At 44.7% G+C, this 72,089-nt stretch overlaps 1 protein-coding gene and 1 pseudogene across 1 annotated transcript; both read left to right on the top strand.

Annotated features, from left to right (window-relative positions):
- The first annotated feature begins 1,287 nt into the window (after positions 1-1,287).
- On the top strand, positions 1,288-4,013 carry LOC117441538 (uncharacterized; annotated as a pseudogene).
- Positions 4,014-19,688: 15,675 nt separating this feature from the next.
- On the top strand, positions 19,689-53,530 carry cers3a (ceramide synthase 3a). Its single transcript, XM_034076743.2, has 11 exons — positions 19,689-19,731; positions 21,905-22,086; positions 29,634-29,751; positions 38,971-39,089; positions 39,365-39,422; positions 39,614-39,664; positions 40,193-40,285; positions 40,834-40,962; positions 47,025-47,131; positions 50,920-51,073; positions 53,345-53,530. The coding sequence occupies exons 2-11, from the start codon at positions 21,914-21,916 to the stop codon at positions 53,528-53,530; spliced, it is 1,188 nt and encodes a 395-aa protein (XP_033932634.1). The 5' UTR covers positions 19,689-19,731; positions 21,905-21,913.
- Positions 53,531-72,089: the final 18,559 nt, after the last annotated feature.

Raw genomic sequence — 72,089 nt, 5'->3', positions numbered from 1 at the left:
GTCAAACAAAGAGAGAGTGGCTGGGAGCTTGTCATAACGGGGAAATAGAGGATTAACCCTCCGTGTTCATTTTGTACAGCAAACACTGCAGTCAGCTGGTGTGGAAACAACATCCCTTCCCTAACCTAGCAGTGACAGTGGAAAGGTGAGTCTCTGCTTTCCTTTGACCTTGGAGTGTGATTGCTAAAGCCCCTGCTTGTTTTAGCTTGACTTTGAGTAATAGTTCCAAGTGTTTTTTTTCTCTATTTAGGTGTAAATGTATTAGAGGTTTGTTACAGGTCCAAGGCTGCCTGCAGCGGGACGGGAGGGAGGGAGGGAGGCGGGGGGTGTTAGTGAAATCAAGTGAAGTTTTCTTTCAAGCTCTGTGAGCTTTGTCACGGCTGAGTTGGGATGAATGAAGTCCCTGTTCTCAGAAAGATCAACGCTACAGTAAGTTCCTGTGAGATCCAACTTCTGTGGTCGACACATTTGAAATGAAAGCTTTCATTTGAGTTTAGCTGCGGGGATTAAGGATGTTTGAGAACTGTTATATAATTAATTGTTTGACAGTTTAAGGACCTGTATTGCTGTGTAGCCTTTGTTGGGCTAGCAGCTATAAAGGTGGAAGGACAGGTAACTAGACTCGGAAAAATCTCCGTTCTTGTAATTTGAAGCGCTGATCAAATAAAATCTTCTTTAGGTCTTTGTGGTTGTTTAAAGGTCTTAGTCTTCTTTTATGGTACTTACATTTAATTTAATTTCAAACCTTTATTTATCCAGTTTGTCCCTTGAGATCATAGATCTCTTTTTCAAGGGAGACCTGCAGCAATTAGGTTCCACATGAAACAACATAAAACAATAGAGGATATCATACAACATATTTACAAGCTACATTTACATACTTAGTTACCATAGTTTCAGAGCATTTCACTTTGACTTGCTTTAAAAACATATCATCATAAAATCGCTCAGTTTCAATTTTAGCTGTAGACTGTTCCAAGCAAGTGGCGCTACGCACATACAAGCTGTCTTACCTAAGACAGTCCTTGCTCTTGGCACATCTAACAATTAGTGCTGTCAAAATTATCGCATTAACGGCGGTAATTAATTTTTTGAATTAATTGCGTTAAAATATTTAACGCATTTAACGCATGTGCAGAATGGCCCGCCCCATACGTGCCACCAGTGGCAGCGCCAGGGTATGGCTGGGGTAGACTACACCCATACCAAGAAATGGCTTACCCCCTAAACACACCAGGAGCGTCTGCGCCACGCTGCGTTACGGCTGCGCCACGTTGCGACCTCCTCCTGCGACCTAACACACCAGGCGCGTTTCAAAACGTTGCGGAAGCGGAGCGTCGTGTGTGCAGCCTCGCAGTTGTTGTTGATTTTGGAATATTTCCTGGACATTTTGTACTTCTACAAGTAAGTAGGCTACGTAGTTAAATGGTTTATGTTTGTGTCTGTTTAAATCGGGTTTATTGTTGTTATTTCCTATGTTGTTGTGTTGTAGACTACAGACACAGTTAATAATAATTGTAATATTCCAGTTATAAACGACATGAATCAAAGATGTGTTGCTGTATTTTAGTGGTAACAAAATATGCATTCATCATCATAATTATTGTATATATATATAATTTACAGTGCCTGTAAACCGGAGGAGAACGCTGGCATGTATTCTCCTACTTGAAAGACTACGGGGGGGTTGGGGGGAGGAGAAGGAGCCGGTTTTGGGTGCACCCCCTCAACCAGCAAAGGAGACAACAAGGTGATTTTCATCACCTCGTGGCTGAGCTGAGGCTGGACAGCCAACGACATCACCAATATTTTCGGATGAGTGCAGAGCAGATGGATGAACTGCTGTCCCTCCTGGGCCCTGAACTGACCAGACAATCCACAAATGTCAGAGCTGCCATAGAACCCAAGCAGAGACTGGCTGTTGCACTGAGGTAAGATGCCCATTTCACAGACAATAAATCACTGACCACAAATTTAATAAACGTTTTAATTAGAAACATATCACCCAAAACAACATTTTAAACACCAACATCAAATAACAGCAAATCAACACAAAAAAAGGAACTATTTACAGTAAAAACAATATAAATTACAAGTCTTCATATTGAGACCCATCCTGCCATGCAGAGCCACTGTTGGAGAACAGCATGTTTGGGAATGGCCCTGTTGATTGGGCTTGTGGGGGTTGGGGTGGAGTTGGCCGAAGGGCTACTGGCCTGGAGGTGTGAGTGGAGTGTTGTGACGTGGGGGGATGGACAATTGGCTGCCAATGTTCCTGTGGTTGTGTACTCTCTCTTTGAAGACTATGGAAGGTGTTTAAAATAGCTATTTTTGCCCGATGTTTCCTGTCTATGTCCAGCCTTTGTAGCATAGGCACCAGACTCAGAGCAAAGTAGTATGACTCTTCAAGCTCTGAGTCTGGCATATGTGGTGTGGCTGGAGGTTCCTGCAGTAGAGAAATTAGTTGCTCCCCAAGGTCTGTGCTCTGTGGCCTCCTCTTTGTGGAACGCTGGGCCGCCGCTGCTGGTGTGGATCCCTGGGGGCTACGGGACCTAGAGGGCCTCCTCTCTGCAGAGGTTGTGGGTACCAGAGGTGGTGGGGCTGTAGGTGGTGTGGGTGTGCGTGGGCCTGAATATCCAGATGCTGCTCCTGGTGTAGATGCTCTCTCTATCTCTTCTAATGGGGAAGGATTTCCCAAGCTGCTTGTAGAACTATATTAAAAGAAACAACAACATGAAATCAATTAAAATATTTTTTCCTGGGATTAATTTATGCAATATGAACATATTTATGTAATTTAAAATAAAGTCTTTCATACCCTTTGCAATACATCATGACAAATTACAAAGTTACACAATTATATAAATAAAAAAATGTGCATACATACCTCCTTTGCTGTATATATGGCAAAATGAAGGACATTATATCTGAATACTTCCAGGCCTTCTGCGAGCCACCTGCAGATCCACTGGGGATGGACTTCTTCCGGTTTTTGACGAAAGCATCCCTCAGTGACTTCCATTTCGCCTTGCAAACGTCGACTGAAAAAAAGAATAGATTCCGATTAATAAAATGATTTCACTTATTAATTCTTTGCTTGTTTTTCCCTTCACAGATACTTGGCTTCCGGGGACTCACTGGTCAGCCTAGCATTCAGCTATCGCCTAGGATGCAGTACTGTGAGAGAAGCTGTCCATTTGGTGTGTGCAGCCATTGAAAAAATGATGATGGAGAGGTTCCTACCCAGGCCAACAGAAGACACGTGGAAGGAGGTTGCACAAGGATTCTGGGAAAAATGGAATTTCCCAAATTGCTTGGGAGCAATAGACGGAAAGCACATCGTCATCCAAGCACCACCACTGTCTGGGAGTCAGTACTTCAATTATAAGAAGACTTTTTCCATAGTGCTTTTGGCACTTGTTGATGCTGACTACAGGTTCCGAGTGATTCAAGTGGGGGACTTCGGAAGAACAAGTGATGGTGGGGTGTATGCCGGATCGGATTTGGGGAAAGGACTGGAGGCCAGAACACTTCATGTTCCAACCAGTACCTCTCTACCTGGTGCTGCTCACCTGGGTGAGATGCCATTCGTCATGGTGGGTGACGCAGCTTTCCCACTCAAGCCATACCTGATGAGACCATACCCTGGAAAGAACCTCACTCAACAAAAGAGGATTTTAAACTACAGACTTTCCAGAGCAAGGATGGTGGTGGAAAATGCCTTCGGCATTCTGGCCTCCAGGTGGAGAATCTTCCATCATCGCATCAACCTGCACCCGAAAAACGTGGACAAGCTTGTGGTGGCTGCATGCATCCTACACAACTTCCTGCTGGCCCCTAGTGAAAACCAGAGGTTGCTGGATGAGGAAGAGCAGCAAGGAAGACACATGGCACCAGTGAGAAACATGGGAGGAAACAGGGCATCAAGAGAGGCCTGTAATGTGAGGGAGGCTTTCTGCACCTTCTTCAACTCTCCTGAGGGCAGTGTGTCTTGGCAGGACAGGATGGTGTGATTACTGGAACACACACAAGTTACGACAAAATGATTGAAAGATGTGTTTTTTCATTCCAGCGAATTCGAAAAAGCAAAAAAGTATTAGTTGTTGTACTCTCAAAGACAGGTTATTGTTGCATTTGTAAAAAACTGTTCTTTATTTTTTATATCCTATGTTATTATGTATTTTTTTGATAATACATTTCATAATAAATAGTTTTGTCTGACAAATGACTGCCAAATTATTCTTGTCTGTCCTCACAATTTATCTGACTATAAATTCAAGGTTATACTCTGGGTAGTTGTTTTTTCAATGATGTAAAAAAATATTACAAAGCAAAATGTAGTAGCCCTATATTTGATGAATTACTGTACTATTGTACAATGGCACTTGTGAAATACAATTTCCTGTTTTACTACAATACCTCAGAGGGAAATATTATTTCTTCATTTTACATTTTTCTGATAGCTATACTTTAAAATGAATACAAAATAAATTGAATATTAAAATATATTATCATTATAATAAAACTATTGATCCCTGGGCAAAATTCACAAGCTAAAGTATAGTTAAAAAAACAGTATATAACAATATATATGATGGGAATTTATGCGCGCTGCGCCGCTTCAAAAATAGGATTCATCCTATATTTTAGAAATTCCTTGCGGCGAAGAGCTTCTGGGACGCGCCGAGCCGCGGCGTGGCGCGTCTGGTGGAACAGCACCCATTGACTAGAGTGGCCGCGATCCTTACGACCGCCGCGGCGCGGCCGTAACGCGGCGCAGACGCTCCTGGTGCGTTTAGGGGGTTAGCCCCACCATGAAAAATGATGTTAAAGTAAGCAAAATAAAGTCTGCCAACTCGCGCGGAGTAAATTGCACAGAGAGCAGTTAGTAAGATTGATTTCAGTAGCCACGGTTTTGAAAACATTTGTCACGTAGTGATCGTCTTCTCAATAGAACATCTTTGATAACGGCGTGGTGTTGTTGCAGGAAGTCCCGACGGAGCATACTTGTGCTGTAGTACAGGGGTGCACATAACTGGTACGCAGGTTATGTGCGTAATCTGAAATGCGTACCGTCACTTGTGTCACAAAGCGTATTTGCGTACCGACGTACTTGTGAAGCTTTTCCAGAAGGCGGTTAGATCACCGGACGACAGAGTCGGTCTCCGTGTGCACAGACAGGGCTGCTGTTAACGTTGGTCTGTACAACGGACTTGTGCCAAAACTACGCCAACCGGCTGCGGAGGGAGACTTTCCCCCACCCCCCCCCCTTCACTGGAGAACTGCGCTAAAACAGCTGATCACAACGTTCACGCTCTGTGGTCACGAAGTACTCCACTAGCCGCCGCCGCCCCCCCCCCGCCCGTCGACTTTCCTGAAGTACTCCCCCGTTGATAGAAATCAACAGGTAATGAATTAAGACCCCACGGTTTGATGATTGATAGGTGTGTGGGTTGTCTTTCATTTTGACACGCAGAAAAATGTTATAATAAACATAGATACTGTATGTTAAATGGATATATCCGCCTTCTTTCATTTATCTTTCCATTCCCACAACAATATACATTTATAAATGGCATATTTTGGACATAGTTCGAATGGTGATTAATCATGATTAATTAATTTTAAGCTGTGATTAATCTGATTAAAAATTGTAATCGTTTGACAGCCCTACTAACAATACTACATCATGCGATCTCAGACAATAGCTGCTTGCAACTCTCTGTGTTATCAGAGAGCAGATATAATACGGGAGTTTACCCAACAAAGCTTTATAAATAAACGTGTACCAATGACTGAGCCTCTTTACAGTATGGCAAACCTGCCTTGGTATACAGGGTACAGTGATGTGTAAGTGCTTTACAACTAGTAAACCTAGTCTAACCCTCAGCTTTTTAAGCAGGTTATTGACCTGAAGTTTAAAAGTGAGACAATCATCAAGCCAGATACCAAGGTATTTGTAACAGGCAACCACTTCAAGTATTATTCCTTGCGCAGTTACAATATCTAAAACAGGCTCTGGTGTCTTTTTTGCTTTAGAAAAGAGCATTACCTTGGTTTAGATGGACTTTTATTAATCCCTCGTGGGGAAATTGTTTCTCTGCATTTGACCCATCCTAGTGTTAGGAGCAGTGTGCTGCCACTTTGAACGGCGCCCGGGGAGCAGTGTCTTGCTCAGGGACACCTCGGTAGCACTTGGTCTTGCCGGGACTTGAACTGGTGACCTTCCAGTTGCCAAGCCAAGGCCCTATCGACTTCGCCACCACCGCCAACATTTAAAAGAAGCTTTAGTTCAGAGAGCTGAATAGTGTTAAAAACAGCCTGTAATTTAACACCAGCCTCTTTAATGGAGGGACCTGCACAGTACATCACGGTATCATCCGCATAAAAATGTAAAGTATCTTCATCCACATTATCACCTAAACTGTTGATGTAGATGGAGAATAAAAGTGGACCTAAAACAGAACCTTGTGGTACACCATTTGCAATGTTCAACCACTCAGAAGACAGCCCATCAAAATGAACACATTGGGACCTTTCAGAGAGGTAGTTCACAAACCACCCACTGCATGGCTGGACATGCCTTTACTGGATAGCCACTGCTTTAAAATGTGATGATCAACGGTGTCAAACGCTTTGGAAAGGTCCATAAACAGAGCTGCACAACTCTACTTATTATCTAAAATACTCGTAATGTCATTCACCACTTTCATTGTGGCAGTGATGGTGCTATGTTGCTTTCTGAAGCCTGACTGATGTTTAGACAGGATATCATTTTTACATAAAAACTCCTTTACTTAGACCCTCCAGAAAAACGTGGGCTAAAATCCTTGATTATGCGATTAAACATGCAGGGTTTGTATGTGATTGTATGCGGTGAAATATGCGGAAAGTTACGAAATATGCTAAATATTTTTTGGGAAATATTGGGCTGTCTTATTATTCTCTCTCACACACAACCTGCCACTAACGTTAAACCCCTTTACTATTCAATTAAACACATTCAATGTTTATTTATTGTAAAAGCAATTGGGCTATTTTAATCACACTCTCTCTCACACACGCACACACACACACACACACACACACACACACACACACACACACACACACACACACACACACACACACACACACACACTTCTCCGCCTCATTCTGTTTTCATTTACTCGTTCGTTATCTGACCAGCTTCAATCTTGTAGGCTTCTCACCTCGTTTCTTGTAGCCCTCGAAAGGGTTTTGGAGGTCGATGCCTCGGTGAACGTGAGTTGTTTGGCTTTCTTGTCCGCAGCAGCAGAAAGCATTTTCGAATGTTTGAATGAATCAAAGTGGGTCGTCACCGTCGATCTTCTCTTATGCTCCAACACAGTTGCACAGGGTGCAGAACAGTTTCCCCCCACTTTCGTGCAAGACATCGGGGTACTGCTTTGCCCGGTCTTTATCAGAAATGTTCGTCGGTAAATGAGATGGATTAGATTTTTTCGTCTTGGTGTTTTCTTTCTTGTGTGAGCTCCACGGTGTTGTTTACCTTCTGTGATGCGCGAGCTGATGACGTCGCGTCATCATCATCACTACTTCACGTCAAGACGAGTTAACTTTTTTTTCTCCTCAATTTTGTGTGGAAAAATGCGGGGATTATGCGCCCTTTTAAAAATCTGCGCCATTTTGCTGATTATGCGGTAAATTATGCGATCGCATAATCGTGTTTTTCTGGAGGGTCTATTTACTTGTTCACTCACTAGGCATTCGAGCATCTTCGCCATAACTGACAATTTAGAGATTGGCCTATAGTTATTTAAAATAGTTGCCTCCCCTCCTTTTAGTAAAGGCAAGACATAAACTGACTTCCATACTTTTAGAATTGCATTTGTGCTGAGGGAGAGGTTAAAAAGAGAAGTGAGAGGAGGAGCAATAAAATCTGCAGCTATCTTTAAAAAGAAAGGTTCTAAGTTGTCCGGGCCAGCCGGTTTCTTAGGATCTAGCTTAGACAAGGCTTCATGAACAACATTAACAGTAAAAGGAGTAAAAAAGGGTTTTCCAGACCACATTGTTCAGAGTCACGGACTGTGGTGTTCACAGAAGCAGAGTTAGAAACAGAATCAAACATAGAACCGCAGGACACAAAATGCTCATTAAAGCAATGTAGCATAGTAGCCCTGTCCGATATAGAGCCAGATGCTGTGGTAAGGCACGGAGGTAGCTCAATACGGATCTCACCGGTGGATATCGATTTTATGGCTTTCCAAAATTTCCTAGGATTATTTAGGTTTTCTGTGGTAACTGACAAAAAGTACTTCGACTTAGCACTTTTGACTTGTGATGTGAAGCTATTCCTTAGCTGCCTAAAACGCAGCCATTCTACCTCAGAGCCTGATTTCCTAGCCTTTGCTCAGGCCTTGTTTCTCTCATGAAGGAGACTGGACAGTTCAGCAGAAAACCAAGGATTGTCTCGTCCTTTTACTCAAAAATTACGCAGGGGTGCATGTCTATCAATGATCTCCATAAAACCAAGATAAAAATAAGACCATGCAATTTATACATCAGCACACAGATCGATTTTACCTCTAAGTGTGACTTTCAGCATGTGTCCTTCATTCCATAGTAAACATATTTTACTTACTGTAACTCAGTTGTAATGGTTGTCAATCAGACACAGAGTTGTCTTAATAAAGTAAAGGCTGAACATGACTGAGTTAAATCCAACAAACCCCCATCAGGAGAGGTGAAAACTCCTTAGAAGTCTTCCAGTTTTATGACTTGAAAAGCTTAAAGTATTGTAATATTGAATATAATGGGATATATCCAGCGGACTAGAAAGAGCTGTGTTGAGGTCAGGTGATTTTCAACATAAAGGGAAGCCATGACCCAAGTAAAATACTAATGTTCTCGTTACCCCATCTATAATGATGCTTTTCAAAACATATCAGCCTGCATATCATATTGGATATAGTTTTCCCTTACTCACCTACAAGGAAGAAAATATATTTATATTTTTAAATGGTCAAGTATAATTCATATTTCAGTATTATTACTCGAGGAACAAATGTTGCTTTGCAGTAAGTCTTTAACTTCCTGGAATCCAACCTGGTGTTGGTCATTTTTGTACTGGTATCTAGAGCATGTTTATGTTTGTGTCTTCTGTTCTGAGATGTTTCAACATTTAATCATTCTCAACTTGTCACATTCACATTCAGACACTTATCGTATTTTCAAATGCTAGCACACTCAAGCTGGTTTCTCCAAAATTACCTACCCCACCTTTAAGAATGCCTTGCATTCATCATTCATCATTGATTCATTTAATCAGATGCAGCGAGCCTTGACAAAGGATCAGTTACTGGGGTTACGTACTGTAACCCAGCTTCTATGAGTGAAGGGTCCCGCCGACACGTGCTCCGCCGGGTTTCCTGCCAACACCATGCCCTGTCCTGTTGGGGTTCCCATCGACGCCTGCTCCGCCGGGTTTCCTGCCAACACCATGTCCTGTCCTGTTGGGGGTCCCGCCGACGCCTGCTCCGCCGGGTTTCCTGCCAACACCATGTCCTGTCCTGTTGGGGGTCCCGCCGACGCCTGCTCCGCCAGATTTCCTGCCAACACCATGTCCTGTCATGTTGGAGATCCCGTTGACACCAACTCTTGCTCCGTCCAGGGTTCCACTGGCGCCGGCCCATGTTCCGTCCAGAGTTCCGTCTACGCCTGTCCCGCCAGGGGTCCCACCAGCTCCTGCTTTCGATCCCAGTACTCCGGCGATCCACCTGACACTGGAGGGGTCCCATTGCGTACGTCGTCCTCCGGAGCTATCCCGTCACCGCCTTCTTGCCCGACCTTGTGCCCGGTAGGGCTGTGCAATTAATCGTATTTTAATCGCGATTACGATTATGGCTTGCAACGATTATGAAAACAGCATAATTGACAAAATACGATTATTTTGCTGGGTGCGCTTTCGCCCCTCCCTAAAAGCCCACTCGGCCACGTGGAAGTGACATGTGTTGTGAGTGTTCAGCGCGAGCGAAGATGTCAGAACAAGAGCAGCAACTCGTTAAAAAGAAGGGTAAAACTATTTCCACTATTTGGAAGTAATTTGGCTTTCAGGAGTCCGACGTGGAGCAAAACAAAGTACAGTGCAGGATGTGTTACCAGGTTGTGTTGGCACCACACGCTAACACAACCAATCTCTTTAATCATCTGAAATACAACCACAACGTGCAATACGACCGGGCATTAATACAACAAAAAGCAGATGCCCGCTCGACTTCATCCACCACATTATCACAGTCATCGATTCAGGACGCATTGTACAGAGCAACGGCCTACGTGACGAGCTCGCAGAGACACAGAGATATTACAGGTGCCATTACATTTCACATCGCTAAAGATATGTGCCCAGTTAGCACTGTTAGCAACCAGGGCTTTAAGCAACGTGTCAACATGTTGGACAAGCGTTACGCGATGCCGTCTCTGTATTATTTCAGCAGGTCTGCGCTGCCTGCACTATATGACAAATGCCGTGGGGAAGTTGAGAGAGATGTGGCTTCAGCTGACTACTTTGCTACCACAACAGACCTATGGTCTAGCCGAGGGGTGCTCAACCAGTCGATCGCGAGATGTGTCTAAAAATAGAACAACAATATTCTGTTTTATCGTTAATGTCCTGTAACATAATCTTCCTGTGCCAGAATAATGCACTTGAACGCATTAAAGCTTTGTGATTGGCCGGCGTCACCCCATGTGTCGGGGCGTGGCTGAGGGTCTTCAGTCCAGGTGGCAATATTGTCACCTGCCTGCGCACATCTCTGAAACCAGACCGTGTAAACAGGCTGGTGTTTCTTGCAAAAAATCTTTAAGAGATGACATGAGCAGCCCTACCAGCATTTGCCATGGTGGCCTAACATTTTTATTTGGTCTTAAATTGTAGTTCAACATTTATTCTGGACCATGACGGTTGGCCAGCCTTCAACGTTTAACTGAGTGGAATAATGAATATGTTTTACCAAAATGTTGGCTATATGTTAAGGAGTTTTCAGTAGGTTGTGACAGTGCACTGCAACATATTTGATTTAATTTATTTTGGTCTAATTTATTTTTATTTATCATATTAATAATATATGTTTAGTATGGTTTTGGAAGTGCGCTCCAAATATTTGTTGATCTTGTTTATTGGTAAAATATTATTTGTTTTAAAGTTCAATAAATGGTCAATGAATAATCGTCAAAATAATCGTGATATCAATTATTGACCCAAATAATCGTGATAATGATTTTTGCCATAATCGCACAGCCCTAGTGCCCGGCCTCCTGAATTCCCCAGCGGCCTTCGCCCTTGAGCCCGGCCTCCTGAGTTCCCCAGCCATGGTCTGCGCCCTCGAGCCCGGCCCCCTGACTTTTCGAACTCTGCCGTCCGCCCGAGACCCCCTCCTCGAACTCTGCCTTGCCCCCGGGTCGGCCGCCCGAGACCACCTCCTGTTCTTCTGCCTTGCCTCTGGGCTGTCTACCCAGACCCGTCCTCCGGACCCCCTCCACCCACCCTCCACCCACCCTTTTCGAAGTATTGGACTTTGTTAGTGTGTTATGGACGTCTAGGATCCGTCCCTTGAGAGGGGGGTTCTGTCACGATTCTTATGTTTTGTCACGTTTTGTATGTTGGGTTTATTTTGTGGTTCTGTTCTCCCTGTCTCTTGTCTGCCTTCCTGTGTTTTTCCTCCTGTCGTTGGTTTCCCTGATTGTCTCATTGTGTTCACCTGTTGCCCTTGTGTTTCTCCCTCCTTTACCCAGCTGTTTCTTGTCCCGTGATTACGCCTCTCTATATTTAGTCTTTCCCTGTGTTCCCCTGTCGGTTCATTGTTTGTCTCTCCTGTCTCCCTCCATGTTGGTCAGTTTTGTGTATTCTTGCTACCTTGTACTATCCATGTTTTTTGTTTTTCAGCTTTTAAATAAAGCTCGCTTTTGTTTATAACCTTTACCTTTTTGTAGTCTGCATTTGGGTCCTACCTTTTCACGCGAATCCTTGACAGTGATTCTAACACAATCTGCTCCCACACAAACAGCTTTTCTTCAGCTATTTGCGGAGCCAGTGGGAACCGAACCTTAGAGGGCTGCGCCTATACTCATAGAAGCTGGGTTACAGTACGTAACCCTAGGTCTATATCGTATAAGGCTTCACCCTCTAAGGCTATCGCTATTAGGTTAAGGGGCGAAGCAGGATGTAGTCCACGCCCCACTGGTCCATCCATACCAGAAGTACAAAAACACATCTACTCAATTAATAACCCATGTCCATTGCGCCATGCGTAATGGAGCATCCCAGTCCCTGGATATATCCAGGGACTGTGATGCTCCATTACGCATGCTATATATAGCATTTAAAAATTAATATTCTCCATGAGGAAATGTGCAGGGGTAGATATTAAGGTTAATAGAGTGTCATTATCACTGGCCCCACCATTGTAACCACTGGCCCGGAGCATTCGTCCAAAGAAAAACGACTAATAATGAAGAAAATTAACACATTTGTTGCAATAGTAATTTATGCACAAACTACATTACTACTTGTACTACAACATTTGAATCATCAGTTCTTCCCCATTTTCCTCAATTGTTCATATTTGGTTTATTACAATAATTATATTGTGGTCATTGTTAAAGAAAGAAAGGAGGGTGACATTTCTGCTACGATATTTATTATTTTATTTATGGTTAGGTGCACACGAAAGTCTGTAGTAAAGGAGCGTGCTCCCGCACACGGGATCCTGCTCGCGCTGCGCTCTACTCTGCAGCAAACAGCCGTTTGCTTTTCACCCAACAACGACAACCGCCTCACGAATCGCTATGTTGTAGCATTAATAAACTAAACAATATAACAAAATTGCTTGTGAAAATACCAATACCACAGGACAATGTGATTTTATGTCTTACTGTTTTTTTATGGCATGACTTTTTATTTTGGGAGGAAAAAACTTTTTCACCATGTGTTTTAGGAGCTTAGGGGTCCCTGATATATCAATTATAAAATGTGACCCCCCCCCACACCCCTCAACCAGGGGTTGGTTTGTTGCCTCAGGGCAACAATGTGCTACGAGGGTATTGAAACACCAAGGATTTCTACAATTCAGAAGAAATAGAAAAAACAACTCTATATGAATTCAAAAGGTTCTCTGTGTGTGTGTGTGTGTGTGTGTGTGTGTGTGTGTGTGTGTGTGTGTGTGTGTGTGTGTGTGTGTGTGTGTGTGTGTGTGTGTGTGTGTGTGTGTGTGTGTGTCTGTGTGTATGTGTGTTAAGTGGCCTGCTGGCCTGAGGATTTTTTTTGTATACGTATTGTGAACGCAACGCTGCGCAAATGTGGGTCTGACTATGCCTCACAGAGGGTGACTGGCTGTCTACATGATGTGGCCTGCCGACATGGCAGGGGCGGTTCTCAGGGGGGGGCAGTGCCCCCCTAACACTGACCGACCTCTGACCCCCCTTTTTTTTTTAAATGTTAAATGTGTTAGTGCAAACACTGCACTATAACTTAAGCTGAAGCTAACAGTAATAACTATAAGATCTATCTGAAATAAATAAGTGTACTGAAACAAATACCAATAACTGTATTGCATTGTTTTCTTATGCGCAATTACTTCATACTGTCTAGTTCTCTTTTTCGTCCTGCATTTATTGTGCCCCCCTCAGAAAATAACTGGCCCCCCCAGTCAAATTGGTCTAGAACCGCCACTGCGACATGGCCACTTTCATACAGATCATACTAATGCCCTCGATTGGTCTCTGTGTGTCATTCAAGCTCGGGAGGGTGTGTGTTACGGCCCCTACACACGGCGGCGTGCGTTGGCGGTGGGCGTGTCTTGAGCTTGGGGAATCAACGCGAGCAGCCCGACCAACAACCAACCACATGAATGTCCCGCCCCGGACATACAAAGCAAAGCATTCATGCTACATCCATGCTGGCTAAATATACTGTCTATGCTTGCTAGCTGTCCATTCAAACGAAATACACTGGATATAAACTCCCCAAACAAGCGAAAACTTACCAGTTTCCCCCACTGTCTTTGCCACCTCCCCCCATGCCTGGCTCCTCCGGTTTGTATCCCTGTATGTTCCCTACCACCACGATCATTTTCTCCTCCTTTTGTTGACATATGGGAAATAACTGCGGTCTGGCTCTCCCAACATACACCCGGTTTGATTGGCTACTGCTTGTACTGTCAGATTTACATACGAGGGATTTGATTGGCTGACGCCTCCGTCGAGGCGGCAAAAGTAGAAAATTGCTCTACTTTTGCAGCGAGCACCTCGAGAGAAGCTACGCTTTGCTCCCACAATGCAGTTCGGCGAATCGTTCAAAGTGAATGGGCAGAAGCGTTGAAGCGGCAACGCACGCCGCCGTGTGTAGGGGCCGTTAGTGTATGTGTGGCGCGAGCGAGCGAGAGAGAAAGCGCGCGCACTGGTTACGTGTATTATTGTTAGCATCTGGTGCTAGCTAGCTGCGCTAACGGATATAAGGAGCTGTTTCAACAACAAGGTGGAGGAAGAGTCCTCTGCTGTCAGACTGAGAGGCTGATAACTACAGCTCAGGTGAGGTAAATTACTCTCTGAGTGTTTAGATAGTTAACTTAGTCTAAGTTATCTCAGTGGGTCTCAAACGGTTTGGTCACCATTTATGTAAACACATATTTCCATTTGAGGGGGTAGTGATTAGTAAAAGATGCATGAATAATAAAAATAAAATGTTAACTAGGTGAGATAAACGTGTTGAGATGTAAAACTAGTCTTTGCTGCTGCCTCAAAGAGGAGCAGGGGGGAGAGGAGGGAGACAGGTGAGGCTGGTTCAGGAGCACAGACATACTCACAACTATAAATGAACCAAAAACAAATAAATAAACAAGTTTCAATGTTTTTTTATATTGGATATGGTTTGTTATTGGTTATGGCCATGTACTTATGATTTTATGATTATTTAAATGTATACAGTTATGTTCCTAAATAGATTTTCAATTTTTTTTAAATAGTAACCCATCTCCATATGTTTATTTTTGGGTAGTAGATTTAAACTAGAGGGCTATCACTATGGGCAGCAACGCTGTAAATATTGACAAATAAATCCAGCAAAATGGCACAAAAAACTGGCAGTGGCCTGGCTGGGTGTATAATTCCCGGCCTGGCTTATTGTCCCAGTCCGGCCCTGACGCATGACAACAAACATGCCCAGCGTACCTATGACGCGCTACAGCGATAGACTAGAGCGGAAAAGACATCACATAACGTTAGCATTTCGAAAATGTTAGCTTGGCTTAATAATAGTGCGAAAAGACAGCGGTTGTCACCGGACAAGGATTCCCTCTCTCCTTTCCTGCTGAAAGATGATGAGTGTACTCAGGGAGGAGGAGTCATTTAACCAGCTGCCAGTAGGAGTCAGGCTTTACTTTCTTTTATATCCATAAAGAAAAAGTAAATCTGTTTACAGTTGTTTCATATGGATGTTGAGAGGTATCCATATATCTCTTCATTTTGCTCTCAAAGTGCACCAGATTGATGCATCTAACTTCAATATTTAAAAAACAGTTTTTATTTTTATTTTATTTAACCTTTATTTAACCAAATAAAAGCATTGAGATAGAATCTCATTTGCAATGCTGACCTGGCCAAGAAGGCAGCAACGTTACACATAACCCCCCCCCCCAAAACGAAAACTCTTCGGTTCTCCACGAATTACACAAGTCAGCGTTAAAAAAGTGGGAGGCGCCGAAAAGCGACTAATTGGCATCACTGATGATAAGAACTTGCGACTTTATAAACATAAACAGACATCAAAACATGTGGCGCTAGGTAGCTAAAACGACAAAATGGCTTACCTTTGTCGTTGTCTGGTCAAAAGTGGTCTTCAATGGCATTAAAACGATAAAAACGCTGCTGAAGGTTAATCCATAGGTTAATCCAATGTGTCTGTGTGCCTTTGAAAGGATTTCTGATAATCCATGAGCAATAAACCTGCTTTTCCGTTTCCAGATGTCAGAGCGAGTGATAGGTTCGCTCTGGCCAAAACTGCATGTATGAAGCCCCCACTTTTTTTTGTTAACGTGTGTGTGTATGTGGAAATTCCCCTTCGATTCTATTGGCTCTAACGTTTAAAAAGAGATGTCAATCACCAAAATCGACCAATGGGTTCCAGAGAAACGGCAACAACGCCCATTTCCACCCAAATCACCTCAGAGGTGGAGTTTTTTTTGCTAAACCTCTCTTAAAAAGGTCAAATGCATAGGCGGCGCGTGAGGCTATAACTTAAAAATAACTTTTTTTACCTGACGCTGCCCGCCTCCGCGTCTTTGAAAAGAGATCAACTCAGTGAAAGCACCGCCTGCTGATCAGAGCTCAGTGTGCGGAGTTTAAATCTCTCAAGTCATATTACAGGATAAAGGAAATTCAGTTTAAACTACCGTATGCAGAGAAGACGCCGACGTGTCGCACTTATCATTCATATCACATTCAATCAGATCATCGATCATATAATATCATTATATATCATATATTTCCTTATCTGAGTCAGCTTCTCGAGCCTCATCTGGCCGTGCAACACTCACAGTGTCACATACTGTATGCAGAAGTATTATTTTAAGCAACACATTAAGTTGACGAAACACTCGAGTCAAATGTAATTAAAGTCAGATCCACTCGTGTCTTAAACGGGGCAGTATCATAAAACTGTTGTACGCTTTCAAACACTCTGTAGTTTATTTATTTTTTAACGAGTTGTTCTGTATTCTCCTTGCAGGTGCAACTATGTATCCTGGATTATATGTTTAAATCATGGATGTTTAAAGTTGATATTTGTCTAATATTAGTTTACTTTTCATTAATGAAGTATGACGCTGCGCTGTCAGTACACTTGTCCCTGTTTGTGATTGGTCAAATGTTGCTAACGCCGCCCCTTTCACGCGAACGAGCTCTCAGCTGGAGATAGAATCCCTGGCTTGATTTACCGAGTTGATAACCAGCGTCGTAGGACCGCTTAGCGAGATCTCGTTTGTTAGTTTGTTTGTTACTCAAACATATCCAGGGTCTGTTGAACTGGCTTCGTAGTACAGGGCACAGGTGGCTGCATAGCAGCGCTAATGTCAAAGACACACACATTATATTTTTATTTTACCAGGATGCAGTGACACAAATATTTGGGAAGGCTTAGCCTTCCCTAGCCTACAGTACCCGCCGCCCCTGGTCAAATGTCACTTGTTTTGCATCAATCTTGATACAGGGTACTTATTATATGTTGTACTTTGGATTCCTAAAGCTTCTAGTCTACCATCCCATCATTCAAGGGTGGTTTTCACTATAAGTACAAAATAATTTTTGGACGGACACTAACATTTACATTCAATCTGAATTTTCTTTAAAATAAAAAACATCTATATTGATTCTGACTTTTCTACATCCAACTCACAGGTTTATCATTACTTTGAGAAAAAAGATTATTAATTTAAGTCTTTTTAGAAGTGTAGTTATGGTCATTTGTTCTGGAAATGTCATTTTCGAGCCTGAGACCTGAAAAACAGGGATGGGGTTCAACAGGCTAATTAACCGACAGGTTTTAAAGACATATCGACGGTTTTAAAGACAGACGTTTGTTTGGCATCTTAATAATTGGAACAAAAGCTTTTTAGAAGAGGAATCGTTGCTTTTTAGCCTGCAGCTCTGAAAAGAGCTTGTGCCTGACAGTGCTTCTGCAACAGAGTGCTGAAGAAAAATGGGAGCAGATTGTTGGGCCTACTTCCTATTTATACGGAAGTGAGGCCGTAGGTGGGGCCCACGTCATACACTGAACAAAGATATAAATACACTTTTGTTTTTGCTCCCATTTTTCATGAGATGAACTCAAAGCAGTCAAACATTTTCTATATACACAAAATAACCATTTCAGAGTGGCCTTTTATTGTGGCCAGCCTAACTATTCAACTAAAATTCAACGAGGTCCAGTTAGAGAAAATGTCCCCATGCAAAGGTCCGGAACTTCAAAATGTCTAAGTTGCTTTATGAATTAGTGTGATATATATTGAAGTAGCTGCAGCTTTATCAACGTCTGCATGTAATCAACAACTGACTGCCAATCAAATAAAGAAAGTACAATTCAAAAACAACAATATGTATTGTCAATTAACATTGAACTAAACAGATATACAGTAAATACTGTGGATATGTGTAATGTTCCTCTCGGGCTGAATTTAAGAGAAAATAAATAAAATAGCTTTTGAAAATATGTGCATCTTAAAGTGCTTAATTTTAGATAAATAAAATAGTGTAGCAGCAGCTTGAGTTTCCCTTTTTCTTTGTTAACCGTTTCACATCATGACTTAACAGTTTCAGCCGATTATAGAACAATATCAGTCTTAACACATCAGAACAATTGAACAGTTTTAAAGTTTCTCTTTCTTTCCCTCTTATATTGCAGTCCCTCTCTCACTTGTTTTATTCAGTGCGAGAATTGAGCTGGAGCTTGTCCTGCCAGGAGTTTGTAAATCTGGGCTGAAATGGTGTCAGGGCCATTCTCATACACATGCAGGTGCTCATTGGTTACAGTGATGCAACACAGGTATGGTGAAAAAAGAGAGAACTATTCGAAGCAGAAAAGAAACAGCGTAATATACCATCTGACAAAGGCCTGTGCTATAATGCTTCAATTAACTGGCTATTCTTTATAATATACTCAGATCAATAGGAGACGGAGATGTTAAGTTAAAAATCAAGGGTTTTTATTATTATTTACAGCAGGGGTGGAGAACCTTTTTCATTTTAATTTTTACAACATCCTCCGAGGGCCGTACAAATGATTGAACTCAACCTCTGCTTAAAAAAACTAAAATCACAGCTCATTCATTTGGCCTTTCTTTCATGCTGTGCAAAGAAAAAGCAACCTCTTAATCCAGATATCTCACCAGATATCTCACGCGCATGCATGCATGTGCACGGTGTGGCATGCATGCATGTGCACGGTGTGGCGTGACCACCAACACAGAAAGATATGGACACAAGATGTGTGCAAATGTATTTAGTATCCTATCCATGTGAACATGATTTAAGTGAGGGGGGGACCTAACCTCCTCTAGGGGGGTCCAGGGGCATGCTCCCCCGGGAAGATTTTTTTTTTTTTAAATATTGAAGTTAAAAGCATCAATCTGGTGCACTTTGAGAGCAACATGAAGAGATCTATGGATACATCTCTCAACACCCATATGAAACAGAACTGTAAGCAGATTTTTCTTTTTGGATATTTTACAAATCACTCCCCTTTTAAGCTGTATCCTTGTTGTTTTTAACAACTTTTTTGTTGCTGTCATATAGTATTTTATACCTGTTTTTCATTTAGTCTCATTAATAACTATATTGATCACATCAAGGTGTGCCTTAACCTCACTGAGCTGAGGTTATTTGAGCCTCTCAGGAGAGAGCTCTCTTCCACCTGGTTGTAGAAAAGCTCTTTAAATTCGTTAGCATAGCTAGCTAACCAGATGCTAATAATAACAGATCGCCACTGTGCTTACAACTAAAGACACAGCCACGCAAACACTGCGGCATGTGTACGGCTCCTTATGGGTACTGCAATATTTGAAGGGCTGGAGCGGCGTTCCGGTGCTCTCTGTCAGCACTCCTTTCAGACGAGACATACCATGTGAAGACGAGACATACCATGTGAAGACATACCACTACGCTCGTGTTGTATTCAAGGAACCTGTCCTTGGCCAGGAAAAACAGGTACTCGCTTGTTTCATTATTTTTGCGGTCTAGATTTCTTCTTTTTTGAAGTGAGTCGGACTGACGGACGGACTCCCCACCCCCAAAACGAAAACTCTTCGGTTCTCCACGAATTACACAAGTCACCCAAATCAGCGTTAAAAAAGCGGGAGGTGCCGAAAAATCCCCTATTTTTGTTCAGTGTAGGTTGGCGTGGATTAAGTCTGTCAGTGCTGCGCATGCACAGTGGGATTACCCAATAGCGATAGCCTTAGAGAGCGAAGCTTTATACGATATATAACTGATATCCTAGGAATGAAGCTCAGCTGGTTGTTTCTAATATTGTGTGCAATGTTATTTTTAATGCATATACAATTACTTTATAATTTACAGTTATGTTACTTTTAAATAGTATGTCAATGTCAGTGTGTTTAGTATTGTCATGGTTAGTTGGTGATTTTTCTTTGTCACAATTTACTATGGACCCCAGGTAGAATATCTGCTGTAATACAGAAGATTATTGACACCTGAACAAATATGAGAGACATTATGTTGTTACAGCAGCAATGTGTTTAAGCATTACATATTTAAAAGGTGGAATAAAATATAAACATAATAAAATAAAAAAGAACATTAACTGTTTTGTAAACTGTGATCGGTTGCTAGGCTGCAGCTCAAGCTTTCACTGTCATTTTTTTGTAAAATATGTATTCTCTCTCTCTCTCTCTCTCTCTCTCTCTCTCTGTGTGTGTGAAATAGGCGTAGTCGTGATCTTGAGAAAAGGGAGGGATCACCGGGTCAATATTTGTTTAGGAAATAGACCTTTATGTACACTACAGTAACTGAAGCGTCTCCGTCGGCGGTCTGCCTGCTATTTAACTTTACCCCATCTCAAGAGTAACAAATAACTCAGTTAGACTTTTGCGCTATTGTTATTTCTCAGTATGATTTAATATTTCAAAAGTGATGTTTTTTGTGTAAACAGATTCAGGGAATAAGGGTTTACAATTAACAGGATAACGTAATCAGGATACACAAAAAAAGCAACTGTATTTCCATAGTTACATACATGAAAAGACGTAATCAGATGAATGTAACATTAGTAAAAACTAAAAAGAGCATATATTGTTGTAAAGGATCAGCTGTGATCTCTTCTCTGGAAGCTGTACTGTTCTGTAGGCTAATACTTTAAAGGGGACCTATCATGCAAAATGCACTTTTGTACGTCTTTTATACATGAATATGTGTCCCCGGTGTGTCAGGGAACTCACCAAGTGTCAGAAAACACAACCCTCTCTTTTCCTCCATACCCAAATCTCTAAAAACGGGGCTGCAACGGATCTGATCCAGACTCGTGCCTCCCCTCCTCTGCAGGGGCGTGGTCAGCTGCAGCTCATTTGCCACAGAATCAGCCCTTGCAAAAACTTGCAACTTCAAAAACATGTTTTATATAGGTATGGCCCTACAATATATTATTAAAATATAGCATGATCGGTCCACTTTAAGTGTGAGTCTAAACGCCTACTGCCTGAATCTGCTTTATGGTGTTCACTTTCGTTGCTTCATTTGTTCCGCTTTTAATTCAGCAGGTAGTAACATAGTGTGTGTGAGCTTAACTGTGTGTATTAAACTAACATGGAGCATTTTCTGTCAGCTCAGACTTTATTTGTGCTTCTTTAAACTGTAGGATGTTCTCATGTGTTTCGCTGTTGGTGTTTCGGCCGCTGTCTGAATCTGCTAAAGAAAAGGCAGCTTTTACTATAAATCAAATGTTTTTTCATACTAAATATATTGGTTTCTTTTTTTCTGAGGGCATATTGTTCTGTTGTCAAACATAAGACACTTCAGTAAAAAAACATCTTGATATTTATTTTCTCTTGAATTTATTTGCAATGCATTTGATATTGAGGTAGGTAATCTAAGAGTGACCAAAAGTAATGAGGTTACATTGCTTTTATTTGTTGATACATTTATTTGACAGGTAACTAATAATTGTAAGGGAATACATTTTAGAGGAACCATCCCACTGCACATTCCCTGAGAGCAGGCTCTATGGCATATTTAAAGGACATTTCAGATGAAGAAGGATCTTTGTTTACTCTCTTTCCAGATGTTTGCTACTGGCAGTGGTGCGTGTATTGTGTATTGGTATCTAGTGCTATATGACCTAGGTTGGTATGTGTGGTTCTGTTAGGGTGGAGGGATGTTGGACTCGCTGTATGACTGGTTCTGGTGGGACAGAGTCTGGCTGCCTGTGAACCTGACGTGGTCTGACCTGGAGGACAGGGACGGGCTGGTCTACGCCAGAGCCTCACATCTCTACGTCACGGTCCCCTACACCATCGCCTTCTTACTCATCAGATACCTGTTTGAAAGGTAAGATCCAAGCTCTGTGAAGCTTTCCTCACTATAGTCATACTGCAACAGCAAATCACTGCATGAGGTTACATGAATGGAGCTGAAGATCTTATCCAAAGCCACTTACAATGAGTGCAATAAACCATAAAGATATATCACAACAACAAGAGAAGTGCTGACATATTCACTTCAAATACACCAAACCTTTATAAGTGCTGGTGCTTTAGTCTCAAATGGGCTAAACTCTTTCTTCATTTATGTGTTGTATTTAATGGCCAAGGTACAAGCGAATCAGGTGGGTTTTCAGTTTGTGACAGAATATGTGTAGACTTTCTGCTATCCTAATATAAACGTGGAGCTTGTTCCACCAATTGAAGTTAGACTTTACCCAAGAGATTTTACAGTAGATTACAACAGAAGGACCTTTTTAAAAAAAAAAAAAATGTAACAATTTCTATACTGTCAAGATGTTAAAGTGCATTATGAAATTGTTCACTGGTGGAAGTTTTAGACAGAAGTATATTAAAGTGTAAAGGAAAAATCTGGTGATATACAAACCAACACTGACTGTATCCTACAAACAGGTATTTGTGTGTTCAAGTTCAAGGTTCAAGGCTTGTATTTGTCATACGTACATAGCTACAGAGTAGTTATGTCGATGAAAATCTTAGGTCACAGGCTCCTCCAACAGTGCAACACAATAAAACAGAAAAACAGCAACAAATACAACAACAACATTGTGAAATAGTGCAATAAGAGTCATACAAGTGATTGGAATATGATATATTAGATACATAATTTGTAAATTGCAGCCAGATGAATGTTATTGATGTTGTTTCAGCAGTTCAGGTGTTTAACAGTCTTCTGGCCTGTGGGATGAAGCTGTCCCTGAGTCTGGTGGTTTTAGTCCGGATGCTGCGGTACCGCCTGCCAGACGGCAGCAGACTGAACAGTTTGTGGCTGGGGGGATGGGGGTCTTTTATAATCCTGAGGGCTTTATTCCTGAGCCGCTGGGAGTAGAGGTCCTCCATGGATGGCAGCTCCGTCCTGGTGATGTTCTCTGCAGTTTTCACCACCCTCTGTAAAGTCTTACGGTTGAGGGCGGTGCAGCTGCCGTACCAGGCCGTGATGCAGCCAGTCAGGACCCTCTCTATGGAGCACCTGCAGAAGGTCAGGATCCTCTCTATGGAGCACCTGTAGAAGGTCAGGATGCTCTCTATGGAGCACCTGCAGAAGGTCAGGATCCTCTATATGGAGCACCTGTAGAAGGTCAGGATGCTCTCTATGGAGCACCTGTAGAAGGTCAGGATGCTCTCTATGGAGCACCTGTAGAAGATCAGGATCCTCTCTATGGAGCACCTGCAGAAGGTCAGGATGCTCTCTATGGAGCACCTGTAGAAGGTCAGGATGCTCTCTATGGAGCACCTGTAGAAGGTCAGGATCCTCTCTATGGAGCACATGTAGAAGGTCAGGATGCTCTCTATGGAGCACCTGTAGAAGGTCAGGATGCTCTCTATGGAGCACCTGTAGAAGGTCAGGATCCTCTCTATGGTGCACCTGTAGAAGGTCAGGATCCTCTCTATGGGGCACCTGTAGAAGGTCAGGATGCTCTCTATGGTGCACCTGTAGAAAGTCAGGACCCTCTCTATGGAGCACCTGTAGAAGGTCAGGATGCTCTCTATGGAGCACCTGTAGAAGATCAGGATCCTCTCTATGGTGCACCTGTAGAAGGTCAGGATGCTCTCTATGTTGCACCTGTAGAAGTTGCAGAGTATCCTGGAGTCCATGTTGAACCTCCTCAGCCTGCGGAGGAAGAAGAGCCGCTGTCGAGCTGTTTTGGTGATGGTGTGAAGAGTCCATGTCAGGTCCTCAGAGATGAGTCCATGTCAGGTCCTCAGTGATGAGTCCATGTCAGGTCCTCAGTGATGAGTCCATGTCAGGTCCTCAGTGATGAGTCCATGCCAGGTCCTCAGTGATGAGTCCATGTCAGGTCCTCAGTGATGAGTCCATGTCAGGTCCTCAGAGATGAGTCCATGTCAGATCCTCAGTGATGAGTCCATGTCAGGTCCTCAGTGATGAGTCCATGTCAGGTCCTCAGTGATGAGTCCATGTCAGGTCCTCAGTGATGAGTCCATGTCAGGTCCTCAGTGATGAGTCCATGTCAGGTCCTCAGAGATGAGTCCATGTCAGGTCCTCAGTGATGAGTCCATGTCAGATCCTCAGTGATGAGTCCATGTCAGGTCCTCAGTGATGAGTCCATGTCAGATCCTCAGTGATGAGTCCATGTCAGATCCTCAGAGATGAGTCCATGTCAGATCCTCAGTGATGAGTCCATGTCAGGTCCTCAGTGATGAGTCCATGTCAGGTCCTCAGTGATGAGTCCATGTCAGGTCCTCAGAGATTTGTCCATGTCAGATCCTCAGTGATGAGTCCATGTCAGGTCCTCAGTGATGAGTCCATGTCAGGTCCTCAGTGATGAGTCCATGTCAGGTCCTCAGTGATGAGTCCATGTTAGGTCCTCAGTGATGAGTCCATGTCAGGTCCTCAGAGATGAGTCCATGTCAGATCCATGAGTCCATGTCAGGTCCTCAGTGATGAGTCCATGTCAGGTCCTCAGTGATGAGTCCATGTCAGGTCCTCAGAGATGAGTCCATGTCAGGTCCTCAGTGATGAGTCCATGTCAGGTCCTCAGAGATGAGTCCATGTCAGGTCCTCAGTGATGAGTCCATCTCAGGTCCTCAGTGATGAGTCCATGTCAGGTCCTCAGTGATGAGTCCATGTCAGGTCCTCAGAGATGAGTCCATGTCAGGTCCTCAGTGATGAGTCCATGTCAGGTCCTCAGTGATGAGTCCATGTCAGGTCCTCAGTGATGTGGACACAGAGGAACCAGAAGCTGCTGACTCTTTCTACCGTAGTCCCATTGATGGCGATGGGGGCGTGACCCTCTCTCTGCTGCTTCCTGTAATCCACAATCAGCTCCTTGGTTTTGCTGACGTTGAGATGGAGGTTGTTATCCTGTCACCAAGATGTCAGGTTTTCGACCTCCTCTCTGTACGCCGTCGCGTCGCCGTCGGTGATCAGGCCGATGACGGTCGTGTCGTCAGCAAACTTCACGATGGTGTTGGAGCTGTGTGTGGCCACGCAGTCGTGAGTGAACAGGGAGTATAGGAGAGGGCTGAGCACGCAGCCTTGAGGGTCACCGGTGTTGATGATCAGGGTGGAGGATGTGATGTTTCCCACCCGCCTGCACTGCCTGGGGTCTGCCCGTAAGGAAGTTCAGGATCCAATCACAAAGGGCGCTGTTGAGCTCCAGGTCTCTGAGCTTGATTACCAGCTTGGAGGGCAGAATGATGTTGAAAGTTGAAATGTAATCAATGAACATTCTCACATACAGTGGGGCAAAAAAATATTTAGTCAGCCACCAATTGTGCAAGTTCTCCCACTTAGAAAGATGAGAGAGGCCTGTAATTGTCATCCTAGGTACACTTCAACTATGAGAGACAGAATGGGGGGAAAGAATCCAGGAAATCACATTGTAGGATTTTTAATGAATTAATTGGTAAATTCCTCTGTAAAATAAGTATTTGGTCACCTACAAACAAACAAGATTTCTGGCTCTCACAGACCTGTAACTTCTTCTCTAAGAGCCTCCTCTGTCCTCCACTCGTTAACTGTATTAATGGCACCTGTTTGAACTCGTTATCCGTATAAAAGACACCTGTCCACAACCTCAAACAGTCACACTCCAAACTCCACTATGGCCAAGACCAAAGAGCTGTCAAAGGACACCAGAAACAAAATTGTAGACCTGCACCAGGCTGGGAAGACTGAATCTGCAATAGGTAAGCAGCTTGGTGTGAAGAAATCCACTGTGGGAGCAATTATTAGAAAATGGAAGACATACAAGACCACTGATAATCTCCCTCGATCTGAGGCTCCACGCAAGATCTCACCCCGTGGGGTCAAAATGATCACAAGAACGGTGAGCAAAGATCCCAGAACCACACGGGGGGACCGAGTCCATGACCTGCAGAGAGCTGGGACCAAAGTAACAAAGGCTACCATCAGTAACACACTACGCCGCCAGGGACTCAAATCCTGCAGTGCCAGATGTGTCCCCCTGCTTAAGCCAGTACGTGTCCAGGCCCGTCTGAAGTTTGCTAGAGAGCATTTAGATGATCCAGAAGAGGATTGGGAGAATGTCATATGGTCAGATGAAACCAAAATAGAACTTTTTGGTAAAAACTCAACTAGACGTGTTTGGAGGAGAAAGAATGCTGAGTTGCATCCAAAGAACACCATACCTACTGTGAAACATGGGGGTGGAAACATCATGCTTTGGGGCTGTTTTTCTGCAAAGGGACCAGGACGACTGATCCGTGTAAAGGAAAGAATGAATAGGGCCATGTATCGTGAGATTTTGAGTGACAACCTCTTTCCATCAGCAAGGGCATTGAAGATGAAACGTGGCTGGGTCTTTCAGCATGACAATGATCCCAAACACACCGCCCGGGCAACGAAGGAGTGGCTTCGTAAGAAGCATTTCAAGGTCCTGGAGTGGCCTAGCCAGTCTCCAGATCTTAACCCCATAGAAATCTTTGGAGGGAGTTGAAAGTCCGTGTTGCCCAGCAACAGCCCCAAAACATCACTGCTCTAGAGGAGATCTGCATGGAGGAATGGGCCAAAATACCAGCAACAGTGTGTGAAAACCTTGTGAAGTCTTACAGAAAACGTTTGACCTCTGTCATTGCCAACAAAGGGTATATAACAAAGTATTGAGATGAACTTTTGTTATTGACCAAATACTTATTTTCCACCATCATTTGCAAATAAATTCTTTAAAAATCAGACAATGTGATTTTCTGGATTTTTTCCTTCTCATTTTGTCTCTCATAGTTGCGGTGTACCTAGGATGAAAATTACAGGCCTCTCTCATCTTTTTAAGTGGGAGAACTTGCGCAATTGGTGGCTAACTAAATACCTTTTTGCCCCACTGTATGTGTTCCTCTGGTCCAGGTGTGAGAGGGCAGTGTGGATGGTGAGGGCTATGGCGTCGTCTGTGGACCTTTTTGCTCTGTAGGCAAACTGCAGGGGGTCCAGAGAGTCAGGGAGGGAGGAGGTGATGAATGATTTGACTAACCGCTCAAAGCACTTCATGATGATGGAGGTGAGTGCTACTGGGCGGTAGTCATTGAGGCTGGTGATATTTGACTTTTTGGGGACAGGAACGATGGTGGAGTGTTTGAAGCATGTGGGGATAACAGACTGCAGCAGGGACCTGTTGAAGATGTCTGTGAACACCTCTGCCAGCTTTACTGCACACACCCTGAGAACACGGCCAGGGATGCCATCAGGTCCAGGAGCCTTGTGTGGGTTAACCCTTTTAAAGGATTTGCACACATCTGCCCTGTCTAAAACAAAAGGGCAGGTGCCGTAGAGGTACTTGCTAGCTAGATCATGCAATATGTATTATTCTACTGTTAAAAGTTTTCAATTTCATGTTGTTTAAACTCGGTACCCAGCTATTCCACATCATTGGTTCAAAGTCACAGTTGGAAACCTTTTGAAAATTGTCTTTGTCCATTTGGAGTATATAACCATTATGTACAGTTCCAAAGTAAAAACAGCTATTTTCCTCTTTCCTTCCTTATACGTTATTGGTGCTTTACTACTTATGCCCCTTTCACACCAACACAGTTCCCGTTCTAGGTCCGTGCTAGAGCTTTTCTGGTTCGGAACCGGTTCTTCTTTTCAGCCCCCGTTTTGTTCACACCGCCCAGAGCCCGACTGGTGCTGCCGCTGCTGCGTCATGACGTCACAGTTTACGTCCCTGATTTTCTCCCCAACGGCGCTCACTACAACAACAATCGATAATCGTGTTGCTTTTAATCATACGAAGCCAGATTAAGTTAAATAACGACTTCTCCAACCTTATACTTTTCTCCAGAGTGCCGTGGTTCATTGTTTATTAATGTGTTACAGCGGCATTTACCGACCGCTGCAGTGCTGCTCTTCCACCGGAGTTTATTTTCCCGTTAACTCACAGCAGCGGCTACTGTAAAGTATTCACTGTCCGACTGTCACACAAGCAGCTGATAAATATCCCCAATTCCCCATAAGTGAATGTGTGTCAGTATGAATTGATGCTGTTTGGCATCACAACGCTGTTATGAAAGTTTATTTGGTATAAAATGGGTGATGTTGGCATAGCAACCGAAGCCAAACTGACTATAACTTGACTACTTGTTGCTATCCTATTGTGGCATAAGCCGTTTTCAACAGGCATATTTTACCGGCGTATTTTTCATTATGATTCTACTTGTGATAGTCAGACATGACAACTATAATACAAAACAAAATGTCTGCCTGCTCTCCACAATGATCAATAACAGCGAACGGATGGTCAAAGTAAGGTACAAATAAACAGACACAAAGACTTCCGCTGCTTGGTTAGTGTTGCCTGACTTTATAAAGTGTGTTTTTTTTATAAGTGTGTGGTTGCGTTCTAGTCACTTTGCTCAGCACTACTGCTTGTTACAACTTGTATTTGCCGTACTCACCTTTAACTGTTAGCTCAGGTTAATCTCGCTCCCCTCCGACGTAAGCGTGACATATGCGGTTCTTGCTTCTAGACCGACAATCCTTTGGTGCTTGAAACGAACCGGATTCCGGAGCTTAGAGGCGGCTCCGCGGTGTGAACAGGAAAAAACATTTCAGGCTCAAGCTCCGAACCGGCCCTGGAACCGCGTTGGTGTGAAAGGGGCATTAGTGAGGTTATCACTCCCTCTGTGTCTGTATCCTCAATATTCTCAATAAAATGCAACTATAAATGAATAATAATTATAAAAAACATTGCTGTAAGCATGGTCATTGCCTTACAAAAGATGATTGAACCTTCCATTTTGTCACTACTAAAACTATGACTTACTTCTGAATCTTTACAATTTATTTCCTATGTGACAATTTTTTCTACCTTGGAAAACATTTACTTAAAAATGATGGGATTGTATTAATCACCATGCAGCTACGAGGGGCAGGGATGCAGAGTGATTTCCTGGTTAAAAAAAAGGGGTTATTTAGAAATAATATAAATGTTATTTTTGTGAATTAAAATGTTGGGGATAAGGTTTGGGACAGCAACTTACCAATAGAGGTATAGATGATGATTAGGTGAATATTAAGCTCATTAAACATTTGACTAATGCCTTGGGTATTTGTTTTAGAATGGCCCTTATACATATAGTATCAATCTTTGGCAGCACTTTAACTGACCACTACTAATAATCATATTTATTAAATCAATTGTAAATAATGCAGGCTGTTCCAAACTTCCAATGTACTTATATATAAAATGTATCATCATCAAACAAGATTTTCTGTATGTCCTCTGCTGAATCTGACCTGCTTAGAATTAAACCCTGTGTGTGTGTGTGTGTGTGTGTGTGTGTGTGTGTGTGTGTGTGTGTGTGTGTGTGTGTGTGTGTGTGTGTGTGTGTGTGTGTGTGTGTGTGTGTGTGTGTGTGTGTGTGTGTGTGTGTGTGTGTGTGTGTGTGTGTGTGTTCCAGCTTGATAGCAACACCACTGGCAGTGTCTGCTGGGATCAGACAGAGAGTGCGTCTGAAAGCAGAGGACAACCCCATCCTGGAACATTACTACATCTCTCAGAGTAGAAATCCTGTTCAGGTAAACACAGTTCTCTCCTGTACAGCACTGCAGGTTACAATAACACAAGGAAAATAAGAATACATTTTCACTTATCGGACAAAGTCTTTTACTGCATTTAGAGAAACCACAGCACATAGAGAAAACACAACCCGAAACAGACACTCAATGCAAATCAACATAACCAAATACAGAACTACAGAAAACACAACAAAAAACAACCCATTTTTGAAAATTCATCAAATGTAAAAATGCACTGCGAGTAGAATATACAACACTGGAGATTGTTTTTGAGGGGGAACAATCGAGTGGCACAACCTTTGTGAGTGACTATCATACTATATATACTATTTATAGTGAACAACCAAAGTGAAATACCCGCTGGTTTTGCTGACATGACTAATTAAACCACTTAAAACACATTAAGTTGACGAAACACTCGAGTCAAATGTAATGAAAGTCAGATCGTGTCTTAGACGGGGCAGTGATATCATAAAGCTGTTGATGTACGCATTCAAACACTTGTTCTGTTCCCAGCTGTATTCACCTTGCAGGTGCAGCTCTGTGGCTTTGATCCTGCATCAAGTGTTTAAGTCATGGATGTTTAAAGTTTAACTTCTTCATATGTCTAATATTATAGTTGACTTTTCATTCAGGAAGTATGACGCTGCGCTGTCAGTGCGCTTCTCCATGTTTGTGATTGGTCGAATGCTCCAAATACCACCCCTTTCATGTGAACGCGCACCTAACTAGATAGGACACGGCTGGCTTGAGCGATCCACTTGATAACGATAGTTACGGCTGTAACTACGGTTCTATGAGTCCCGGATGACCGCCAGAGGCGGTGCTTTAGCACTGGATATGTCCATCGCGCGCATGCGCAGCTCGAGTACCAATAACAACAAAGTCACCTGTGACCCACGTGGCACCGGCTATATCAGCCGGTATTGTCAGAGGATCTGTTCCCCGAATCTTCTCGCGAGCACACAAGAATTCTGAGTGACAGGGAACTCTGGCGGTCATCCGGGACTCATAGTACCGTAGTTACAGCCGTAACTATCGTTCTATTTCGTCCCTACTGACCGCCAGAGGCGGTGCTTTAGCACTGGATGACTTATACCAACAATGTCATGAAGAATCCAAGCCCTTGCTCACCACTGGAAGCAGCGGAGCTCGGCAAAAGGACCACGCCCAAAGAATGGGGAGTGGCGACATTGACCTGATGACAACTGGAGAATGTGCCAGAAGACGCCCACGACGCCGCGGCGCAGATGGTCTCCAGGGGCACCCCTCTCAGGGCAGCCCAATATGTTGAGATGCTCCTTGTAGAGTGGCATCTCAGCCTGATGGCAGGGGGCGGCCACTGGCCCCGTAAGCCTGTGAGATGGTATCGACAACCCAGTGGGGCAGCCACTGGTTAGAGGGCCTAACCTCCTTTAGTGCCGCCAGGGCAAACTCAAGAGTTGCTCCTCCTGCCGTATACAGGCAGTAGCCTTGATATACACCCTTTGGGCACCCCCAGGGCACAGCAACTTTGATGTGCCGTACTCCTGAATGTCAAAGCGTGCCAGCTGGGCAGGCTGATTGAAGTGGGTTTGTGGAAGGACCCCGGGCGGGAATGCCACATTTGCCCAAAGGGCAACGCCTGAGAGTCTCACCTCGGGCATGTATTGTTTATGGAGAGGACATGCAACTCCCCGACTCGCTTCCCTGAGGCTATGGCAAGCAGAAATGCTGCCTTCGTGGGCAGCCACCTAAGCCCCACCTGGGGCTCGAAGGGAGGAGATGATAGGGCATCCGGCATCAAGGGCAGGTCCCAAGCCGGAGCCTTCGGGGTGCAAGGGGGACGCTGCCGTAAAGCCCCTCTCATAAAGAGGGACACCGACCTGTGGCACCCCGCCGTGGCGCCGTCGACCCGAACATGTCAGGCAGAATCGCAGCCACATAAATTCAGAGTGGAGTGAGAACGTCCACTATCTAGAAGGGACTGTTGTCTAAGCAACAATGTACATGCTGTCCCCAAGGAACACGCACATTCTTGCCCCCCAGTTGGGGTAGAAAGTGCGTGAGTGCAAGCTGCACGGCCCGAAGCTCTAGCACGTTGACCTGGCGCGCACTCTGCTGGGCAGACCGCTGACCCTGAACGGTCCTGCCCTGCCGCACTGCACCCCACCCTGAGAGACATGCACCTATGGTGATGGTCTCCTGGCGGGATGGGATGGCGCCCATGGGCACGCCTACCACGAGATAGGCCCTGCCCCTCCAGCGTGACGGAGAGTGGAGCAATGCTGCGACACCCTGACTTCACTGTGCCTGTGCCACTTGGCGTCCAAGTGAAGGCTATTCAGCCACATCTGCATGGGGCGCAACGACAGCGGGGCCTAAGGGCCCAGCGGCCGAGGCAGCTGCCAGTCTGCCCAAGGGCCGGAGGAACTGAATATAAGGCACCCTCTTGCCCGGCCCACGTGGAAGTAGGCATCCCTCGGTTGAGAACCACTCCACCTGTGCGTATGCAGTAGTCAGCATATAGAATGGCAGCACCTTCAGGAATCTGTTGATTCCTCTGAGGTCCAAGATCGGGCGAAATCCGCCGACTTTCTTGCTCACGAGAAAGTATGCAGAGTAGAACCCCCTGGCTAAGCAGAGGGTCTTACTGGGTTGATTGCGTCCTTGGACAAAGGACGGACAACTCTTGGCCCAGAGGTAGGGCCCCTGCCAGATCGCTGACGACTGTCAATTAGACCCAGCCGAAGGCTAGGGGCCGGAGCCCCCTGGCTCGACTGGTACGCTACGGAGGACTCTCCGTCAACCGAAGGAGGTGCGTCAGCCGAAGGAGGGGCGCCAACCGAAGGAGGGGCGCCAACCGAAGGAGGGGGGGGGTTGGGGGACAGGCGGCCCGCTAGCAGCCCCTACACCGGGCCCAGGCTGAAGGGCCAAGAGGCGACTTCATCATGCCCCTATCGGCAGCTAGCCGATCCACTTTAGAGGACAGCCTGTTTCTAGTCCTTCTATTGGGGGGAGCACACATAGCCATCGCTCCCTCAAGTCGCCGGGAACGGCCGAATTGATCTGGAGGAGGACGTGACAAGGAGAGGTGTCTGTTGGCTGCTGCCAGACGTTCCACCTCAGTGATTCGAGCCACTCTGAGCACCCGAGGCATGCAGCTACAGCTCATGCAGGCGTTTACCGTGAGAACCTCCCTCAGATGCTCGAATTTCGTCCCCACTGACCGCCAGAAGCGGCCGAGGCAGGAGGGGCAGCGGTCGTGGCCGTCCTCGGGCTCAAGAGAAGCCATACAGGCGCTACATGAATGAACCATTCTGTAGGTAGCCAGATGCAGCGTAGCCGGGAGCGGGTGCGGGAACCCAGCCTTCACCAGCTACCTGCTTAATGGAAAAACAGGGCAGTTCCGCGTCTACCAGGAGCGGGGGCGAGAACACTACCTTCACTGGTTGAGTTAGAGACGAATGCCAGATGCAGCATAACCGGGAGCGGGTGCGGGAACACAGCCTTCACCAGCTACCTGCTTAACAGAAAGAGTAGAGCCGCGCCGCTACTCGCCCAACAGAAATAGGGATGTAATTACACCCACGTTACCGGCAGAGGGAGCGGGAGAGAAATCACTGCCTTCACCTAGCTGGATTAGTAAATAAGGCAGTTTACCAAGAGCGGGGGCGTGAACACTGCCTTCACTGGCTGAGCTAGAGGCGAGTGCCAGATGCAGCGTAACCGGGAGCGGGTGCGGGAACACAGCGTTCACCAGCTACCTGCTTAACGGAATAAACAAGGCAGTTTAGCGTCTACCAGGAGCGGGGGCGAGAACACTGCCTTCACTGGTTAAATTAAAGACGAATGCCAGATGCAGCGTAACCGGGAGCGGGTGCGGGAACACAGCCTTCACCGGCTACCTGCTTAACGGAGAAACAAGGCAGTTCCGCGTCTACCAGGAGCGGGGGCGAGAACACTGCCTTCACTGGTCGAGTTAGAGACGAATGCCAGATGCAGCGTAACCGGGAGCGGGTGCGGGAACACAGCCTTCACCAGCTACCTGCTTAACAGAAAAACAAGGCAGTTTGGCGTCTACCAGGAGCGGGGGCGAGAACTGCCTTCACTGGTTGAGTTAGAGACGAATGCCAGATGCAGTGTAACCGGGAGCGGGTGCGGGAACACAGCCTTCACCGGCTACCTGCTTAACGGAAAAACGAGGCCGTTTGGCGTCTACCAGGAGTGGGGGCGAGAACTGCCTTCACTGGTTAAGTTAGAGTCGAACGCCAGATGCAGTGTAACCGGGAGCGGGTGCGGGAACACAGCCTTCACCAGCTACCTGCTGAACGGGAAGAGTAGAGCGGTGCTACTACTCGCCGAACAGAAAAAGGGATGTAGCTACATCTGCATTACCGGTAGAGGGAGCGGGAGCGAGAGCACTGCCTTCACCTAGCTGGGTAAAATAAAGAAGCTTAACAGTATACGCAAGACGTTAGCCGAGCGGCTGCTGCTAACGATCAAGCGAGATCAAGTCAAATAACACACATGTTTAAGACCAGATAACTAGCTTCTAAAGAATATAATAGCACAGAGCCGTAGTTACAGCAGTAACCATGGCCAGGGCTCACACGGCATCTAACCGTAGTTACAATAGTAACTATGGCCAGTACTTACACGGCTTAGAACCGTAGTTACAGTCGTAACTCTGGCCAGTACTTGCACGGCTTGGAACCGTAGTTACAGTAGTAACTATGGCCAGTACTTACATGGTTTTGAACCGTAGTTACAGTAGTAACTATGGCCAGTACTTACACAGCATAGAGCCGTAGTTACGGTATTGCCTATGGCCAGTACGTGCACGGCTTGGAACCGTAGTTACAGTAGTAACTATGACCAGTACTTACGGCTTAACCCCGTAGTTACAGTATTAACTATGGCCAGTACTTACACAGCTTGGAACCGTAGTTACAGTAGTAATTATGGCCAGTACTTACGGCTTAGAACCTTAGTTACAATAGTAACTGTGGCCGGTGCCTAAAAGTGTCAGCCAACGGCTGCCCACTAGACAATATAATATTGGGAGGATGAAATCCTCCTTAATGGCCATACATGCAGAGCACACGGCACACACAGTGAAGATTGTTCTCTGCATATCGTCCTAGTGCTAGGAGTCTAGTACTAGGAGCAGTAAATACAACGATATAGCGCTGCTGCAACCATACCATGCGTTTACCGGGAGCAGCAGCGAGAGCACTGCCCTCACCGGCTGAGTTAAATAATGAAGCTTAACCGTACATGCAAGGTGTTAGCCAAGCGGCTGCTGCTAACAATCAAGCAACCAAGTCAGAACACAATGTTAAGACCAGATAATTAGCTTCTAAGAAAGAGAACAGCCCGCATAGAACCGTGCCTGGTTACAGTAGTAACCGCACATGCCGAGCACACAGCACCCGCCGTGAAGATGTTCTCTGCATATCATCCTAGTGCTAGGAGTCTAGTACTAGGAGCAGTAATACAACGATCTAGCGCTACTGCAATCAAACCCTATGCTACAGGGAGCGGGAGCACTGCCCTGAGTTAATAGTTAAGCTCAACAGCAAGGTGTTAGCCAAGCGACCAAGTCAGAACACAAATGTTAAGACCAGATAATAGCTTCTAAGAACTGGAAAGTACTTACCTTACTTTCTGCATCAAAACGAAAAACGGGTTTAAAGTATGACCCTCTGGGCTTCCATACTAAATTGAATGAGGGACGCAGCCAAAGCTGGGACTCAAATGCTAATGATAGCTCGGGCACAACGCCACAAGCAGAACTTTCAAAAGAGCATAAGGGCAACTTTATGGGAGAGGAAGCGGGAACACTGTCGTCACCAGAAAGTCTAAGCCACAAACAATAAGACGGTAATCAGGACAACTTGGCTGGGAGAGGGTGTGGAAACACAGCCATCACCAGCAACAAGCTGACACAAACCTGTCTGTCGAGGCTCTGCACAGCCGGCCACAGCTCCTGGAGGACGCGTTTAACGACCCGTAGCTCCGACTGTCAGTCGCGAAGCTCCCCGCGGCCAGCTGTTTGCAGAGAAATCCCTCAGATCAAACGTTCAAACCTGAACGCTGTGGGCTACAAAAACGTAGCCACGGTACCCTCGCGCAGCGAGAAGATGAAAGGAACAGATCCTCTGACAATACCGGCTGATATAGCCGGTGTCACGTGGGTCACAGGTGACTTTGTTGTTATTGGTACTCGAGCTGCGCATGCGCGCGATGGACATATCCAGTGCTAAAGCACCGCCTCTGGCGGTCAGTAGGGACGAAATAGAACCCGCGTCGTAGGACAGTTTAGCGAGAGCGCGTATGTTTTGGATTAGGCCAACCGGCTAACTCAAACATATCCAGGTTAGGTTAAACCAGCTTCGTCGTACAGGCCTCAGGTCCCTTGACTCCCTATCCTTGTGTGTGTGTGCCTGCTCTCATCAGTGTCAGCCCCGCCCCTGATTGTTTCCACCTGTGCCCAGTTACCTCTTGTTTAAATTCCCCAGCCTTCCCTTCTCTTGTGTCAGTTCCTCTTGTCCTGTCTCCATGACAGTAGTCAGTTTACCATCGATTACTTTTTCATGTCTCAAGCCTGATTCATGCTCCTGAGTTATTTAGTAAGTTGTGTTCCTCACCTACGGAGCGTCCACACTACAGCTTCAAAAAAAGCTTGGAGCTGGGCGTGTCTGTAGCTTTGGGATTTTATTCAAGCAATGCGACCAACAACCAATCACATGAATCTCCCGCCCCCGACATACAAAGCAAAACCCCCCGGGGATTTTATGGGAGCAATATATATATATATATATATATATAAACTCCCCAAACAGGCGAAAACCTACCAGTTTCACCCACTGTCTCTGCCACCTCCCTCCATGCCTGGTTCCTCCGGTTTGTATCCCGGTAGGTGAAGAGGGTCTGGTCATACAAAACCGGGTGATTTGCTACAGCGATAATTAGTTTCTCCTCCAACTTTTTTTGAAATATAGAAATGAACGGCGGGATATCTCTCCCAGCTTAGACGCGGTTTGATTGGCTACGGCTTGAGCTGTCAGATTTTCCGAAACGGGATTTGATTGGCTGGCGCTGGCTACTCCGGCGTCTCCGGCGGAGACGGACCGCTCTGCTACCCACAATTCAGTTCGGCGAAAAAGCGAGGCAACGTGACGTGACGTCACCCCATTCAAAGTGAATGGGCAGATTGGAGTTGTCGACGCTGTCGACGCTGTAGTGTGGACGGGCCGTTAGTGAGTGATTTTGTTTTGTTGCCTTTTGAACCTTTTTTCACCTCGTCAAGAGTGTCGATTTTTTTGTGTGAACTATTTTTGGAATAAAGTATTTTTCTCATACTTTACCCGGGTCGTGCATTTGAGTCCTAAACCAAGTTCGTGACAGAAACAATAAGTGACTGCTGCCTGTTTATTACAGAAAGGGTCAGTATAGAGCAGGGGTGGGGAACCTCCGGCCTCCGGGCCGTATACGGACCGCGAGACCATTTGGTACGGCCCTTGAGGTAATTTATAAACACATGCAAAAAAGAATGTTTTTTAGAAATCTAGACCGCAAAATAATTAAACAAGCGAGTGCCTGTTTTTCCTGGCCAAGGTCAGGGTCCTTGAACACAACACAAGCCTAGTGTCATCACGTGGTATATGTCTCGTCTGACAGGGGTGTAGTTCTGATGGAGCTTCACACATCTTGTGTCCATATCTTTCTGTTTTGGTGGTCATGCCACAACTGTGCACGTGCATGCATACGCGAGTCATGGTAAAATATCTGGATTAAGAGGTTGCTTTGGTATAGATGAATATATATTATATAAAATGATATTAATGCCATTAAACTGCAACTCTCACTATTGCAATACCATTAAGGAAATGATTTGTTGCTGGAAGTAATTTATGCAGCTAACAGCCTCTCGCACTTTTGATTTGGCGGGTCATCAAGCAAAATGCTGGGTTCACTGCACATATCTGCAACAACCACATCAACAAGAGTCCAAATATATGTGGCCTAGTATCTCAGTACTTCAGAAATTGCAGTACCGATAAGGTTATTTTAGATTGTCAATACTATTACTGTATAACTAATATCTCAGGTTAAGAGGCACATTCAAATACATTTTGTCTTTTGAATTTTTTGTCTAAAGCAGCGGTGGGGAACCTCCGGAACACATGCCGCAGTTTTTGCGTGGCTGTGTCTTTAGTTGAAAGCCCAGTGGCGATATGTTCATCCGTCATACTGATCATACCGTCAATAACTTTGTTGTTATTAGCATCTGGTTAGCTAGCTATGCTAACAAATACAAGAAGCTTTTTCTACAACCAGTGAGGTAAAGGCACATCTTTATATGATCATTATAGTTATAAAAAAACAAGAGAATAAAGTAAACAGGTATAAAATACTATATGACAGTAAATAACAGTTGTTATTAATAAACAAGAATACAGTTTGAAAGGAGAGTGATTTGTAAAATATCCATAAAGAAAAAGAAATCTGCTTACAGTTCTGTTTCATATGGATGTTGAGAGATGTGTCCATAGATCTCCTAATGTTGCTCTCAAAGTGCACCAGATTGATGCTTTTAACTTCCAGCAAAGCATGCCCCCGGACCCCCCTAGAGGAGATTATGTCTCCCCCCCCCCACACTTAAATCATGTCCACATGGATAGGAAACGAAATACTTTTGCACACATCTTGTGTCCATATCTTTCTGTTTTGGTGGTCATTCCACAACCGTGCACGTTAAAGCAAACAGATATTGTTCTAAACTGTATTAAAGTAAACAGGAATTATATTGAACTGTATTGAAGTGAACATGTATTATTTGGGACTGTTTTAAAGTAATCCTATATATATATAAACCTTCTTACTTACACTCCATGACTGCAGTATTGCAACTCTCACTATTGCAATACCATTAAGGAAATGATTTGTTGCTGGAAGTAATTTATTCAGCTAACAGCCTCTCGCACTTTTGATTTGGCGGGTCATCAAGCAAAATGCTGGGTTCACTGCACATATCTGCAACAACCACATCAACAAGAGTCCAAATATATGTAGCCTAGTATCTCAGAGCTTTGGAAATATATATTTTATAAACTCAACTGTCCCTGTTGCTTCAGTTGATTTACAAATAATGCTTATTACTGCATTAATTAATACAGAACATTTTTATTTGACCTGTTTGTGTGTGTGTGTGTGTGCGTGTCATCTTTCCAGGCAGACATCGATGGACTGTCTAAGAAAAGCAGTTTGTCAGTGAGACAGGTTGAACGCTGGTTCAGGAGGAGACGCACTCAGGACCTTCCTGGAGTCCTGAAGAAGTTCAGAGAGGCCAGGTCAATACTGTGTGTGTGTGTGTGTGTGTGTGTGTGTGTGTGTGTGTGTGTGTGTGTGTGTGTGTGTGTGTGTGTGTGTGTGTGTGTGTGTGTGTGTGTGTGTGTGTGTGTGTGTGTGTGTGTGTGTGTGTGTGTGTGTGTGTGTGTGTGTGTGTGTGTGTGTGTGTGTGTGTGTGTGTGTGTGTGTGTGTGTGTGTGTGTGTGTGTGGATAGTATAATAAAGAAATACCTCAAATAGCCATGGTCCATACATCTCTCCCCTTTGCTTCCTACAGCTGGAGGTTTGTCTTCTACATATCGGCGTTCATTGGAGGACTGATAGCTCTGCACGATGTGAGTACCTGAAATAAAGCATGACTCCATCTCAGCCAGAAGCATGATTTTACTGTGAATAGAAACTTTAGATAGCTGAGGTTGAATGTTAAAGTCACTAGCAGCTGTTTGGGTGTGGCTCTGTGTATTCCATAACATGCTATATCTGTAGCCGTACTAACACAAGCAATTCTCTCCCCATGGTTTTGCAGAAAGAATGGTTTTATGACACCCGGGAAGTATGGGAAGGTTTCCCAAAGCAGGTTTGTATGGTTTTTATACGCCATAGTCATCATATTAAAGTTAGGGTGGGCAACTTATTTTAGATTAGTCTTTGTTATATTTGTTGAAATACATCCTGAAACCAATCAATAAAACAAATGCTACTACCGAAGAATTGAAACATAAAGATAATAATAAATATAAATGTTTGACATGCTTATTGTCTTTGTGTTACAAGGAAGCAACACCTACGACTTGTTTTTATTAAAGCTGTACTAATGGAAGGAATATACATGAGGCTTTACAGGTTATTATTTCAAAGGCACCTTCATTACAATACAATGATGCAGCGCGGCCTTACACACTGTGATTGGAGGATATATGATCCCCTAGCTCACATTTCAGTCAGTTCTTAGCTTTTAAAATGGAGGTGAGTGAACAATAGTCTCCTCCTGCCAGATAAAGGAGTTGGGACAAAGAGCGGAGCCCTGAGGGACATTAGTGTGTACTGTGTGACTGAGATTCCCTATGGCTTCAAGTTACATGCCCTGCCTCTGCTCTGTGTTCAGTCCATGCTGCCGTCTCAGTACTGGTATTACATCCTGGAGATGAGCTTCTACGGCTCACTCCTCTTACGTGTTGCCTTTGATGTTAAGAGAAAGGTGAGTTGTGGTTTTTACAAGCTAACATTTACACTTAATTAAATCTGCTGAATTATTGATGTTTAAATATTCAGCTTTTATTCCCAATAAAAGGAATAAAACACAGTATATTCACAAACTGGTCTGTACTACATTTAGTAACAAAGTGTTCTATTAAAGGCTTTTTCACCCATAATGTAACTCTCCCCAAAAAAGAATGCTAATTATTTTAAATCACTATCTTCCCTAAAATAAGCCTGAGAGAAGTAGACCTGTGACTTCACACCATCATGTTCATCGCAAAACGACACAACAATGTGTCCCAAAAGAGCCGAGCTAGAGTTTGAAATATTTGCTACTTGGCCACAACAAAAAATGTGATTTAGCAATAAAAACGTATTTTTAATAAGAGTTAGTCCCAAGACTGGTTAGACTCTAAGACATTTTTTAAATGTAGTAAGATGAAAAAAACATGGATCCTCAAAATGGTGCTAATGGGAAAGCTGTGTATTAGTCTGGTAGAGACTACTGCGTTGTTGGTAGGTTGACTGTTTCTCTTCCTCCTGTAGGACTTTAAGGAGCAGATCATCCACCACCTGGCGACACTGGTACTGCTATCATTCTCCTGGTGTGCCAACTACATCCGGATAGGAACGTTGGTCATGCTCATCCATGACGCCTCTGATGTTCTACTGGAGGTCAGTCACACAGGTTCAAACAGCCCAACAACCTGTTGATGCTGGAAGATCCTGCACACTCTCTTTTTAAACATTTAGTGCATGAAAACTATGGTTAAGGTTATATTGTGGTTCGGCTGAACAATTTCAGATAGGAGGTGGGTTAGGCTGCTTATCTACCTGATGAGGGTCAGTGAAATATCCTGGTTGACATGTTAAATCATGGCCAGGAGGCCGGGCGGTTTCTATCGTTTTTCCAACCAAGTTTAGATTTAGCCACGCCTTGGTTTTTCCAACCAAGTTTAGATTTAGCCACGCCTACTTCCGCTTGACGAAAGCACCGATGTAGCTTCGCACGGCCTCGTCACGGCTACTCTACGTCTACTTTAAAGTTACAGAAGGAGCATTTTAACTCTGAGGCAGTCAACAGACCGTAGTAAATTAATATATATATATTATTTGTACTCAGATAACTCTTAGCTCGGTTCTCTGCAGTTCCTAATCTTTTTAAAGTTAATGTAAATATACTCAAATACTGTACTTTTGTACTTTCAGATTGTATGTTAGTTGGTTATTCAGAATCAGAAACGGGTTTATTGCCAGGTAGGTTCACACGTACGAGAAATGTGACTAGGTGTCAATACATAAAAAACAAAGATCTAAAAAAGTACACAGATAGCGAACTATATTACGAACACTGTAATACAAATTTAAATATAGTAAGATAGCAATAAAATAAGCAGTAATTTACATCGAAATAGAATGCAAGAAATTATAGAATATAAAATATGTGCAGTAAGCAATATTTAAACATTGTGTGCATTAATGTAATGCATATAGAGTCTGCGTAAAGTGTCAGTGGAGGGGCCGGGCCTTGGAAACATTAGGGGCTTAGCCCACAATAGCGTTGCCAGATACTTTCTTTTGGGGGTGCTGTGTGGTAGCTTGACATTTAATTGAGGGTGCTCAAACATATAGGGTTTCCCATTAATGCACCAGCGCTACAGTGGAAGTGTCTAATGCAACACTCCACACACACACACACACACACACACACACACACACACACACACACACACACACACCACACACACACACACACACACACACACACACACACACACACACACACACACACACACACACACACACACACACACACACACACACCACACACACACACACACACACACACACACACACACACACACACACACAGAGTACACCCACGACTGTTACAATGAAGGCTTGATAATCAGCTCACGGCATATAGGTGTAAGCTGGGGTAAAGTGCTATTTTTACAAGTGGGGGGTGGACCTATCGTCCTCTAGGGGGGTCCTCACCTCCTCTATGGGGGGTCCGGGGACATGCTCCTCCGGGAAGATTTATTTTTTAAATATTGAAGTTAAATGCATCTGGTGCACTTTGAGAGCAACATTAAGAGATCATAGATCTCTTAATGTTACATCTCTCAACACCCATTTGAAACAGAACTGGAAACAGATTTACTTTTTCTTTATGGATATTTTACAAATCACTCCCCTTTTAAACTGTATTCTTGTTTTACTGTCATATGGTATTTCATACCTGTTTTACATTTATTCTCTTTTTTGTATAACTATAATGATCATATGAAGGTGTGCCTCTGAAATAATATTTTACATAATAATTGCATTCACTGAACACAGGAAATTACAATCCTGCCGTCCTCTCTAGTGTCATGATGAGGTTCAGGTTAATGTATTATATTCAGGGGTGCACATCACTTTTTTAATGAGTTACTCAGAAGAGTACCAGGAGACAGCGTTTGGTACTCACACGAAGCGTGGTCCTTAGGGGTGTAACGGTTCGGTACGTACCTCGGTATTTAGGTCACGGTTCGGTTCGGTACGTTTTCGGTACAGCAGAAAAAAATATCACAAAACATTAAATATTTTTTAATTATTATTAAACTGTGAATAATGTATTCACTTAAATAAATACAAAATATAATAAAATAAACATTAAGGTGCAGCATTTCGATGAACTGAAATAATCTGTATTTGAACTTTACTGTACTAGTACTCACAAAACATAAACTATTAGTTTTGGGTTTTTAATTATTATTAAACTGTGAATATTCACTCAAATAAATACAAAATATCCCTTTCATGCATAGAGGTCACTACAGTGGACAGCTATTCAAAAGTTGTTGTTTTTTGCATAGTTGCACCATCAGCCCTATTGCATCATCCCATACACTGCCACTCAGTGCCAAGTCAGTGGGTCCTTCTCAGGTCGATTAAATGGATTCCTTGCGTCCCTCACTTGCGTCGTTTCCCTGCGACTAGTCCCTCCCACCAGGGAAGCACGGAGAGACGCAAGGAAACCACGAGAAGCAGGGAAATTAGTTTTAAGAGCAATGGGACGTCCTTTCCTCCGGAGCGTCACGTGAAGCGACGTCCGTTTGTGATGACGCCACACAGCTGATCGTCTGACAGCAGCTCTGTCCTCGTTGTTTTTCACAAACACCCCCGCCTCTGTTAGTACACATTTACTGACATATACATTTGTATCATCTGTTGTAGACCCCAATAAATAAAATAAGAACTCATTCTCAAAAAAGATAAACGCCATTCTTAAAATGTATAAACGAAAAAAGCGATCATGAAAATGTTTCCAATAAAATTATGTTTGACCACTTTGTTGTTCAGATATATCACATGTTTGTAACTAAATACATGAATTGAAACAAAACACGGTATAAACTGAGGAGTGACTCTCGTGAGGTTCATGTGTTTTCTTCACTCCGCTGGGAAACTGCTCTCATGTCAAGAAGCATCAGATCAGTGCATGCACTGCCTCGTCCAATCAGTGAGCGATACACAGTAAGGAGGCGGGGCGAGTATCTGTGGATTTCATCGGAGGATGGCCTGGTGGTTCCTCGGTTATCGCTCCTCCATTATCGCTCCTCCGGCAGAAATAAGCGCCATGGGACGGTACTCAACTTCCGGTGATACCGAGGAGCGAGGAACTTGAGGGGGAACTCGAGAGGTGACTTGAGAGGAGATTCAAGAAGGGACTTGAGAGAGGACTCGAGAGGGGACTTGAGAGGGAACTCGAGAGGTGACTTGAGAGGGGACTCGAGAAGGGACTTGAGAGGGGGCTTGAGAGGGAACTCGAGAAGAGACTCGAGAGGTGACTTGAGAGGGAACTCGAGAGGTGTCTCGAGAGGGGATTCGAGAAGGGACTTGAGAGGGGACTTGAGAGGTAACTCGAGAGGCAACTCGAGAAGGGACTTGAGAAGAGACTCGAGAGGGGACTTGAGGAGGGACTTGGAAAGGAACTCGAGAGGGGAGTCGAGAAGGGACTCGAAGAGACTTGTGAGGGGACTCGAAAAGGGACTTGAGTCGGTAGGTACGCCGACAGGACACAGGGGGTTGGCGTCGGCCGGAGAGCCAACCCGAGACGGGGAGCTGGAGTCGGCCGGTACGCCGACAGGACATGAGGGGCTGGCATCGGCCGGTACGCCGACAGGACACGGGGAGCTGGCGTCGGCCGGAGAGCCAACAGGAGACGAGGTGCTGGAGTCGGCCGGTACGCCGACAGGACACGGGGGGTTGGCTTCGGCCAGAGAGCCAACCGGAGACGGGGAGCTGGAGTCAGCCGGTACGCCGACAGGACACGGGGAGCTGGCGTCGGCCGGAGAGCCAACAGGTGACGAGGAGCCGGAGTCGGCTAGTACGCCGACGGGGGCGCAGCCAGGGAATTTGGGCCCCATGAAAAGATATCACATTGGTTACTTAAAAATGTTTTTCTTAAAGTTCTAAAATTGTTTGGGCCCCTGTCAGTCACGGGCCCTTAGAATCGTCCTAACTTTTCACCCCCTTACGGCGCCCCTGTACGCCGACAGGACACTGGGTGCTGGCGTCGGCCGAAGAGCCAGTACCGGAACTGAAACCGGAGTCGGAACCAAGGCTGGAACTGGAGCCGGAACCATGGCTGCTGGGACCGGAACAGAAGCCTGGACAATGGCTGTGTGGGCCGGTACTGGAGCAGGGACCATGGCTGCTGGGACTGGAACAGAAGCCTGGACCATGGCTGTGTGGGCCGGTACTGGAGCAGGGACCATGGCTGCTGGGACCGGAACAGAAGCCTGGACCATGGCTGTGTGGGCCGGTACTGGAGCCGGGACCATGGCTGCTGGGACTGGAACAGAAGCCTGGACCATGGCTGTGTGGGCCGGTACTGGAGCAGGGACCATGGCAGCTGGGACCGGAACAGAAGCCTGAACCATGGCTGTGTGGGCCGGTTCTGGAGCCAGAACCATGGCTGTGTGGGCCGGTACTGGAGCAGGGACCATGGCTGCCCGGCACGGAACCGGAACAAGGAACCATGGCTGTGTGGGATGTTACTGGAGCACGGTACCATGGCTGTGTGGGCCGGCACTGGAGCACGGAACCATGGTTGTGTGGGCCGGTACTGGAGCACGAGCTGGCCTCCTGACCTTGCGTCTTTTAGAGGTATTTTGGAGAATCCATGGACCTCCAAACGCCAGGCGGGATCCCGAGAAAGGGTCAGAAAATGGAGACTGGCACTCAGGGCTACGTGAAAAAACTCTGAGCCATTCAGGCAACGAGCTCCTCAACCAAGGCATGTTGGCCACCTCCATTTGTGCCTTTTTGAGGATAGCTTCTTTGTCCCTTCTAGACGAGGTTCCACTCCACTCGGCATGATAACACTGAAGGGAGAAATCCAGATCGAACAGATCCAAGTCAAAATCATAAAAATCCGTTGGGTCCATCGGTTCATTCTGTTATGATCACGGAAAAGGTAGGACCCAAATGCAGACTACAAAAAGGTAAGAGGTCTATAAACAAAAGGCGAGCTTTATTTTCAAAGCTGAAGATCAAAAAACATGGCATGGATAACATAGTAACACAAGGAAAATACTTCACCAAAAAGCTGACCGTGACTGACATGGAGGGAGACAGGAAAAACCAACAATGAACTGACAGGGGAACACAGGGAAAGACTAAATACAGAGAGGGGGAATCACGGGACGAGAAACAGCTGGGTAAGGGAGGCAGAAACACAAGGGCAACAGGTGAACACAATGAGACAATCAGACACAGGAGGAAAACAAGAGACAGGGAGAACAGAACAGCAAAACAAAACCCATTACCAGACAGACAGCACTAAAACCGTGACATAACACCAAGATCGTGACAGGGTTTGCAGTTGATGATAACAGTTTCCAGAGTTGGAGAACAGTGCTGCAGAATCACTGTCACATCGTTGCACCAGCCACTGTTAGTGTAAAAACATATTCCTCCACCTTTTGATTTGCCAAAGAGCTCCATGTCTCGATCCGCTCTGAACAGCTGGAAGCCTGGAAGCTGCAGCGCTGAATCTGGGATCGATCCACACAACCAGCTCTCAGTGAAGCACAAAACACAAGATGAAGAAAAGTCTCTGTTTCTACTAACCAGTAGCTGAATCTCGTCAGGTTTGTTTTTGATTGAACGCGCATTAGAGAGAAATATTCCGGGTAGCGGCATGCAAAGTCCGCAGCTCCGGAGGCGAACGAGCGTCCTGTGGCGTTTCGCTGCACGGATGCAGGTGAGGGCACCTTTTACAAGAATGTCCGATAATTCCACGGAAGAAGAGAGAAAAGTGAGAAAGTAATCCGCTGAAGTTGTTTCTCTAATATTTAGTAGCTAGTCCCTGGTGAAAGAGTTTGGTGTACTGTATTAACACTGAATTAACGCACAAAACAAAGCGTACCAATACACCGAAGCGGCTATCTGCAGCGCCATCTTAGTTGAGATGACTAGGATGGAGAAAGTCAGAGATCTTCTGGTGGACAGGTGGAGTTTGATAATGAAGATTAATTGTGTAGGATTCAGCCCCATAGTACTCATCTTGCTAACTGGATTGCCTGCAACACCATCCCTCACCTCTCTCCAAATAATGACTTCCTGATTCTCTATATATTGGTGTTTGCAGAATCATTCAATATGAATGTAGAACATACAAATAGATTCATTTCAAAGTGTGTTTTAATAAGTGGTGTACTAACAATACCATTTTTTTTGTCTAGTCTGCGAAAGTATTCAACTATGCCAAATGGGAGAAAACCTGCCAAAGTATTTTCGTTGTGTTTGCCATCGTGTTTATGGTAACACGCCTGATCATCTTCCCATTCTGGTAAGTTCATAAATGAGGTGTACGTGTGTTTGTCTGTGAGAGAGATGTTTATACTGTATGTTGTATGTGGACCCCCTCTGAACACCATCCAACCACTCTAATCTCATCATAGCTTCATACATATTTTGCCTTAAGGAAAAGGAAACATTTACATATACATGACCCATTCATAATATTTGCCTTAATTATATCATGATTATTGTCCGGATCCGGACGGCGACCTATACGGACCCGGACCTATAATCAATACATTAATAGGGGATTTAAATTTTGACGGGGCGATTCTATTTCAACCGCTGCCGACATGGGGCGAAAGAGACGAGTGAGTGATACAGGGGGAGAAACACAGAAGATGAGACGAGAGAGCGATACAGGGAGAGAAACACAGAAGAAGAGACGAGTGAGCGATGCAGGGAGAGAAACACAGAAGAAGAGACGAGAGAGCGATGCAGGGAGAGAAACACAGAAGAATAGACGAGAGCGCGATACAGGGAGAGAAACACAGAAGAAGAGACGAGTGAGCGATACAGGGAGAGAAATACAGAAGAAGAGATGAGAGAGCGATACAGGGAGAGAAACACAGAAGAAGAGATGAGAGCTATACAGGGAGAGAAACACAGAAGAAGAGATGAGAGAGCGATACAGGGAGAGAAACACAGAAGAAGAGACGAGTGAGCGATACAGGGAGAGAAACACAGAAGAAGAGATGAGAGAGAGATACAGGGAGAGAAACACAGAAGAAGAGATGAGAGAGCGATACAGGGAGAGAAACACAGAAGAAGAGACGAGTGAGCGATACAGGGAGAGAAACACAGAAGAGACGAGAGCACGATACAGGGAGAGAAACATAGAAGAGATGAGAGAGCGATACAGGGAGAGAAACACGGAAGAAGAGACGAGTGAGCGATACAGGGAGAGAAACACAGAAGAGATGAGAGAGCGATACAGGGAGAGAAACACGGAAGAAGAGACGAGTGAGCGATACAGGGAGAGAAACATAGAAGAAGAGACGAGTGAGCGATACAGGGAGAGAAACACAGAAGAAGAGATGAGAGAGCGATACAGGGAGAGAAACACAGAAGAAGAGATGAGAGAGCGATACAGGGAGAGAAACACAGAAGAAGAGATGAGAGAGCGATACAGGGAGAGAAACACAGAAGAAGAGACGAGAGAGCGATACAGGGAGAGAAACACAGAAGAAGAGACGAGAGAGCGATACAGGGAGAGAAACACAGAAGAAGAGACGAGTGAGCGATACAGGGAGAGAAACACAGAAGAGACGAGAGCACGATACAGGGAGAGAAACACAGAAGAGATGAGAGAGCGATACAGGGAGAGAAACACGGAAGAAGAGACGAGTGAGCGATACAGGGAGAGAAACACAGAAGAGATGAGAGAGCGATACAGGGAGAGAAACACGGAAGAAGAGACGAGTGAGCGATACAGGGAGAGAAACATAGAAGAAGAGACGAGTGAGCGATACAGGGAGAGAAACACAGAAGAAGAGATGAGAGAGCGATACAGGGAGAGAAACACAGAAGAAGAGACGAGAGAGCGATACAGGGAGAGAAACACAGAAGAAGAGACGAGAGAGCGATACAGGGAGAGAAACACAGAAGAAGAGACGAGAGAGATATACAGGGAGAGAAACACAGAAGAAGAGACGAGTGAGCGATACAGAGAGAGAAACACAGAAGAAGAGACGAGTGAGTGATACAGGGAGAGAAGCACAGAAGAAGAGATGAGAGAGCGATACAGGGAGAAAAACACAGAACAAGAGACGAGAGCGCGGCAGAGAGAAGCGGAGAGGAAAGTGAGTGCAGAGAATAGATAGCGATACAGGGAGAGAAGCGGAGAGGAGAGTGAGTGAAGAGAATAGTTAGCGATAGACTGAGAGAAGCGGAGAGGAGAGTGAACAGGCGAGTTAGCGGCAGACAGGGAGAGACAAATAATGACACATGGCGCTCTCCAAGAAGAGGAACGTGGACAGTGAGAACAGAGCTTTGAACCCTGAGTGGACTCATTCATGTCATCCTGCCCACTGGGAGCACAGAACCAGTGTGTCTCATTTGTTCAGAGACTGTGGCGCTCATTAAAAGTGCCAAAACGCCACTATGAGACAAAACACAAAGTGTTTGACCAAACATTCCCTCTCAAGTCAGAACTGAGGTCACAACAAATAAATATGGTTCCAGGGCAGGCTAACCGAGGCTAACCAATGAGCACCTGCATGTGTATGAGAATGGCCCTGACACCATTTCAGCCCAGATCCAAACTCCTGGCAGGACAAGCTCCAGCTCAATTCTCGCACTGAACAGAACAAAGTGAGTGATGGACTGCAATATACAGTAAAAGGGAAAGAAAGAGAAACTTTAAAACTGTTCAATTGTTATGATGTTGAAAGACTGATATTGTTCTATAATCGTCTGAAACTGTTAAGTCATGATGTGAAACGGTTAACAAAGAAAAAGGGAAACTCAAGCTGCTGCTACACTTTATTTTATTTATCTAAAATTAAGCACTTTTAAGATGCACACATTTTCAAAAGCTGTTTTATTTATTTTCTCCTATTTTATTTTTAAATGCAGCCCGAGAGGAACATTACACATATCCACATTATTTACTGTATATCTGTATAGTTCAATGTTAATTGACAATAAATATTGTTGTTTATGAATTGTACTTTCTTTATTTGATTGGCAGTCAGTTGTTGATTACATGCAGATGTTGATAAAGCTGCAGCTACTTCAATATATATCACACTAATTCATAAAGCAACTTAGACATTTTGAAGATCCGGACCTTTGCATGGGGACATTTTCTCTAACTGGACCACGTTGAATTTTAGTTGAATACCCCTGCCATACATACATATTATGTTCAGCAGGATAATCTCCATATATTAACATGATCACTTTTTAGGAAAGGTAAGCACAAATGTAATGTCCAGAAGTGAAACGCTAACGTTAGGCTATAAACAAAGTACAGCACGGTCACATGACTTCACGTCACCACCGCTAAGCTAAAGGTGGCTAATGTTGGGCGTCATTTTGTCACTTGTTAGCATCCGCCGTTTTTAAGACACATAGAAGCTTTAGACATTCGTCAGTGGGGTATTTAATGACGTATTCATGTTCTAGAAAAACATGAAATTCTCTTCAGCTTGTGATAACCACATATTTTATTGCAGGAAGCCAACTGAAAACAAGTTATGAAATCAGTTGATTTTGAAATGAGGGAACTGGATATGGTGAAAATTCTGAGTAATTTCCAGGTTTAAGAACTCATTCCTGCACAGGTCTTTTATTAAAGGCAGTAGCAGATTCCCCCGTCACGATACAGCAGCTGCCTCGCCCTCCTGGCTGCTGCTGACCCAACAGCTTGTCAACATTGGAAACAAAGAATTACTCTTTATCTGATACTACCTTCAGGAACGCCTTGCTCGGGTGTGCTGGTGGCCTAAACAGCTGAGTCATGACTATAAAAAACGCAACATCCCTCATTTTTACACATTACAAGTTGATGAGGTTTAGTTAACACTGCTCTAAAATGTATAAAAGACAATTTACGTTTAAAAAAGACCAAAGGGGAAGGTTGGTGAAGGAATGTTTTATATCCATGGCCTCCATTTGGTAATTATCCAAGCGATCCCAACCCTATCTGCTCAGTTAAAAGTGCAGCATTTCATTTGCACCCATCGAATGTACATCAGAATGTAATACACAGGACACAGAAGTGAACCCTGGGTAATGTAGTATTTGACTTGTTTCTCCTCTGCTGTGTTCTAGGCTGATCCACTGTACCTGGGTCTACCCTGTTCTCCAATACCCTGCCTTCTTTGGATACTACTTCTTCAACGTGATGCTGGTGGTGCTTCTCTGTCTGCACATATTCTGGGCCTACCTCATTCTCCACATGATCAAAAAGTTCATGTTTGGCAATGTAAGTGTCCTCATTGAGAAGTATTTTTCCAAAGCTGTTTTAATTATGTTGTATTGCAAAGTATCTAAACATAAACCCTCCTTCATCAGACTGGATGATTTGACCATGTTTCATGATCTCCTTAGGATATTTTTGAAATAATTCAAGATGACAATCCCACCCTTAAGTTGACTTTATAGTTGCCTGATGCTCCAGATACTTACTGTATGGCGAGTGATTGTGGGCTTTAACCCTAACCCTTATACAACTGGAGTTACATGTAGATCATTTAAAGTGTTAATTGTAAGTTCTCCAGTGTAGTGACTGCATTAGATGTGTTTTACTGGAAATTAGTTTACAATAGTCTTTTTTTTTTGCATTCCTCATGCTGTCTTCACTCAGGACATATCGTCCATTATCAGATACTTGTAGGAGAAATTATCTTAGCTGGCCAATCCCTGTTCTCATCATCAAGCCTACAACCAACAACAAAGTATAAATCCTGCTTAACCCTGAATATAAGACGTTTTTTTGACCCCTCCATCAACCATGACCCCTAACCTCCTATGTGGACTTTATCTCTTAGAAAACGCTGCTTGTGTAAATACATTCCTTAAGGCAAACAGACCTTCCATACTTCTTACAGTCACCCGCATGTCAGGTGATGCCATGTTGATTTTGAAGATGTTAACACCAGGAGAAGCACACAGCATCAGTGGTTTGTTCTAGTGGCTGAAGCAGCATCTGTTAACCTTTATCTGAGACGGACCTCTCACAGCCATGTGACTCAGGAGCGCCAGGGCACATGGCGAGACTAAATCAATCAAAACTCTTCATTCATCTCCGGGGGAAATTAGGTTTTGTGGCAGGTTCACCAAATTAGAATAACATAAATACATTTTTATATAAACATATAGAGCTTCACGATTCTCTACACTGGGGTTTGTGCTAACAAATAATAGATGGGTACTAAAACACTTTAAGCTACTCACTTTTCTGGCTTTTTGACTAGAAAATACTAGAAAATGTGTTGAACGATGTGTTAATTTGCATTTTATTTGAATTTTTCGTAAGATATTTGGCAATTGTGAGTTGCCCAATTATTTGATAACCAGAAGAAGTACTCAGATCCTTTACTTAAGTAAAAGTACAAATACTATCGTTTTACAATACACCAATACAAGTTAAAGTCCTGTTTTCAAAATTGTATGTAAAGTAAGTAAAAGTACAAAAGTATTGGCATCAAAATATACTTGGTTACAAAAAATGTTTTTCTTTATTAAATAATAAATCTGATTTGTACAGCATTTTAGTAGATAGTAGTATTTTAAAGTGTCAACAATATAATAATCAGACCCTGCAATAGAATAAATCAAGTTTCACTTTAGTTTTTCAAGTAACTCAACTCTCACTCACACACACACACACACACTCACTCACTCACTCACTCACTCACTCACTCACTCACTCACTCACTCACTCACTCACTCACTCACTCACTCACTCACTCACTCACTCACTCACTCACTCACTCACTCACTCACTCACTCAGCGTCATCAAGGTTATCTTTTAGGAATATGAGCATGTCCACATTTCCAGGTAGAAGCTGGGATGTTTGGGCATTTACAATATCCACTGCTGTGGAAACAACTCTCTCGCTTGGTACTGGTGTTGCTGGGACGGAGAGACATGCTTTGGCCATGGGTGACAGCAATGGGTCAAACTGCATTGTCTCTCCACCACTTCTAAAACAATACAGTTGTTGCCAAGAAGGTGAGGCTTATTGACAGGGCGAGATATAAATATACTGTTGGTACTTGTCAAAGTCTCGATGTGTGTACATGTAGCCCTGTAAATACCATGTCCTTTTGTGTTCTGTTGTTTTATGTTCATGTTGTAACCTACTTGCTGCCATTTTGGACAGGTCTCCCTTGAAAAAGAGATCGATGATCTCAACGGGACCATCTGGTCTAAAAACAAAATATATTAAAAAAAAATCGCGGTAGATTTTGTCAGTCTCACGACGGTATTGAGACATTTATTTACCGCGATATTCGATATATCGTTACATCCCTAAGTAATATACTTAGTTACTTTCCAGCAGTCCTGATAACTGATATTGGACAGGGAGCATTTGAACTCTGAAGGCAGTCAACAGACTGTAGTAGATGAATATATATATATTGTACTCGGATAACCCATAGCTCGGTTCTCTGCAGCTCAGGTTCCTAATCTTCCCTCTATATGTTTTTAAAAATCTATTTTCTGTTTTTCTACTGCTTATGTCACAGCTGACCCGTGATGAGAGGAGTGACTTTGAGGAGGAAGAGGAGGAGAGCAGCCTGACAGAGGATGAAGGAGAGCAACAGCACAAGCTGGGCAATGGTTTTTCAGTCAGTGAGACGGAGGAGAAGAATGGAGGCTTTGGGTGCATGTCTCCTCCAGAGAACATGTGCCGCTCCAAAACGGTGTGCTGAATGAGCAAAACTACATGTACTCCTTCAGAAACTCTCAGTGAACGTGCAATATGTTCAGAGGACCCCCCCCCCCCCCCCCAATGCCGTCAGTGGCAGCGCTTCACTGTCATTCACAGACCAACAAGCCTAACAAGCCAATAAAGGACACACTCATCACCACGTTCATATGTTTGTGAAGTGGGGGGCACCACCAGCTGCTCGACCTCACTGGGTCATCAATCAAGACTTTAACTCCCCCCCCCAGCCCGCTCAATTAGCACGCACCGCTTATGCTCACCGGTAGATTAATGGGATCCAGTGAGATCATGGTTGCAAAGTACTGTCTGTAGCTGTGCTCACCTTCATCGACCCGCTGAACTCTTTGTGTACACGTTTTGGGTTTTAATCTACTGTCCAACTTTGACTTGACATGATACATCACGCCATGCAATGACTCCCGTAGATAACAACATGTGATGTTTGGAAACATCGAGGCAGCATGACTTTGAGTTTCATTCATCTAAAGCAGCCCAACCGGAGGGTCCCGACCCACCCAAGGCTCAGACAACCTTCTTGGGGTTAAAAAAGGTCTCCTTGGTTTTAGTCTTGGTCAGACAACGTTTTATAAAAATATACAGTCAACATTTTATTCATTTCTGTGAACAAAAATGTAAAGTAAACTACAAAAATGGGAGCTTCTGATATAATAATCCAAAATGTTAAATGAACGGAGTCTCCTCGAGCATAAGACATGTTTTGTAGTTTAAATACCAAAAGACCAGCAGGACAACATATCTCTACACAGGAAGTAATCTGCTTCAAATGAATCCAAATCGCTCGTTAGGGTTATTTTGCAACAGAACTGATGGATGGTCGACAGCACATCAGAGACCGAACAGAGGACATGGGTTTTATGATTATAAAAGGAGTTGCCTCACATCCCTGATGCTGTGCAATGCATTTTAGGAAGTATTTGTTGCTGCCCTTCACTTGGAGAAAACCAGCACAGAAAAGTGGTGGTAATAATTATGAATAAAGTAATTGTATTGAGTTTATTAAGGTACTCAAAGACACTTTACATGTACTGATTCAAATGAATTTAAAATAACACATTTAACATATAATTACACATTAAAAAGCACTTGTGAAAAGGTGACTTACGCTTAGCGATTTGAACATGGACAGATTGGGGCAGTCTTTGTTTTATAATTAAAAGACTAATGCGCCATTATTTCTGTAACATTTAAAAAATGTTTAAGGAAGACAGAGAATCATGGAGCAGTTTGAAATTGACGTCAGAACATGTGAAAGGAACATCTGTGTAATTGTATGATACAGAAACACAACTGTAAAAAAAACCTGCTAAGTAAAATATTTGTTCTGAACTATTTCTCCCTACATCCCTGATTTCCTGTTGAACGTCTTCAACAGGGCAGTAATACCTCTACTGCCCACAAGATGGGGATGCTCCGCCTGCTCTGCTCTGTCTGCAGAGAGCACAGGTGTTACCTGCAGGAGGAAAGACCCCCACTCTTTAATATTTCATAACCACTTTATTATGACAGTTATGATAAGGTAAACTGTGCATGTTATACGTTTTATTTTGTTATGTTGTAGCAAACAGCATCTGACCCTTCACAAACCAGAGTTATAAACTCGACGTGTCTTACAGTATGCATCTCACCCTGTACTCACATCCATGGGCGTAGGAAGCATCCTGAATGTGGGGGGGACATTTTTAACGGGGGTGTGGGGGTCCTCCACCATGAACAAAAAAATAGATGTCCTGTATTCTGGTGCATTTTAAGGTGGTTTGATACTTTCATGTGGCTATACTAGCATGAGGAAAATGATGGGTACATTTTGTAATTTCATCCAGTAGCAAAGAAAGGAAACATATTTGATTATTAATTCAGAGCCGTCTTTGAATTAATAAAAAGCAGTTTAAATGCCCATTTTTTGTAGATTTATATACAACAATAAATATTTGTGAGTGCATTGAGAGATATTGTTGTGGAGAGTCATTTATATATAAATCGCAAAATACATTTGTGAATCCTTCTGTGAGCATGTATTAATATTGAGACTAATCTGACTGAATGGTATCATTGACTTAAATGTTGCTCTTCTGTCTATATTGGTCACATGATGCCCCTTGACTGAAATGCTTCCTGTTCAATATCCCACTGATTTCCTCAACACTCTAAACTGTCATTTCCCTTTCATCACTCACCTCAGCAACGGACCTCTCTCCACTGTCCCTGTTCTGCCTCTGACTCACTCTCAAGCGCCTAGATGTCAAGAGAGGTGGTGAAGTGATCATTATCTATTGAGCAGTATACTCTTTCACATTGAATCATAACGAGTCATACTGAATGTAAATACAACTGACTCTAAAGTAAGTCCCAGTCTGTGACATTGGACATGTTGAAGACTCAAAGCCCCAAGCAGTAGGTCGAATATTAGCTGTCTATGTAATGTGCACAGAAAATAAACAGTTAACTGAATACTGGGATGGAAATGGCCTATAAGCACTCAGTAAAACATAAACACACACAAAAAGCTTCTGAATGATAAGAAGTATAATTAAAACATAATGCACATTACCATTTTGAGAGAGAGTACCGAAGTTAAAGAACTCTTATCTCTTATCGAACTGAGGCTCCAGTAAAACACACTGACTGCGTCTCTACAGGACATCATGGTGTTTCCATGAGCACAGAGAGATCGGTTATTCATGTTCCCTGTTTACATGATAAATACTAGTGTAACGTCCGAGGTGTTAAGGCTTCAAAGATACTTCTGTGTAACAACAACTCAGGAACTTAGTACTTTTTGGAGCGTCCCAGATAGCGCCTCCGTTTATTATTGTAGTCACACCACGCTCTCCTTCACCACACCAGGACAGACATGCTCACAACACATGACCTCTCAACCCAATGCTTACACTAGTAACCTGGCATTTCGATGCCTTTTCTCATCCAAACTATTCACTATGTGTATCTCTATCATGACATAAAGACGAAACTCCTCTCCAGAAGTGAGACGCCATCACTGTTAACTGATGAACTGCTACCAGCTGATGACTTACTTTCCTCTTCTTTGAAGTGTTCTTATGTCCATGTTGTCTAGGGGAGAAAACATATCAAACCAAGAGATCGTCAGCTTTGATTTTTGCTGTATTAACAATGTCCTGAACACTTGGTGTGTGTGCCTTACCTCCGCTACCGGCATCGCTTCATGCAACAGGTCTGAGCTGTCCAACTATGAAAACACTCCTTGAACATGCGTGCGCTATGTGAGAATCTGCCTTGGTGCAAAGCAGCAGTGAAAACATGGTACGGAATTTCATTGATTTGGGCATTCTCCAAGCGGCAAACTGTGGGGTAGAGCCGGGAAGCCGATGCGGAAGTGCCACACACTGCAGTTCATATATTGGCCGACAGGCGATGGCTGCAGAAAGGAGCAATTTCCATAGACTCCCATGTTAAAATGCCCAACTTTACAGCAGAAAAAAACATGTTTCTACCCCTGGCTCCATACATTTTTATTATCGATATAGTTAGATTCCACCTTCATGATTATGGATCTGAGAGTGAATTGTTTTCTAACGCGACCCTTTTATTTATATTAGGTCTTAAAGTGTGTGCATAAATTAGGGCGTGGTCACATTGAGTGACGGCTCTGTCAAGTGCCTGCCGCTGTTAGCTTCTTGTCTCTCTGCTAGCTGCTCCGTGAAGCTACAGGGACTCTGCCTGCTCAGCTCATCCAGGAAACACAACTTGTAGCCGGCCGTGGTTGTTTGTTCTTCTTGCTTATATATCGGACTATTGTGACTCGCTCTGCGGTTGAAACAGACGGTGCATGAATGCGGTAAGTGAAATTCGAGTACTTTATTTATGTGTTAATGATTTTAATCAGCTACGTAATGAATGGTAAGGCTTGGGTTAGCATGTAAGCTAGTGGTAGCTACATCGGTGCTAACGATGCTAATCGTAGCCTCCAAGTTAAAATAATAGACTGTATATATAAAGGTTAAAACGAAATAGACAAGTGTTAAGTGGGATAATACTGTTGAACAAACGGCTTCTGTTTGAGGTTGATAAAATAAGGTTACATCCTTGTAACTTAGAGATATTTTATTATGTAGGTAGGAACTGTATGCATCGCTAAGGTTAATTTAAATTGGCTATGATCAAGTATGTAGACAAGCTAACGTTGAAGTAGTGTATGTGAAATCAACCTCACAATAAGATGTGTGTATATTAGAATTATTAATGTCATATTTCAAGATGATTACTTAGATATTACAATATGGTTGGTTGAGCTGGAGTTCATTATTGAGCTTACACGTTAACGTCACAGTCATCTGAAGAACGAACCCAAACCTTGTTGTTTTTATTAATTGCATTACCAAATGGGTATCAAATAAACAGTAAGCATTGGTAACTGTCACGGTCGAGTGAAGGAAGCAGGACCCTAATGCAGATAACTTTTGAGAAACCCTTTATTTCAAGGATAATGAAAAACACGGAACACTCACCGGTGAACTCAGTCACCAACAAACAACGACCCAACACTGAACACAGAAAGAGACAAGACTAAATACAGGGAGGGGTAATCACGACAACGAGAAACAGACGGGCAGGGGAGGAGAAACACAAGGACAACAGGTGAACACAATCGGGTAATCAGGGAGGGAAACAGACAGGCAGAAAACGGGGGTGAACACTTAACACAATAAAATAGGAAACCCCAAGACAAGAAAAACACCAACACAGACAAAACTACAAACGTGACATAACATGAGAATCGTGACAGAACCCCCCCCCCTCAAGGGACGGATTCCAGACGTCCCTAAAAAAAAAAAACCCCCACAAAAGTACAAAACCTCAAGCAGGGTGGGTGGAGGGGTTCTGGAGGAGGGACACACAACTAGGGCCACCAGGGTGGGTGGAGGGGTTCTGGAGGACGGGTCTTGGGCTGACAGCCCAGGAACACAGCGGAGGACCAGGAAGGGGTCACGGGCGGACGGCCCGGGGGGCAAGGTACAGTCCAAAAAGGGGGATTCGGGCGGACTGCCCGGGGGCAAGGCAGAGGACCAGGAAGGGGTCTCGGGTGGACGGCGCGGGGTCAAGACAGAGTCCAAGGTGGGGACCATGGAGGGCCGAAGGCAGTGGCAGAAAGTGTCAGGGGGCCGGGCCCGAGGGCGAAGGCAACGGCAGGAAGAGTCAGGGGGCCGGGCCCGAGGGCGAAGACCGCGGCTCTCAGGGGGCCGGGCTCGAGGGCGAAGACCGGACAGCTCCGGAGGCCGGGCAGGAGCCGGTGTCGACCGGACAGGATCCGGAGGCCGGGCAGGAAAGCGCTGATGGGACAGCTCCGGAGACCGGGCAGGACCCGGTGTCGGCCGGACAGAAACCGGAGCCGGTCGGACAGGCTTCGGCAGGAACCCCGGCGAGACAGGTGATGGACATGGGGCTGGCAGGGCCCCCGGTAGAACCTCCAACGGCACGGGATATAGGGTTGGCAGGACCCCCGGTAGGAGAGTAGTCGGCGGGGCCTCCAACGGCACAGGACACAGGGTTGGCAGGACCCCCGGCAGGGGAGTAGACGGCGGGACCTCCAACGAGACAGGAGAAAGGGTTGGCAGGACCCCCGGCAGAAGAGTATTCTGCGGGACCTCCAACGGCACAGGACACAGGGCTGGCAGGACCCCGGCAGGGGAGCAGACGGCGGGACCTCCAACGAGACCGGACCTAGGGTTGGCAGGACCCCCGGCAGGGGAGTAGTCTGTGGGACCTCCAACGAGACCGGACCTAGGGTTGGCAGGACCCCCGGCAGGGGAGTAGACGGCGGGACCTCCAACGAGACAGGATAAAGGGTTGGCAGGACCCCCGGCAGGAGAGTATTCTGCGGGACCTCCAACGGCACAGGACACAGGGTTGGCAGGACCCCCGGCAGGGGAGCAGACGGCAGGACCTCCAACGAGACCGGACCTAGGGTTGGCAGGACCCCCGGCAAGGGAGTGGACGGCGGGACCTCCAACGGCACAGGACACAGGGCTGGCAGGACCCCGGCAGGGGAGCAGACGGCGGGACCTCCAACGAGACCGGACCTAGGGTTGGCAGGACCCCCGGCAGGGGAGTAGTCTGTGGGACCTCCAACGAGACCGGACCTAGGGTTGGCAGGACCCCCGGCAGGGGAGTAGACGGCGGGACCTCCAACGAGACAGGAGAAAGGGTTGGCAGGACCCCCGGCAGGAGAGTATTCTGCGGGACCTCCAACGGCACAGGACACAGGGTTGGCAGGACCCCCGGCAGGGGAGCAGACGGCGGGACCTCCAACGAGACCGGACCTAGGGTTGGCAGGACCCCCGGCAGGGGAGTGGACGGCGGGACCTCCAACGGCACAGGACACAGGGCTGGCAGGACCCCGGCAGGGGAGCAGACGGCGGGACCTCCAACGAGACCGGACCTAGGGTTGGCAGGACCCCCGGCAGGGGAGTAGTCTGTGGGACCTCCAACGAGACCGGACCTAGGGTTGGCAGGACCCCCGGCAGGGGAGTAGACGGCGGGACCTCCAACGAGACAGGAGAAAGGGTTGGCAGGACCCCCGGCAGGAGAGTATTCTGCGGGACCTCCAACGGCACAGGACACAGGGTTGGCAGGACCCCCGGCAGGGGAGCAGACGGCGGGACCTCCAACGAGACCGGACCTAGGGTTGGCAGGACCCCCGGCAGGAGAGTATTCTGCGGGACCTCCATCGGCACGGGATATAAGGTTGGCAGGACCCCCGGCAGAAGAGTATTCTGCGGGACCTCCAACGGGACAGGACATAGGGTGGCAAGACCCCCGGTAGGAGAGTAGTCGGCGGGGCCTCCAACGGCACAGGACACAGGGTTGGCAGGACCCCCGGCAGGGGAGCAGATGGCGGGACCTCCAACGAGACCGGACCTAGGGTTGGCAGGACCCCCGGCAGGAGAGTATTCTGCGGGACCTCCAACGGCACAGGACACAGGGTTGGCAGGACCCCCAGCGGAACCTCCAACAACACTTGCGTAGGGGCTTGAATTGGGACTGGAGAGGGAACTCGAGCGGAGACTTGAGAGGGGACTCCAGAGGAGACTGGAGAGGGGACTCCAGAGGGGACTAGAGGAGAGACTAGAGGAGAGACTAGAGGAGGGGCTAGAGGAAGGACTAGAGGAGGGACTAGAGAAGGGAACACGAGAGGAGACTTGAGAGGGGAACTAGAGAGGGGACTCGAGGAGGGACTAGAGGAGGGACTAGAGGAGGGAACTCGAGAGGGAACTCGAGAGGGGACTCGAGGGGGAACTAGAGAGGGGACTTGAGATGGAAACAGAGAGGGGACTCGAGAAGGGACTACAGAGGGGACTAGAGGAGAGAGGAGGGACTAGAGGAGTAACTAGAGAAGGGAACTCGAGAGGGGACTCGAGAGGGAAACTAGAGAGGGGACTCGAGGAGGGACTAGAGCCTACTAAGGGCTTCACGGCAACTCTGCAGAATCCTATGGGTGACGTCACGGACCCTACGTCCATATATATATGTAGTCTATGGCATTCTCTCAATAAGCAAGTGGAATGGATTTGATAGTGAAGCACTGACATAGCGCTCTACAAAGTGTGGCGAGTGGATAGACCGATTCACGGACTTTCCACATGGTAAAAGTGTGGGGGGGGGGGTCTAAACTAATCATTTCAAAAAGTGGGGGGGACTTGTCCCACCCTCATATAATGGCTGCGACACCCATGCTCACATCCATAACATGGGGGAGTCACAGAGGAAATATTGAAGCAGGAGTCAGCACACTATACCTACGTTATTATATTACTATTTTGCTTTTTAATACTTCTTTGTAATTAGTTTCCCCTAAACATATAACATACGAATGGCTAAATCAATATATATTGATAAATAAACATCAACTACTTCTTTTCACTTGCTCTGTGCCCGCCACGTCTGTGTGTCTTTGGGTCTGTGGGTCCCTCACTTGCGTCGTTTCCCTGCGACTAGCCCCTCCCTCCAGGGAAGCATGGAGGGACGCAAGGAAACCACGAGAAGCAGGGAAATGAGTTTTAAGAGCAATGGGACGTCCTTTCCTCCGGAGCGTCACGTGAAGCGACGTCCGTTTGTGATGACGCCACACATTTACCGACACAAACATTTGTATCAACCCAGTTGGATTAACATTCATTCATTCATTCATTGGATTGCACACTTTGTTTGTTTGTGTGGATATGGAGCACATTAACATTTTAAATAGCACTTAAAGGTGGGGTAGGTAAGTTTCAGAAACCGGCTCGAGATACACTTTTTGTTATATTCCATGGAATGCTCTTAACATCCCGATAGCAATGAATATCTGAAGTGCTTTGACAAAAAATCCATAAAAAATGTCATCTGTAGAAGCCGTAATACTGTAAATACCTGCCTGTCAGCCTTCCATCAGGGCACAAACTTATCTCGTGCCCTCATTGGTCATGTGCGCATTCGTGTGTGTTGGAGGAGGGGCTCTGTGAGGAAGTGGCAGATTTTCTCCGGTTGTGTATTTTCAAATTCTGGCGATCTCGAGCCGGTTTCTCAAACTTACCTACCCCACCTTTAATGACTGACTGAATGGAAATGACAATAAATGAAAATGTAAAACGAAAAAAGCGATCATGAAAATGAATAAAATGATTTTTGACCCCTTTATTGTTCAGATATATCACATATTTGTAAGTAAATACATGCATTGAAACAAAACACAGTATTAACTGAGGAGTGATTCCCGTGAGGTTCATGTGTTTTCTTCACTCCGCTGGGAAACTGCTCTCATGTCAAGAAGCATCAGATCAGTGCATGCACTGCATCGTCCAATCAGTGAGCGATACACAGTAAGGGGGCGGGGCGAGTATCTGTGGATTTCATCGGAGGATGGTCTGGTGGTTCCTCGATTATAGCTCCTCCATTATCGCTCCTCGATCTTCGATCCTCGCTCCTCCGGCAGAAATAAGCGCCATGGGACGGTACTCAAGATGGCGCAGACAAATCAACTTCCGGTGATACCGAGGACCGAGGAGCGAGGAAATGAAAATAATCGACCTGAGAAGGACCCTGTGTTTATGTTTTATGTTATACCATTGTAGAGTGGGTTTTCCACAAATCAATCTTTGTATGTGTGTTTTCGTATTTTTTAGGAATATTCACTCCTGCGTCTCTCTTTAATTTTCAGCAATGCCAACGTTTTTCTTACATATGAGAACCATAATGCCAAATAGTGAGGTAATACTGGGCACACACACACGCACACACACACACACACACACACACACACACACACACACACACACACACACACACACACACACACACACACACACACACACACACACACACACACACACACACACACACACACACACACACACACACAGGGCCAGCCCGTTGCACTGGCGCTGCGCTGGCAGCTCTGGGAGGGAAACAAATGTTTTGACCGTTGGGGCTCATCCTAATTTTCAACCTTGTTGTAACAACATTCATAATAAAGTAAATGTAACAACCTTTTCACCCCGGTTACACTTTTCATTTGCCCTGTGCGATGGGCGCTGTAAGTGATGAAAATGGGGGATGTTGGCTTATCAGGCGCCCGCAGCTCACAGCCAAAGTGCGAGTGAGGGAGAGAGGGAGGGTGCACCGCACTGTTGTTATTAGCATCTGGTGCTAGCTGCTCTAACGGAAGAAGAAGATGTTTCTACAATGATGTGGAGGGATAGTCCTCTCCAGTCAGACTGAGAGGCTGATACTACAGCTCAGTGAGGTAAAGGACTCTATATCAGGGGTGGGGAACCTCCGGCCTCCGGGCCGTATAGGTAATTTATAAACACATGCAAAAAAGAAAAAATGTTTAAGAAATCTAGATTATATAAAATACTATATGACAGTAAAAAAAAGTTGTTATTAATAAACAAGAATACAGTTTGAAAGGGGAGTGATTTGTAAAATATCCATAAAGAAAAAGAGATCTGCTTCCAGTTCTGTTTCATATGGGTGTTGAGAGATGTATCCATAGATCTACTAACGTTGCTCCCGAAATGCACCAGATTGATACTTTTAACTTCAACATTTAAAAAAAAAAAATCTTCCCGGGGGAGCATGCCCCCATACCCCCCTAGAGGAGGTTAGGTCCCCCCCACCTAAATCATGTTCACATGGATAGGATACTAAATACATTTGCACACATCTTGTGTCCATATATTTCTGTTTTGGTGGTCACGCCACAACCGTGCACGTGCATGCATGCACGAGTCATGGCAAGATATCTGGATTAAGAGGTTGCTTTTTCTTTGCACAGAATGAAAGAAAGGCCAAATGAATGGGCTGTGATTTTAGTGTTTTTAAGCAGACGTTGAGTTCAATAATTTGTACGGCCCTCGGAGGATGTTGTACAAATTGAAATGGCCCTTGAGAGGAAAAAGGTTCCCCACCCCTGGTTTAGATAGTTAACTTTAGTCTTTATCTCAGTGGGTCTCAAACGTTTTGATCACAATTTAAGTAAACACCGGGCGCTGTACAATAGCTGCCCACTGCTCCTAGTACTAGACTCCTGGTACTAGGACATTTCACTGTGTGTGCTGTGTGCTCTGCCAACCCAGTCTCACGGCATTTTGTGTTTTAGGCCCATTCCCAAACCGCCCCCTACTAGGGTTGGGTACCAACATTTAGATTCCAACGGCATCATTGAGAAATGTGAATCTCGGTTCCGCTTTTCGATGCCTGAGGAAATGTTTCTCGCTGCTCTCCGTAGCCTACTGTACGACTGCGGCGGGGCGGGAAATGTAGCATTGTACCTACACTTCCTACAGCTTAACCATGTTCACCTAGGGCGCCAGATCTGGGAGGCGCTGCGCTGACAGCTCTGGGAGGAAAAAAAAATGTTTTGACCGTTGGTGCTCATCCTAATTTTCGGCCTTGATGTAACAACATTCATAATTAAGTAAATGTAACACCCTTTTCATCCCGGTTACACTTTTCATTTGCCCTGTACGATAACCAATTGCCCCTTGCGGGATTAATAAAGTTGTTGATTGATTGACGATGGGCGCTGTAAGTGATGAAAATGGGGGATGTTGGCTTATCTGGCGCCCGCAGCTCACAGCCAAAGTGCGAGTGAGCGTGGGAGCGAGCGAGGGAGAAAGGGAGGGTGCACCGGTACGAGCTGTTGTTATTAGCATCTGGTGCTAGCTGCTCTAACGGAAGAAGAAGATGTTTCTACAATGATGTGGAGGGAGAGTCCTCTCCAGTCAGACTGAGGCTGATAACTTCAGCTCAGTGAGGTAAAGGACTCTCAGTGTTTAGTTCACTTTAGTCTAAGTTACCTCAGTGGATCTCAAACGTTTTGATCACAATTTATGTAAACACATATTGCCAAGGCACTCCTTTATAATTATTGGGATAAAACAGGTTTGAAATCATTCCAATGTATACTATAGGACAGTAAACCAGACATATCGTTTTAAACTGGAGAGATAAAAAAATACGTTACTTGTTATTGGATATGGGTTATTGGTTATGTTCACATACTTATTTGATTATTAAAATGTAAACCGATCTTTTTCATATGGGTGTTTAGAATTGTACCCCCTAGATCTAGTCTCTAGTCATTCTGCTTAAAGTGCACCAGATTGAATCAGTTTACTTTAAAATGTTCAAGCATTTCTTCCCGGTATGCCTGAGAAGGCAGATATGCTTGTTTTTCTCAACAAGAACTGTTCTTTAAAAGTTGCACTGTTGTAGCTTCAGTGGTTCTCAGGTTACAGTTACATAGCAGTGAATATAAACAGACTGATTAATGTGAATATTACTGTAAACTAACCTGTGTAAAGGTTTCTCAAATAAATGTAATTTTTTTGGTGGAAGAAGCATGTATCATTTTTTTACCCTGCCCCTCAAAGAATCGGAATTGAGAACCGTTAAGAACCGGAATCGAAAAGTAGAATCGGAATCGGAATCAGAATCGTGGAAATTCAAACGATACCCAACCCTACCCCCTACACCCTTACCCCTCTGTTTGCGCGTTCACGCGGAGGGTCCGCCATATTAAGTGCTGTTCCAAACCAACGAGTGTGGAGCGGTGTGGAGGGGGAGTGGGCTATCAAGCCCTCAAACAGCAAGTCTGCAGCGTAGAGACCGGTGCTGACTGGAGAGTCAGCACCGGTCTCTACCTCACTGGAGTCACGCTGTGTGTGTCTGTCAGGAAACAAGCTGTTAACAAGTAGTTCCAGCAAACATCCACTGATAAACTGCGATGTTAACAACCTCATGATAACCTCATATGTTTTAACTTAGGATCAAACCTGTGTTCAGTCTAGGAAAAGGTAAATGTGTGCATTTTATTATAAAGTTGTGGATATTTACAGACTGTTGCAAAAACTAAGAAGCTTATAAACATCAGGTTTAAAACTAAAAGAGCTTTGAAACACAATGAAAGATGTTTGGAGTTTTATTTGAGTTATTCATTTAAACTTTTTGTCTAAGAGATGCTGATTTGAAACCGTTGTTACATACAGTTACGGCATTTCCTGTTTGTGCCGGAGAGAGGGGAGGCTGTCCCAAAGCTTGCTGCTGTGTTTACTCCCTCCATCTGACAGGAGGGGCCTCGTAGAGCTGCGAGTGTGGCTACAGACGGAGTTCACTCCATCACGGAGGGGTCGGTTTGGGATTGGGCCTTAATCTGTTCACCAACACGATTTCCCCCTTTTTTTCGTGTCACACAGAACGATTTTAAAAGCAATGTATTTCTATTGGTAGTATGTTTCGTGCCTGCAGCACGTCTTTTTGTCCGTTCGGGTCGTGGAAGACCGGAAGCTGTGTGGTTCATAAAAACATGTTCTTACTCAATATCAAGTCACGATTATTGTTTTTATTTCAAATCGTATAATGTCGGACTTTTTTTGTCGTCTGTGAGGAAAAGAAATGGCTCAGAGCCTCAGAATACTGAAATCTGTGTTTTTTTAAATCTTTTTTTCCTTCTAATTTGTTATTCTTTTCTAGATAACACACTGTTATTTACTCACCAATAACACACAATTATCCTTGTTTTTATTTATTTGTTTAATTCCATAATCTCGGGCTTTTTTGGCGTCCGTCAGGAACTGAATTTCAAAATAAAAATAACCGGAAACAGACGTAGCATCATTGCGATACACAGCCACTGAACTGATTACCCAAGATCCTCAGCTATGGTTTAAGCTCGCTGATTGGATGTTTTAGCCGCAATGCATGTAGGGATATGGTGTTATTAGCCGCTTTCACACCGCAGGACTTGCGGTACTTTAGTGCCGGCACTAAAGTACCACTAAAGTACCACGGCACTAAATCCGCCAGGGGGCTAGTGCCAATCGCATTCACACCGCAGTACTTTCCCTGAGGCACGATTACGCTGACGTCACTTCGTCTTCTTCTTCTCTGGGTTTACTGACAGGCCGCAAAACCACTTCACGGCGAGTACAACAAAAAAACAAGAGAAGAAGAACTACACGGGGGAGGGGGTATAAAGCCCACCCGCTGTATGAGGCGTTTGTTTACTTTCAGACATGATGGAGTTCAATGAGCTTGTTGTCTTTGTGCTCATGTTATACAGCTTTGTAACTGGGTTATTGCAGCCAACTAGGGATTTGACCCACGCGTCGGATGCTGTAAGTGCAATGCTGGTTCGGAATCGAAGGCGTACCATAACGAGTATTTCAACCGCAAAGGCTGGCACTCGCTCGTCCTGCAGGGTGTTGTGGATGCTAGGGGCCTCTTTTGGAGTGTTTTTGTTGGCTTACCAGGTAGCATGCATGATAGCCGAGTGTTCAGCATGTCCTCACTGGTTAGTTTTGTGGATAGGGGTGGTCTACTTCCTCATGTAACAAGGAATATTGGGGGACATGATGTGGGTTACTATATTCTTGGTGACTCAGCCTACCCCCTGCAAAGATGGCTGATGAAACCTTTCCAGGACAATGGAAGGCTTTGTACAGTGCATTTGGTTCTCTCTTTTATTTACCACATTCAAGACAGGCACAATTACAATAGTGCAGACACACCTTTGTGCAAAGAAAATATGTCAGTATCAAAACAGTGTGGCAATATAATAACAAACTGCCAGGTGTCGTATGCACATTAAATAGGCTCAGCAGTAAACACACCTTTATTATATATCCTCCTAAGATGTTCCCTTACTATAATTAATTAAAATATTGAACTCACAACACTGGTAATTACAAACTTAACCATTTCTCTTTCAATAAATAAATAGTGCCTGTGTTGATGGACGCCGTTTTGAAATACAATGAAATTATCTATTTCAAAGCCACATTGTGGGTGGGACACAACTAAAGCTTCGCCAGTTTATAACCGATGAAACATGATGGTATCAGAATAATCACTTAAATGTGATTTATAGGATGCTACACATGTCACTGTAAAGATAGTGTCAGAGGAGAAATAAGCAAGATACATCATCTGTTAAATCGCCATGGAGGTTATCTTTTATTTATCAGCAGCAGATCAATAAGTGTCAGTATCAAAACATAACACTGGCAAATACAATAGGTAGGCTCAGCAGACAGACCGTAGTGCAAAGTTAAAGTGTCACATGATTATCTACTAAATAGTGAATTCAGCATCAACTTCACCTGATGAAGTTCAAAACAATGTAACAAACACACCTTAGTGCAAGTTAGGTGTCAGTATTAAAAAACAGTGGCAATATATATATAATGACAATAGAAAATCAACTTCAATCAAATGTACCCAAAAAAAATACACTTATAACAAATATGTAAAAATAGCACTGTAAGAGTTGAACTGTGGGCTAAGCCCTGAATGTTTCCATGTCCAGGAAACACCGCTGTGTGTCAATATTTAAAACAATACTACAGGGAGGAAGGCCTGTTGGACTTCACTAGCTCTGAAAGCACTCCCAGAAACCCCTGCTGAAAAGGCTTTTGTTGCTCCATGTGCTGCGCCAAGACTGCGTCCCGTTCATCCTGGCGCTCCATCATCGCAATCACCCTGTCCTCTGTTTCCTGGGCCTTGTGTAAAAGCATCATCTGGTCCTCGTGCATCGCCTTGCTGGCCATGGCACGCCTGTCCTCCATAGTCTCGATGGTGGCAAAGAACTTCTCATCATGTGTGTCCTGTGCGCGCTTTCCTAAGAGGAAACATTATTTAATCACCATGTAGTTTTACAGGCAGAAGGGACACGGTCAGGCTGTTAGGGCTATTCCGACTGATAGGGTTAGGCACAGACACACACACACACACACACACACACACACACACACACACACACACACACACACACACACACACACACACACACACACACACACACACACACACACACACACACACACACACACACACACACACACACACGTTACGTTTTCTTACCGGAAGTCATCTGACCTAGCCCGGATGTTTACAATTTTGTGAGCGTAAAATGGGCGCGAAAAGTGTAAACGCCTGCCTAGGCAAACACGTTTTCCACGGTGTTTCATAATTCATAATTGTACCATGAAGGAAGTAAACGTGATTGTGAAGCTACACTGTGTGTGTGAACGTACTTTTGCGTTTGGTTGATGGAAAGGGAGACGAGCAACGGCTGCTGTTGCGATCGGGAAAGGAAAGTCCACTCGTTTCCAATCCAGCGAGTTGTCCCGCCTCGCCTGAAACAAACAAATGTAGTGCCATGAGTTAGTGAAGCACATTACAGAAAACACTGCCCACTTATTCACAAGACAACACGTTTTCATGGCGGCCGAGAATAGCTAGTTAGATGTTATGTTATTAGCCAGCTCAGGGCCGGCTAACAGTGTTAGCCAGTTCAGCCTGCTCATGGCTACCTCGATCTACTGAGCAAATAAAAGTACATCTGAGACCAGTAATGTGCATATTAAAAACCCCAGTACAAGTAGTTTATTTTACCTTCGTCGTTGTTGCTCACTTCACAGCCGACTGAATCCGCCGTTTCAGCGAGCTCCCACAGCAGCGTGCCCGAGTCGATGGTCATTTCAAGTAGCTTTTGCGAACATCGCTCAAAACATTTAGAGTTGGGAACTGCTTGTTGTAGAAGCTGCTACATACCTGCATCTGAGTAAATTGACAGAAACGCCGACACTTCCTCATCATTCCGGTGCTGTACGTGTTGTCATAACTGCTTTCAAGTACAAACAACCACTCGCTCAGGTGTGGATGTGGTTTTGTAGCGAGGGAAAAAATGGCTGCCTAACAAAACAAATTCAGAGTCTAACGGGGCGTGGTTTGCAATTCGCCCAGCCAATAGAAATAGAATAGAAATTGGCACTCTTTTGTCACCAGGTTCGTACCACCTCTCTAGCAGGGACTACAAAGTACCAAAAGAGTTCCAAAAGAGTTCCCGGCACTGAGTAGTCCCGGCGGTGTGAACGCAACATTATTGGTACTAACGGAACTAAAGAACTAAAGTACCAGGGAAAGTCCTGCGGTGTGAACGCGGCTAATGCGATATCAAATCCGAAAAACTTTTTTTTTTAAAGAAAATAATACTTTATTCCGAGTGTTCTTGCTTTTCTCTTTGAAAGTCATCACATAACGTCATTGTGTAATACACGGTTCGGCTGCATTACATATTACATATCTGCCGTAGTTCTTTATTTATAGAGCCCTGATGAGACCTTTGGAAGACCTTTGGAAAAACTGGAAGAAATGCCGCCATAACTGAATACTTGACGTGGATCATAAATATATCAACAATTAAACAACATCTTACAACAAACAAGATATCTCAAAGGAAAAAAACGATAAACAACGGAGACCGGCCAGCCCAGCTAGCGCTAGCTTGACAACAGATAGCAACATGTGCGAGTCGGACCATGAAGTTACGTTGATGGGTGAGCTGGGGAAACTCCGCAAGGAAAATCAAGAGGGGCATAATCAAACAAAAATGTCTCTGGATCGACTGGAACAGACGGTGCTAGATATAAAAGTTCAAATGGGCGAACATGAAGGGAGGATTGGAAAGTTGGAGGACAGAGTCGGAATGGCCGAGGACGTAGCGGTGCGGCATCAGAGGGCGCTCCGATACCTGATCCACCGTGATATTGCCCTCTCAGCCACCTGCGACGACTTGCAGAATAGACTGAGAAGAAATAATGTGAGAATCTTTCAGGTACCAGAGGGGAGTGAGGGAGGAAACATGGCAGAATTTATTAAAGAACTGTTACACAAGGTGCTTAAAATACCATCACTAACGGATATTAAGATTGAGAGAGCACACCGCTCACCCCCGTTTACGCCACATAGAGACCCGACAGCCCCTCCAAGACACATCATCGTGAGATTTTTGGACGCAGCGGTTAAAGATCTGGTGATACGACAGGCATGGAGTCAGGGACAGGTCTCTTTCCAAGATAAAAGGATATTTTTTGATCAAGATTACTCTCCCGAGTTACACAAGAAGCGGGCAAAGGTGTACGAAGTCATCAAGCAGCTAAAAAAGAAGGACATACTGGCGAGGTGTATATACCCAGCGCAGTTAAAACTCAAGCTGGGCACGGGGGAGAAGACCTCCACCACACTGTCCAGCGCTGCAGAGGTGCTGAAAGGCCTGGGAGTTGACGTGCGCTGCGGAGAAAGAGAACGCACGGAGGATGAGTTAAAGGACGGATGGAGGAGCAGCGGGAAGAAGAAAAGAGACACGGTACTGTCAGCATCGGATCTCAGGACATTCCTGCAAGAAGAAGCTTAAATCGTCTCCCGATGCCGTTTAAAAAACCAAAGTGACTGAAACCGGTTGGGAGTTGGCTCTGTTCTGCACACAGTAACGGTAACACATTGACAGTGGAAAAAGGTTATAAGTGGTTGTTACTTGTGCAAATACTACAAATTAGTTGTTCTCATAAAATATTCTAATATTTTATTTACCAATTCTAGGCTCTGGCGGAGCCCGTTTTCTTAGTTCGGAATGAGTGAATTACACTCACTTAGACCTTTTTTACATGTTAGTGTATTATTGGTCAGGTTAGCACTCTATGTGCTTTTTCCCACAGAGGGCTGGTCACACCTCTCTGCCCCAGCGCCAGTGGGGATCTGTCACAGCTATAGTTCGTTTGCTGTGGCTGATTGGACAGGTGGAAGTTCAGTTTTATGTTTTAAGTGTTTTTTGTATGTTTCTCCTGACATATGTTGCGTTCTACAGTTTGTTTTTGTTTATGCGATTTAGGCAACGTGTTTTCGTGTGTCTTCAAGCAGGCAGGGCTATTTACTCTAATGCTAAACAGAGATTATGGCTTACTTAAATATTGTTAGCTATAATGTAAGGGGAATTAACAACCCGATTAAAAGGAAAAAGATTCTGGGACAATTAAAGAAAATGGAATGCTCGGTAGCTCTGATTCAAGAAACTCACTTATCTGAAATAGAACATTTAAAATTAAAGAGAGAATGGGTGGATCAAATCTATAGTGCATCATGTGGGAAGAGTAAAAAACGAGGAGTAGCTATTTTAATTAACAAATCAGTATACTATAACAATGAGAAAGTCCTCCAGGATATTG

This window comes from Pseudochaenichthys georgianus, chromosome 3 (genome assembly GCF_902827115.2).
Source record: "Pseudochaenichthys georgianus chromosome 3, fPseGeo1.2, whole genome shotgun sequence".
NCBI classification, from domain to species: Eukaryota; Metazoa; Chordata; class Actinopteri; order Perciformes; family Channichthyidae; genus Pseudochaenichthys; species Pseudochaenichthys georgianus.
This window is presented reverse-complemented; position numbering and strand designations above follow the sequence as displayed.

Coding starts and splice junctions, on each gene's coding strand:
- cers3a (XM_034076743.2), top strand. CDS start 21,914: ATGTTGGACTCGCTGTATGACTGGTTCTGGTGGGACAGAGTCTGGCTG. Junction 22,087..29,633: donor ATCAGATACCTGTTTGAAAG/GTAAGATCCAAG, acceptor TGTGTGTTCCAG/CTTGATAGCAACACCACTGG. Junction 39,423..39,613: donor GACTGATAGCTCTGCACGAT/GTGAGTACCTGA, acceptor ATGGTTTTGCAG/AAAGAATGGTTTTATGACAC.